Here is a 72,089-nt window from a genome sequence, read left to right on the forward strand (position 1 = left end):
AAAAGAACATCAAATAAACAACCTAATCTAACACCTAAAGAACCTAGAAAAAGAGGAAAATGGCTACAAAACCTCCAAAGTTAGCAGAAGGAAAGAAATCATAAAGATCAGAGCAGAAGTAAATGGAAATGAAGGAAACACGAGCAAAGATCAATAAAACAATAAGATACGTCTTGGAGAACATAAACAAAATTGACAAATCATTAGCCGGGCTCATCAAGAAAAACAAGGAGAAGACTCAAAGCAACTTGAAATGAAAAAGGAGATGTTATAACAGACCACACAGAAAGACAAAGGGTCATAAGAGACAATTAGAAATAACTGCATGACAATAAAATGGATATCCTGGAACAAAAGGACAAATTCTTTGAAAAGTACGATCTTCTAAAGACTGAACCAGGAAGAAATAAAAAATATGAATAAATCAAGCACAATAATTGAAATATTATTTAAATTAAAATAAATTAAATATTAATTTAAACAAATCAATTTAATATTTAACAATTAGTTTAATCAATATAATAAATTAATTTATAATATTAATATAATAAATAATTTAATATTTAATAATTAAATTAAATCAATAATTTAATTTAATAATTTCCATTATTAAATTTAAAAATATTCAATTATTCAAGGACAAAGGAATCGTCCCATTGGGACAATTTGGTATCCACGTGGGAAGGTAAGTTGGATCCCTACTTCACAAAACACCACCAAACCAATTAGACACATACTAAAAACCAACAATTGAAGGAAAAACTTTACAAAATTTTGAACAATTTTTGATGAGGGAATATCTTTTCTTTAAATTGAGGTATTGGTGATTTACAGTAATTTGTTTGTTTAAGGTGTACAGCAAAGTGATTCAGTGATTCAGCCTCTCAGGTGCTTCCTTGGACAAAATTCATTCCCTTTGGGAGGCCTCTGGGCCATGCCCTCAGAACAGCTGCTGCTGCTAAGTCGCTTCAGTCATGTCGGACTCTGTGCGACCCCATAGACCCACCAGGCTCCCCTGTCCCTGGGATTCTCCAGGCAAGAACACTGGAGTGGGTTGCCATTTCCTTCTCCAATGCATGAAAGAGAAAAGTGAAAGGGAAGTCACTCAGTCCTGTCCGACTCTCCGTGACCCCATGGACTGCAGCCTACCAGGCTCCTCTGCCCATGGGACTTTCCAGGCAAGAGTATTGGAGTGGGTTGCCATTGCCTTCTCTGTCAGAACAGCTAAGAATCCTGAATAGGCAAAGCAGCATATGGTGGTGCTCGTGGGGGTTTTTAGACTGAATAAATTATTCTAACAATACAAGAAACCGGAGAAGGCAATGGCACCCCACTCCAGTGTTCTTGCCTGGAGAATCCCAGGGACGGGGGAGCCTGGTGGGCTGCCATCTATCGGGTCGCACAGAGTCGGACACGACCGAAGTGATAGCAGTAGCAGTGGTAGCAATACAAGAAACAAGCCCAGAGGTTAAGAGAGGCTCTCCAAACCTACCTTCAAACAGGAGGTCTTGCTCCCTTGAATGTGGGTGTGTGAAACAGCGCTTGGGAAGGGAAGAGGTGTGTCATGAATATTTTGTATGCAAAGGACAAAGCGGTGTGTAGAGAGGATATGCAGGCACGTCCCAGGACACTGAGCACACGGACACATGGACTGGACTCTCAGCCCTGCTCTGGGGGCATCACACTATCTCTACCCCTGACACAGGGTGAGCAGCTCGCACGTATCCTGGAGAGTATGGTCACATGACCTGGACCTGGCCAATCGGTGTGATCCATCCTCTCTGGCCACCGTAAGTGGCTCAGGACTGGGGCGGTGACCAATCAGGGCTCAGGGCCGGGCCTCACACTGGAATCAAGGGAAAAGGAGGGCTGGTTCTGCTTGAAGGAGTGAGGCCAGGGGAGGTCAGGCTACAGCCGTGGGAGGGGAGTGAGGTCAGCCTGGGGCAGTTGGTGGCCTTCCTGCACCCGTCAGGGCAGAGCCGCTGGCCTGAGAAGGAGGGCGCTGCTGAGCCCAGGGGTTGAGAGCGCCGGTTCCTGCTGTGGTCCCCGAGCTCCCCTGAGACGAGGGAAGCCGTTTGCCTGTGAGTCCTCTCCTGCTTGTCTGTCAGCTTGTTTGAACCACACTGGATTTTCTGTCCAGCTGGCTATGTGGAGACCCTGGAAATGCTCCTGTGTGAGTTTTGGCTGGCTTCAGGGAAGAAATGCCAGATGACACTGGGAGACTCCAGTTTAATCTGGATTCAGGTCATATCTCTTGAAAGTGAAGTGAAAGTCCCTCAGTCGTGTCTAACTCTTGGCGACCCCATGGGCTATACAGTCCATGGAATTCTGCAGGCCAGAATACTGGAGTGGGTAGCCTTTCCCTTCTCCAGGGGACCTTCCCAGTCCAGGGATTGAACCCAGGTTTCCTGCATTGCAGGAAGATTCTTTACCAGCGGAGCCCCAAGAGAAGTCCAAGAATACTAAAGTGGGTAGCCTGTCCCTTCTGTAGCGGCTCAGCGTTCCCAACCCAGGAATCAAACCAGGGTCTCCTCATGGCAGGAGGATTCGTTACCAGCTGAGCTATCAGGGAAGCCCAGTATCTCTTAAGGCCAGCTATTCATTGATATCTCTTAAGGCCAGATATTAATTGTAGGATTACCCTAATTAGTCTTCATGGGATTAAGCTGGCAACCTGCTAAGGTAGCAATTGATGTCCTCTATCTAGAGGACAAAACGAGGGCTCAAAGAAGTGGGTAACACAGCTACAGCAAGGAAGTGTGTACCTAGACAAACCCCCCAGATCTGTTGTTAGAACTCAGGGAAGCCATGTGGTGTGGCTTGTCCATATGATAGGGGCTAAGGCACCCAGCCCACACTGGATACTGTGGGGACCTGACTTGGTAACTACCTTCTGGCAGCTCTGAGACTCAAAAGCAATTTGCACTGAAGAGGGGAGGGACACCTCTCTTCATCCTCCCCACCACACCCTCCGGGTACTCCCACACACTGCCCCCTTTCTCTTTCTTTGTGAGGGAATAAGTGTCACGCTCATGTGACCACATTAGCTGTCCACTGTTCATGAGCTACCACCTGGAGCTGCTATTGGAGAGGCCAAAGCCTTTGCCCCTGAGTACCTCTCTTTCCTTTGCACCATGGGGGCCCTCTTCCACACCTGCACACCAGAGGCCATTTCTGAGACATGCAGGGACCCTCCTTCAGTTTGCAACAGGTTTCATCCATCGCTGTCCTTTCAATGCTTCCCTTGACACTCAGCTCCTGAGCTCCTTTTTCTGCATTGTGGCCCACCTGGCTGCCACGGGAAGGACAGAGCTGACCATGAATCCAAAGCTCGGATCTGACAGGCAGGAATCTGTGTATAAAGGGCCTGATTAATCATGCTGTAGAGGCTGTAGTGGGCTCCAGGGATCTGTAACCAGGGCTTGGGCCAAAGTGACTCCACAGCTGTTTTAATGCCTGGGGAGGGTTCTGGCTATGGGGGGGGTGGGGTGAGTCTCCTGAGGTTCTGAAGGCCCACTGTGCAGGTTCATGGCACACAGAGAAGAGAAGGCGGAGTCCTTCCCTGGAGCTGGTGGGCTATGGGCACAGCCATGGATGACCAGAAGTCTGCATCTCACTAGGGGCCAAGGCTGGCACTGAGGGAATCCTTAGTGAGGATTTTTTTCCTTAAAAGCCATCCTAAGTGACTTCAGCTCCATTGCTTTTTGCCAGAAACCTACAATGATCCCAAGAGCTTTGTACACTCCAAGCGTGGTGACTGGACATAGAGCCCAGCACAGACCGAAGTCAGTCCTGCCCTGAGTCCCACGGGCCAGCCACACTCTCTCCCTTCCATGGCCTGGCTTTCTTCTGCCACGACCCCCAGAATGGTGGAAAGGCAAGTGTGGTTTCAAGCTGAAGGGCCCAGCATGGGCTCCAAGCCCCTGGGGGTCCCTTGGGACGTCTGGTGGACCTAGTTCCCCCTGCCGTCGGGCAGCTTTCTCTCTTGGGGAATGTCTTGTTTCTTTGCTTTCTGTTGTGATGGAGCACTCCAGTTATCTCAGGGCGATTGGGAAGTCTGCTGGTGTTATATGCTCCTGCCTTAGATGGGGAAACATTATTGCTGCATTGACGCTGCTCACTCGATACTGGGTATCTGTTAAACACAAATGGCAAGGGGAACAGAGCAAAACAGAAAAAGAAAAATGGAGAGTTGCTGGGTTGCTTCAGATCTCACCTGTGATTAAGAGTGTGTACAGCCTGCACGTGAACCTGGGTTCCCACACCTGCCAGTTACCAGGTGCCAGGTGCTGATTTTAGACCCACAGCTTCACTAAGGAGTCATTGACAGATACAGTTTATGTGTATTTAAAGTCTACATTGTGATGACTTCATGCCCATAGACGTCGTGGAATGATTGCCCCACATACGCATCGCCTCAAATGATTAACTCTGTGTGTGTGTGTGTGTGCCTTTTATGTTGTTCTTATAATCCATGAACACAATACAGATAGCTCTCCATTTTTTTTAGATCTTCTTTATCTTAGAAGTTTATAGTTTGCTGTATGTCTTGCACATGTTTAATTAGATAACTTGATATTTTCAGTGCCATTATAAATTCCTAATAGAGATAGAATTGACTTTTCTATATTCCCTTGGTAAATCCACTTACTTCAAATCATTCTAATTGTATTTTTTTATGTATACACAATTATGTCTGCAAATAAGTGCTTTTTTTCCCCTTTGCAACTGTGATAACCCTTTCCTTTTTCTTGACTTATTGTACGGACTAGGATCTCCAGTACATTGGTGAACAGAAGTAGTGAGAATAAGTATCCTTGTGTCTATCCAATTATCAGAGGAAAAGCTTTCACTATTTCACCATCACACAGGATATTAGCTTTTTTGTAGACATTTTTATCAAAATATGTAAATTCTTCTGTTAGTTTACTAAGCAGTTTTTTCTTAGTCATGAACTAAAATTATTACATTAAATTTTCTTAAGTTTATCTTCTGCAGATTTTGAAACAGGTGATTTTTCTTTTATGTGGTGATTTAACTTTTAAAAATTTTGTGATTCTAAAACAACCCCAACCTGATCTCAATGTATTCTCCTTCAGTTGGACTTTATTTCTTAGTGTTTTATTTAGGATTATTTCATCTATACTCAGAGTCTGTAATTTTACTTTCTTGTACTTCTTCCTGGTTGGTTTTAGTATCAAGGTTATGCTAGTCTTATAAAACAAATTTGCAGAGTGTTCCTTGTTTACCCTGAGAATTCCTGTGAGATTACTGTTTTCTTCCCTAGATTTTTGGAAAAATTGATTGGCAAAACCAGTTGGTTTCATTGTGGGGAGGCTTTTAATTTCAGATGTAATTTTTTTCATGCAAATAAAATTTTCTCATATTGTATGTCTTCGTGGGTCTATTTCAGTAAAGGATTTCCCCCTGCTAGGAATTTATTGAGATGAGCAGACTCTCCAAATAGTAAGTGAACTGTGGTTCATAATATCTTTCTTATCTGCAGGATGTGTTGTCTCCCCTTTTAAAAATCCTTGATGCTGGTGATTTGTGCTTTGTCTCTTTTTCTTAATAAGTCTCTCTAAGGGTTTATCAGTTTTATCATTCCTTTCAAAGTGCCAACTTTTGGCTTTCTTTTTAAAGAAAATTCATATTTGCTTTCTGTTTCCTTGTTTTCTGCTCTTTTTTTCCCATCTGCCTTGTGTTTCATTCTCTATGGCTTTTTTTCTGGTTTCTTGGGAGAGAGGCTTAATTGATTTTTAGCCTTCCTTCTTTTCCAGTATACGTGTTTAAGGCTTTAAGTTACCCTCTAAACATAGTTCGCTGCATCCCACAAGTTTGAATAAGCCAGATTTTCATTATCTTTTATAGAAAAGTATTTTCTAATTTTCATTGTGCTTTTTAAAATTATTAGTCATGAAATTCTTCAAGCAGTATGTCACTTAACTTCCCAATGTTTGGGGAGGTTTTTCTAGTGACCCTCTTTTGATTTCTAGCTTAATTCCATGAAGAGCCCTGTCTTCGTCTTTTTGGGCTACAGTTATAAATCCCGAAGACTAGCTGATAAACAACAGAAAGTTGTTTCTTGTAGGCCTGGAGGCTGGGGAGTCCCAAGATCACCAGCAGGTGCCTCATCTGGTGAGGCCTGTTTCCTGGTTCCTAGACTGCCTGCTGCTTCTCCCTGTCCTCGCAGCATGGGAGCCCATTCCCTCCTGGCCTGACCCCTCCCAGAGTGCCTGCCTCCTCAGATCATCACCACCTGTCGGGTGAAGTTTGAGGGCCCATAAACCGTCAGCCCATTGCAATCCCTAAGTATACCCTGCATTATTTCAGTCCTTTGAAAAAATTTGAGCTTTCCTAATGGCCCAATATATATTCTTTTTGGTATATGTTCCTTGGGCTCTTGAAAATAATATGTATCAGTGGGAATGCAATGTTCTGTGTGTATCAGTCAGATCAGGCTTGCCACTCATGTAATTCAGATTCTGGTAGCCACGTTGAGTAAAAGCAGAAGTAGGTGAAATTACCTGTAATGTATTTTATTTTAGCACACATAAAATATCATTTCAGTGTGTAATCAACATGATAAAACCTAATGAAATAGTTCACGTTCTTTTTTTCATGCTAAGTCTTTAAAACCCAGTATGTGTTTTAGGCTTTCAGCGCATCTCATTGTAGAGCCAGCCACATTTCAAGTACTTCATGGCTGCAGGTGACTACATACCAGGGGGCCCAGTTCCACGAGAGATGTCTCTTTAACGTCTCCCACTGGGATTATGAACTCGGCTGTTACTCCTTTTCTATTTCTGTCAGTTTTTATGTATTGATATTTTGAGGTTATGTTATTAGGTACATTCACATTTAGAATCCTCATCTTCTTGCTAGACTGAACTTGTATCAGTATGAGATGCTCCTTTTTATCACTAATAATGCTTCTTTCTTTAGAGACTATTTGACAGTAATATTGCCACATCAGTTTTCTGTCCTTGTTGGCCTGTGTATCTTTTAGGTTCACCTGTTTAAAAGATATTCCATCTTAACATGTAGCTCTGTGAATAGTGTATAGTTTTCATTGTAATCAGTTTGACACTTTATCTTTTAATGAGAGTATTTGTTCTGTTTATAATGTTGATACTCAGTGTGTAGACACCGTGTTGCTGTGTGTTTTCTGTTTGTCTCCCCTAGTCTGTGTTCTTTGCTCTTGCCTTCTTTTAAAGCTATGAAGTGTTTCTCTAGTTCTGTGCTCCTCTGTCAGGTTGTTAGGTGCACATTTGCAGACACAGCATGTGTTTCACACTCAAGACTAACTTAGTACTTTTACTGCCTCCCTGACTTGACTGTTTCCTCCTTGTCACTGTTACACTTTGAACTGTTAGATATATATTTGGCATTAACATCATTGTTTTGTAGAGTTTGTATTTACCCTCACAGTTACCTCATTGTTGGTCTCTACTTGTTTATATTTCTGTCAGAGACTACTTTTCTTTTTCCCAAAGCTCTGCCTGAATATTTTTTAGTTCATGTGTGTGGGTGATGAGTTGTCTCATTTCCATTTGCCCTAAAATCTCTATTTTGCTTTCACTTTTGAAGAGTGTTTTTGTTGAGTATAGAATTCCAGGTTGGTGGTTATTTGTTTTTCAGCATTTTACAGATGCCAGTCCATTATCTTCTGACTTCCTTGTTCTTGGAAAGTCAGCTTTCAGTGTTGCTGTGCCACTAAAAGCCACACCTTTTTTCCTCTGAGTGCTTGAACATTCTCTTCTTGCCTTAGGCACCTGCAGAGCTGCTGAAACCAATGTGTGGTTTTCATTTTTGAGTCAGTGGTCTTATTCTTGAACCAAATCTTGCCACTGTCCCTGTCAGTCAGTTCAGTCGCTCAGTATCTGACCCATTGTGACCTCATGAACTGCAGCACACCAGGCTTCTCTGTCCATCACCAACTCCCCGAGCTTGCTCAGGCTCATGACCATCAAGTCATTGATGCCATCCAACCATCTCATCCTCTGTCATCCCCTTCTCCTGCTGCCTTCAGTCTTCCCCAGCATCAGGTTCTTTTCCAGTGAGTCAGTCCTTTGCATCAGGTGGCCAAAATATTGGAGATTCGACATCAGTCTTGGCAGTGAATATTCAGGTCTGATTTGCTTTAGGAGTGACTTGTTGAATCTCCTGGCAGTCCACGGGGCTCTCAAGAGTCTTCTCCAACTCCCCAGTTCAGAAGCATCGATTCTTTGGCGTTTAGCCTTCTTCATGGGGCAACTCTCACATCCATACATGACTACTGGAAAAACCATAGCTTTGACTAAATGGCCTTTGTCGGCAAAGTAATGTCTCTGCTTTTTAATATGCTGTCTAGGTTTGTCATAGCTTTCCTTCCAAGGAGCAAGCATCTTCTAATTTCACTGTCTACAGTAATTTTGGAGCCCAAGAAAATAAAGTCTGTCACTGTTTCCATTGTTTCCCCATTTATTTGCCAAGAAGTGATGGGGCCAGATGCCATGATCTTCATTTTTTTGAATGTTGAGTTTTGCCAGCTTTTTTACTCTCTTCTTTCACTTTCATCAAGAGGTTCTTTTGTTTCAACCCCTGGAGACATTTCTTATTCCCCTTTCTGTCTTTTCTCTACCATGAGGGTCCCCATTTATACTTTTTAACAACGTAGTTTAACAAGGGGCTCCTTCAATATATTCTATCCTTTTTTTCTCTTATATATATTTTTTACCCGACCCATCCTTCAGTTCACTGATCATCTTTTCAGCTTTGTCCAATTTGATGTTAAGCCCAGAGACTGAATTCTTAAATTCAGTCACTGTTATTGTAAAGTTCTAGAGTCGGTTTTGATTCTCATAAATTTTTCCTTTTGTCAAGTATATTTTTCAACAGGTGACATTTGCATCTGATACCTCTAGCATACCTCTGATATGCTGATATACATCTGATACCTCTGGATCTGGTTCAGTTTTTTTTTTTTTTTTCTCTTGGTCCTGTTTGTTGTTACACCCTCTTTTGCTTTTTTGATTGCATGATGGACATTATGTTTGGAAAACTCTAGAGGTTCTGAGTGATGCTGTCTTCTCCAGAGTTTCCTCTGACACAGACCTCCAGTGGGGACAGAGGTGTCTGTTCACTTAGGGCCTGATAGACTTGTGGCTGGGGGTTCCTTGTAAGCTCAGTCTCAGCAGCCTTCACCCACCTTTCCCCCTGAGCCCAGGTAGGAGCTTTCCAGCATCTCCGTCTGGAAGCCTGGGCTGCCTCCCAGGCTCCCCACTTCTCAGCAGGTCCTGAAGCCTACCGTGTGTCTCCTGAGTACCACGAGGTGACAGATAGTGCTCAACCGGTTTGGGCAGAGTGTTGGGTACGTTTTCTGACATCCGAACTGATTCACTAGGCCTGCACTCAAATTTTTGTCTTCCCAGCCCAAGGAACCATCAAGAGCTGTATTAGCCAGCCCCCTCTGCTTGACTTTTACCCTGCCTTTTCTTCACAGAGTCGGCTTTGTTCAGATGGACCGAGGGAAGGAGCGGGCCTCTCAGTCTTCAGCTCCCTCACTGGGCTTCCCTTTTGTTTGAAATCTTGGATTGTGGCTGCCTAAGGAGCTCTTTTAAACTGTATTTAGCTTTTCTAGCTCTCAGTAGGCTGACCTACAAGCTGCTTGCATCTGTCACTGGAAGTGGGGACACCCTGGGTGTATTCTGTCATCTGAAGCCACATGTAACAGTCACAGTACTTGTATTGATCAACTTTGATACTGGGGAAAACGAGAACCAGGGGTCCTTGCTTAGTACCCACAGTTGTGTTTCTGGTAAGAATCCCCAGCTTGCCCAGGCTGTTTCAGTGCCACTTGAACTTGGGAAGGAGGTGAAGCAAGCAGCCCACGTGGCCTGGAGACAGAGGAGCCAGTCTCCCCTCTTCCCTTGCCCCTTCTGGCCCAGGGCAGGCCTTGTGATGATGGGCTGCTGGTGGTGGAGGAGAAGGCTGAGGAGGGAGGGTTACGTGACCTGTACTCTGTGACATGGTCACATGTGGGTTTTCTTTTTCAGTTTGAAGACTGCTTTTAGTCTTCCCTCCAGTTTTACTTTAAGGTGGAAAATGAAGATTTTATTCTTAAAGTTGAGCACAGTGATTTTACAGTCTTTTTGAAAGCAACAGTTGAGGTTTTAAAAACACATCTCAGAGAACTCCAGTAGATAAAGTCAAAAAAAGAGAACGTGTTCAGGGTGAACTGTGGGTGGGACCCCAAACTGTACTCTGTCTCTCCCAGAGTGTGTAATTGGTGAGATGGGTGGATATAGCACCCCAAGCACCCTGGGGACCGAGGCCCTCAAGTGACAACAGAGGTCCAGGCTGAGCCAGGAGCAAGTGACCTATGCCCTGGCTAGTGGAGAGCCACAAGGGTGGGAGTGGGGCCAGGAGAGGGGTGGGAGACTCAGGGGTGGAGGGTGGGGCAGCACCTGGTGGGGTCTGGGAGGCGCTGGCTGTCGTGACTCAAGGCAGGGACACCCCTGAAGCTCCACCTTGCAGCCCCCACAGAGCAGAGTCATCTGACAGCCCAGGGTCGAAGTTAAAAGGGCGAGTTCACAGCAGGTTGAAAGAACCGCTGTACCCATTGTGGGTTCATTTTAAGTGGCTGGAGCGAGGTGGTGAACCCTTGCTGAGCTCGAGTGAGGGAGTCAGTCCGGGAGGATCGAGCTCAGGGTGAGAGTGAGGGGCAGCTAGCGTGGTGAGTCCTCCTCAGTTGGGTGGGTTCTGGGGACGCCCTTGAGTTCATAGGTGCCCTTTCAGTACCCTCACTGGAGGCTTGTTTGGGGCTTAAAGGGGGCAGAAGCCCACTTAGAAGATGTGCTCATTCCCAGGGGTGGTGGTTTCTGAAGGAGTTTATTCTGGTTGGTTCGACTGTGACCCAGTATCTTGCAGGCTCATGTTTGACAGGGGGCCTGAGCGGTGGGCATGGCCTTCCTTCTCCTGCACCCCACACTCACCTGTCATCTTTTTGGCAGCCCGTCCCCCCTCTCTGCACCCTTGATGGTGGGCCTGAGCCCAGCCCCCCTGTTACCACGGAGTCCCTTGTGACTGAGTGGGTTCCGGTTCCAGGCTCCTGGGAGACGTGCTGGAGGCAGAGCCTTCATGCCATTACTCCTTGAGACAGTGGTGCTAGTGGTCATAGTATGAGAGCAGTGGTCATAGTGTGGGAGCGGTGTGTGTGAGAGTGGTGTGTGAGAGCGGTGTGTGTGAGAGCAGTGGTCATAGTGTGAATAGCAGTGGTTGTAGTGTGGGATCGGTGGTTATAGCTCAGGAGCAGAGGTATCCTACCGTGAAACAGCAGTTGCCCCCGAGTGGGGGTCTGCCCACATCCGCGAGGTTGGGTTGCAGAAGGGCCCGCCTGTGGGCGCTTTTTCAGTGCTGCAACCCCAAGGCAAAGGCCAAGACAAGGAAGAATTTGGCCTCGGCCCAAGTCCTATAAGAAGAGTGGCCTGAGGTGATGTCAGGATGCATTTAACAGGAGGCTTCCTGTGTGCTGTTTTGGATCTGTCAGGAATTCTCTGCTCCATTAATTCCTGAATGAGAGCAAGCCTCTCCTGCGGGCTGAAGAATCCAGGCATTTCCTTCATTAATTTTTCTATACAGTGATAAGTACCCTCTTCCTTCTTGTGAACCCTATGGTAAAAGTGACTGTTTACAACTCTCTCTCTCTCTGTAATATGGATTGCCTATGTTTTGTAAGTCTGGAATTTTAATTTTTATCTTTGCTGAGAATAACTACCTTGTAAGACAGTATATATTTCCACACCATGTTGCTTAAAACAACTTTGTTCCATCAGAGCTCTGGTCCCCGTGTCTTTCTTTCTTTCTCTCTCTCTATCTCTTTTTCAGGCTGATCCCTTGGAGCTCTGCAGAGGCTCTATGAGTTCACTTTCCTACCCGGGCTTCTAAGACCCTGTCGAGAAGGCACTCTGCGTGTTCACTCCATCAAGAGGGCACCTGAGGCCTCCGTGAACAGAGCAAGTCCCTTCTCAGGGGCTTTATTGGCTTTCTGCATAAACCAAGGAATATCAGCCTCTTTTTGTCCCTTACCTTCTTATCGTCAACTCTGGACCACCAAGTTCAGGTCCATTAAAGGACCTCAACAAGTGGCGCCCAGAACAGGGACTTGGTACATGTAGGCAGATTCTTGGACGGAGTGACCCCAGGGCCTATTGAGGCCGGTAAGTACTAAGACATGGGTAAAAAGGCTGGAAAGCCCCATCACTTTTCTACTTTACTTCATCACTTATTTAAAGTTCAGGGATCTAACGAAATGCATGCTGATTTTTTAGCTAGATTAGAAACTGCTATTTCCTATAGTGTATTTGGAGAAGCCAAAAGGCAACTAAAGAAATTATTTGCTTTAAAACTCTCTCTCTCTTTAATATGGATCGCCTGTTTTGTAAGTCTGGAATTTTAATCTTTATCTTTGCTGAGAATAACTACCTTGTAAGACAGTATATATGCCCACACCATGTTGATTAAAACACCTTTAATTACTTGCAAATTACTTGCATTATGTGATAATGCAAATCAGGGATGTAAAAAAGCTATAGCTCCAATTCATGAGAAAGGGACTATTATTGATTATTTGAAGGCTTGTCGCAATCTAGGATTAGAAACTCAAAAGATGCAAATGGTAGCTGAAACAATAGCTGCTGCCTTAAGAAAGGAAAATAAAGGATGCTTTACATGTGGAAATAAGAACCATTTAAAAAGGGATGGCCCTAAGAAAGCTTAAAAAAAAAAAAAAAGAAAAGAAAAATATATAAGATTAAAAAACCTCCAAAAATCTGCCCTGGCTACAGTACAGGAATGCATTGGGCCAAAGATTGTAAGTCTAAATCTGACAATGAAAGAAAACCTATTCCAGAAAACTCCAAGCAGGGACCCCCCGGGTCCCTTTCAGCAAAAACCTGAGACAAATTCCATCTTTTACCTGAAACCCTCAACATCTGGCAGTGCTGCCATCGATGGTATACCAGCTTTGTTTTTAGATACTATGAAGTTAATGAGCTCTATTTAAATTCAAATTCACGTGAACTGAAAAATATTAAATATATATAATTATTTAAATATGAATATAATTTAAATATAACTGTTTGCTAATCTAATTAAGACATGTCTTAAGTCATCAGCATTATATAATACTTTTATTATGCCTAGGTTTAAGGTAAACTAAATTTGTCAACAAAAAGGTAACTCTCTCTATATATATATATAAAAATATATAAATGAGATAAAAACTTTTAGATAAACTATTAAAAGTAATTATATTTTTAATAGAATAATCTATTATTATAATCTAAAATAGTCTCTTAGGATTGGAATAACTTAAATTTCTAGATTTGTACTAAACTAAATAATAAAAGTTTATTAAATAGCTAGGTCATTTCCAAATAAAATAAAAACATTAATTACTAAACATTAACTTCCTCTTACAAAAAGTTTTTCTTAAAACTAAAGAGATTTTAAACTATTAATAAATATATTTTATAATGTATAATATATTGATATATATATATAAATACATATTTATATGTAATAAATATATTCACCAATCTATAAAATGCTAATATACAAGACACTTCATAGTTGCTAAGGAAAAGTGAGATATATGCTTTTAATAAAAAGATATAAGATATGACATACTCAGATATACATTCCACATTTTCCCTGGGGGCCACTGCTCATTTAACAAACAATACAATTATTAAGATAACTTGGAAGAATGACGAGCCTATTTGGACAGAGCAGTGGCCCCTCAGGAAAGAGAAATTACAGGCGGCTAAGGAACTTATAGATGCACAACTAGAATTAAAACATATTGAAGAATCTTGTTCTCCTTGGAACTCTATTTTTGTCTTAAAAAAAAAAAAGAAATCTAACAAATGGCGTCTCCTAACAGACCTTAGAAAAGTTAGTGCATCTATGAAACCTATGGGTGCATTGCAAGCAGGACAAGATTGCTTTTTTAATACACCTTTACACCCTTTAGACCAAGAGAGATTTGCTTTCTCTCTCTCTTATCCTAATCATATTAAACCTCATAAACGGTACCAATAGACGGTACTGCCACAAGAGATGATGAATTCTCCCACCATGTGTCAGTACTACATAGCCAAAACCCTTGAGCCTGTGAGAAAGCAATTTCCTAACTTTCTTGTTATTCACTATATGGATGATATATTGTTTTCGGCTCCATCTATCTTAAACACTGAACACATGTTTGATATAGCTCAACCATGCTTTAAAAACTCTAGATTAATCATTGCCCCTGAAAAAATTCAAACCTCTACACCTTACTATTACTTAGGGTTCGTTGTTAATAGGCAACGCATTACTCCCCAACTAACTCAGCTCCGTGCTGATAAATTATCAACCTTAAATGATTTTCAAAAGCTCTTAGGTGATATTAATTGGATTAGACCTTCTTTAGGCATTGCTAATTATCAACTGAATAACCTATTTAGTACTTTAAAAGGAGATCCTGATTTAAATAGCCTTTGTTCACTTTCTCAAGAGGCACGAGAACTCTGATGCAAAATAAATTACAAAAACAATTTCTTACTGGCATCAAAATAGATTTACCTCTAGAATTGTTTATACTCCCCTCTCATTCTCCCACAGGACTTATTGCCCAACAAGAACACCCAGTAAAATGGATCTATACCCATTTTATGGAAATAAAGTCACTTACACCTGACCTTGAGTTAATTGCTCTAATCATCAATGGAAGAATTAGGACTAAAACTCTAATTGGCTCTGATCCTCATAAACTTGTAATACCTATCAATAAATACATATTACAGGTATTCCTTATAATCCACAGACACAAGACATAGTCAAAACAAACACATCACACACTAAAGTTACAAATAAAAAAAATTTTTAAAGGGGAATACACAGGTACACTACTGTCTTCCTTATCTAAAGCAGACTTTACTAGGTTCTAACATATTTTCTAAACCTATAACTATTGTTAATACAGCTTTATTTGTTTTAAATTTTTTAACCTCTTCTTAGGATTCAACCCAAGGGGGCCCCCAGCATTCAAAATGGAGATGAAACAAGAACCCCAGGAAGAAGAAATTCCAATACGGGCTATGTCTGCTCCAAAGATCTCCAGAAAGCACCGCCCTCGGCGGCATCACCCCGATGATCTCCTCACTTGGAGACAAATAAAAATCCTACTAATCAAGCTGAAAATTTGGTCTCTCAACAGGGGTTGCCTCTGAGTCCTGAATACATTCTCCTGGCAACGCTCAGTCTTTTGGCCTGTACCTCCCCCTGCTCAAGCTTGGACTAACACCCAACTCCCCTCTATTACAAGTGGTCAGATGGATGGAGAGAGGACCAATCATTTCAACTAATGACTCTATACATATGCTTTCTCCCTAGTACATGAAAGGGCCCTCACACCCTGGGCAGGAAAGAAAACTCATTAATATTTCTTTAGGCTATGAAGTCCTTCCCTTGTACATGGGCCCAGCAAAATTGTGCATAAACGTCAGTCGACAAATTTGGGCTTTCGTCCTGCCTCCAAAAGAAGACTTTCCGACACTGCTTGGATTATTTACTGCCCTTTCGTTGTCTGTAAACCATGTTTATATTACTGAAACTTTAGGTAAAGAATTAGGGAAAGAACAAAGAACTTTATGCAAAGGCTTTACTTATAAAAACTTTACTTATACTCCCATTCCTTGGGACAAACATCAAACCAAATCAAGAAAATCAATGTTTATGGCTAATCATACAGTTGTTGATTGGGGACCCCATGGTATGTGGTTATCTGACTGCTCAGATGATATTAACAACACTGTGTGTGATATGGAAGGTCACTGACACTACAATGGAACATTACTATGACAAAGGACTTCTTGAATGGCTTGACTGTGGATTAGCCCCACCTCCTCCTAAGATCGTCCTCGATAAACAGAGTGGGCCTGAACAATGGGCCATTTGGAAACTTGCTGCGAGCATCAGAGCACAGAAGAACTTGGAACTTGGACCGGACATTTCATAGGGACCAGTCGTCATAGTAACTATTTCTTTCGCTACAATCAGTCATATTTTATACAGGCCTGTGTCCCACTTCATTTTGTTATAGCCATAGAAAATTTACAATTTAATAAGACTTTTACGTTCTGCAACTTGTATTAATTGCAAACTATATACTTGTATTAACTCCTCTATTTCTTTAAGCTACTCAATTTTGTGTTATTCCTGTTCATTTCAATCATAGTGCCTACAACTGGAAACAAATCACATTTACAAAATATAAGTGATAATGCCTCTCTGAATGTACAATTACTATAAAAGAAAATCTTTAAAACTTTTTCTAAAAATCTGCCCTCTGCCCCTAATTTGGAAACTTTAGCTGAACAAATTACCTGGGCTAGACCCACGAGGATGGTTTCAAAGTATTACCCACAGTATCGGGTCTGGAACTGTAGCTTTGGTGATTGTCTTGATAATTATATTTGTTGTTTACCGTCGCCTTTCTATTAGGTTGGTTAATACTAACTAAACTCATTTGATCAAGACCTTTTTTTTAAAATATAATAAAATAGAGGGAATTGTCAGGAAGCATTTAACAGGAGGTTTCCTGGTGCTGTTTTGGAACTGTCAGGAATTCTCTGCTCCAAGGAAAGCCTCTCCCATGGGCTAAAGAATCCAGGCATTTCCTTCATTAGTTTTTCTATACAGTGATAAGTACCCTCTTCCTTCCTGTGAACCATACGGTAAAAGTGATTGTATACAACTCTCTCTCCCTTTAATATGGATCAACTATGTTTTGTAAGTCTGGAATTTTTATCTTTGCTGAGAATAACTACCTTGTAAGACAGTATATATGCCCACACCATGTTGATTAAAACACCTTTGCTCCATCAGAGCTCTGGTCCTCGTGTATTTCTCTCTCTCTCTTTTTTAGGTTGATCCCTTGGAGCACAGAGGCACTCTGAGTACACTTTCCTACCCGGGCTTCTAAGACCCTCTCGAGAAGGTGCTCTCCATCTTCACTCCATCGAGAGGGCACCTGAGGCCTCTGTGAACAGAGCAAGTCCCGTCTCAGGGGCTTTATTGGCTTGCTGCATAAATCAAGGAATATCAGCCTCTTCTCTCCTTTACCTTCTTATCGTTGACTCTAGACCACCAGGTTACAGTCCATTAAAGGACTTCAACAAGGTGAGAGCAGCCAGGGACTATGCCCATCGGATTGGCCCTCACCCAGTGAAGCGTTGGGGTTGTGTTTCATTTTGTTAGCATAGTTGTGGGCCCTGCCGGCCAGGGAGTTTTGGCCTTAGTGGGCAGGATCGACCCCAGCAGTTTACCTTGTAAGAGGTTGTGCAGGTGTTGCATGGAGGATGGGCGGGGGCCCCACAAGAAGGGAAACACTGGCTGGAGGAGTCACGGGGGCACGTGGACTGAGCTATCAGGTTAGTCCTTGAAGCAGAAAGGCTAGGCCCCTTAAAGTCTCCCTTCTTCCAAAGAAAGAATACACTGGCTGGAGGAGTCTCTGGGGCATGAGGTTCCAGCTAGAGAGTCAGTCCTTGAAGTAGAAAGGCTAAGCCCATTAATGTCTCCCATCTTGCAAACCACAGAGCAATGTGTCCAGTATTTTAATGATGGGGACCTTCTGCTTACGTGTATGACATACACCCTTATAGCTTCACATGTCTACTACATGCCTCTTACAAGTGCTGGGCACTGTTCTGGGTGCTGGACACTCAGTATGTAGTAGGGGATACGTAGTCCAGGATCTTTCTATTTCTGCAAAGAAAAATAGAAGAACGAAAGACTCCATGTGGTTCAGCTTAAGTTCACCACGTCGACGGCTCTGCGTTCATGTAAACTGTGGTAAAATACATATAACATAAATTTAACAATTTAACCAGTTGACTGAATGACTGGGTGGCTTCAGTGGAGTCAGGCTAACAGATGGCCTTGGGGTGCCATCCGCCTTTGTCCCAGAGGAATACTCCAAAACTTGGTGGCCTTGTAGGCCTTCCCTTTATTCTTCACTCTCCCCAGTGGCTCTAGGTCATTGATCTGTGTCTCATTTAAGAATCTCTTTATTCACTTTGTTGTTAGGTTTATGTTTTGGAAAGCTTCTCAGACGTCCCTGGGTCTTGAGAAGGCAGGCTTGGATTCCGGGTTCTCCCCTGCCACGTGCCTGCCAGGTCGAGGTGGAGGCCAAAGGCCAGTCTGAGTTGTGGTGGTCTGTGTGGTCTTTGGGTCAGTGGACCCCCTCTTCTCTGGAGGGGCAAGGAGATCCTTTGTGTGGAGCCTGGAGAGACTTGACAGGGTCAGTCTTCACAGTCTTGCTCTCTTTTTAATTTATGTTTGCATTTAGTTTCTCCTTTAACTGTTTTCTAGGAGTTTTCAACTCCTAGTGTAGAACTCAAAATATGCAGGGAGCAGCTTATTAAAAAAAGAAGAAGAAATTGCTGAACTGAAAGCAGAAAGAAGCAACACCAGGGTCAGTACGGGGATTCTCACGTGTTGACATTTGCCCCACGTGGGTCACTGCTAGCCTCCGTGTTGCTATCTATAAACTCTGTCTGATTTTCAAGTCATTTTTCACATTTTCCCACTGAGAAGACTAGGGTGGATCAGTTCGTGATTCTCATACCTTACTTCAAATTTATGATGAGAGCTAATGTAATTTTAGTACATTTGAGAGGGGAGTTCTCAACTTACATTTTTGTCCATGCTACACTTTGCGTGGGATCTTAGTTCCCCAATCAGGGATTAAAACCCATGACCCCTGCAGAAGGGTGGAGTCTTAACTACCGGGCCTCTGGGGAAGTCCACTCTTAACTTTAGACAGAACTGGCGGGATTCCAACGTGCCTTAGCATGTTTCCAGCTGTAACATGAGTCTGAAAGGAGTTATCGTCCCTGAAGTCAAGCATGAGGTTGAAAGTGCTCCTTTGGCCCTGCCCTGAAGCTGCTGTTGGAGCACCTGGGGTTACTGGTTGCCCGGTACATGCTGTCGCTCCGGATTACAGCAGGAAAGCAGCAGGCACAGTCCCCAGCTAGCATGACCAGCGAGGTGGAGGTGCTCAGGGCGCTGAAATTGCTGTTTGAGCACCACAAGGCCCTGGACGAGAAGGTACCAGCTACCCATCCATCCTGGATTTAGTGCCTTGTTTTGACCTCACCGATTGCCTGGAAGTGCTGTGTTCCTTCCCTCTCAAAACAAGGCTAAGGCTTCCTTTCCCCCTTAGAGACCCTCCTACAGCTCTCTAAGCCACGAGGAAGAACTGACTAAGGTGATCGCACTCAGGAAGTTATAGACAAGCAGTCACAGGAGGAGATCCAGTTTAAGGAACGCCTGGCAGCCCTCTCTTTCCACGTTTCAGAGCTGGAGAAGGACCTGGACACAGCCAGGAAGGATCTCCTCAAGTCCAAGGATGTGAACGTGAAACTGCAGTGGGACATCCGCAAAGTGAGTGACGGCGGTCGTGTCTGTTGTCCTGAGGTGGACTGTGGGTCCCTTCTTCTCCCAGTGATCTCAGCCTTGGCATGGCTGCGTGAGTAAGAGCAGAGCACTGGAGAGACCACAACTAGCTGCCTCCCCACCTCTGCATCGAAGTCTCTGGGGTAGAAGAGGCCTGGTCCAGGCAGTCCGTTGGCAGTGGACCAACATGAGGGCAGCCCTGGCACTGTGCTGCACCCTGGGTGTGGACTCCTTCTTTCCACAAGTTCTAAGGGGCCCACTGTGCTCCTTTTGTAAAAATTCATTCATCCATTCATTCATTTATTGGTGTATAGTGGCTTTAAACTGCTGTGTCAATTTCTGCTGTACAGCAAAGTGAATCAGTCATCTATCTATCTATCTATGTATCTGCCTCTCTTTTAGATTTCCTGCCCATTTACTTCACCACAGAGCACTGAGTAGACTTCCCTGTGCAGTACACTAGGTCCTTACTCATTGACTTTATGTGTAGTATCAGTACTGTATATATGTCAACCCCAGTCTCCCAGTTCATCCCCGCTTCCACCTGCCTGTTGAATGCTGAAATTTCCTCCTGATTCCCTCAGACGAGTCTGGTGACATCTGTGGAGCCCATTCTCTCAGAGAGATGGGAGCATGCTGTGTGGGCTCTTCTGAGGCAGCTTGCCTGGCCATCTTCTCTAGTTTTCTGAGGTTCCGCTCCTTGAAGTGATGTGTGACAGTGATACCAGCGGTCAGACAAGTCCAGTGTCATTTTCTCACCCTCAGATCCTCAGGCCCGAGCTGTGTGACCATGTGGAATCATGATGTTTCTGGCGGTCGTGTCTGTGGGGGTCATGATTTATGAGAAACATCCCTGGGATGTGGCACTGCTACAGGAATCGTCCCCACTGCCAGCCAGCCAGCTAGTCAGCCACCCTGTCCTTCTGGTGGGAAAGTGTTGCCCCGCACTGCCGGTGGGCACTGGCTGGGGATGGAGATTTGGGCCGGGGTTGTGCTGGTGCGGCTGTTGGGAGCGTTGCCCGGAGCTCAGTGAGCAGCTGAGGGGCCGTCCGTTGGTGGTCGGCGGGCGGTGTCGGGTGCTCGCAGACCCTCCCAGAGCAGGGTCACTAACAACCGCCAGGGGGCGCCCTTCTGCCTGTGATCTTCCTCTCCAGGCTTGGTTTCTCCTCCCCCGCTGGCATCTCTGCTGTCCGTCCCCGGTTGGCCTTGTAGTCCGACTTTTTGTCTTCCAGAAGCTCTGCCACTAAGGAGGCTAAACGGTTCGAACTTCCTTCCCAGCTTAGAAAGGTAGAATGTGTGCCTTGTGCGTCCCACACTTGGCGCTGCCTGCTGCCTGCACTGGCTTGCCACAGGCAGTCAAAGGAGGGGGTGCAGCAGCCGCGGTTGTGGGGCCCGGGGCAGGGGGGAGCACGTCTCCTCTCATGAGCCCGTCACCAGCACCCTCCGTGAGCCACGCGTCACACACAAAGCTGCACAGTCTGCGTGAGCAGGCATGTGGGCATGCCTCCCACGAACCGGGGCCGTGGTCCACACAGAGCATGGTCCTCTTGCTGCTCCTGCAGTCACAGCTCGCGTGCCGTCAGGACAGGGTCGTTTCGAGCGGAGCTGATGCTGTTCTTGGCCGACAAGCAGGAGAGAGTCATGGCAGCTTTGAGAATAGGCTGTGCCAGATGGAGGCCCAACTGGAGGAGAAGAACAAGGAGCTGCAGTGAGTGCCTGTGCTGATGGGGAGGTGGCGTCTGAGTGGGAGACACGGCTTGGGTGGGAGCCAGCGCTCCCTTCCCTGCTGCTGAGTGTGTGCATGTGTGGCCCCATCTGCTGATCCGGGCACCCACCTCCTTGGGAGCAGGGCCAGAGGTGGTCGCCCATAGGTGTTGGGCAGGGGCCAGGGCATCCCCACGTTCAAAGAGGCTGCTTGTTGCTCTGACCAGCCAGTCTGGGAGCTGCTTGAGATACAGGTGGACTTCACGACTGCCCCTCAGACACACCTGCGGGTGCCAGCCCGGGGCCCATGAAACTGAAGGCATGGCGCCCAGGTGTGGAGCCTGCTTGCCTCGGACATGGCGCTGGACTTCCACATGTCAAACCGCTGGTCCAGACACTGTGTGTGTGTAGGATGGCTGCTGCTAGGCAGGAGGAAAACCGTAGTTGCGCTGTGACAGAAGGCGCGTCAGGAAAGGGTGATGGTGGAGGCTCCCATCACCGAGTCCTGAGAGAGGTTTCCTGGAAAGATTGGCCACAGGGCGATACAGACTATTCAGGAAATGGAGTGGGGATCCCAGGTCCATCCTCACGTGTCAGTACTGTCCCCACTATGCCTGTGTTCTTGGGCCCGGACTGCAGAGCCTCACAGGCGGGCTCCCAGGGGGCAGTGGTTCTGACTCCCATCGTGAGACCCACGGTGAGGCGCCCTCCCCGCTTAGGCAGAGAGCTCAATGGCTCCTGATCAGAGGTGCTCTTCCTTACTTTCAGAATTGCTGTTCAGAGTCTGTTGAGATCAGGATGCTGTTTATGACTAAGCCAATTCAAAGCCAACTTTTGTTTTGCTTTAAAAATCTTTGAATGCTGATGCCTTATTGTGGAAGCTGTGACAGGTTTTCTTTCCTTGGGCTCAAAAATCACTGCAGATGGTGACTGCAGCCATGAGATTAAAAAATGCTTGCACCTTGGAAAGATATGACAAACATAGCATATGAAAAGTACAGACATCACTTTGCTGACAAAGATCCATATAGTCAAAGCTATGATTTTTCCAGTAGTCATGGATGGGTGTGAGAATTGGACCATAAAGAAGGCTGAGCCCTGAAGAACTGATGCTTTCATATTGTGTTGCTGGAGAAGACTGTTCTAACAGAAAATAAACTGTTTTTAAATGTATTACAATGGAAATTTTCAAACACGCACAAAAGTGGATGGAGTAGTATGATAAATACCCATGACCCATCAATTAGTCTCAGCAATTTTTAACACAAAGCCAATCTCAAATAGATCTTTCTTCTGTCTTCTCTCCATTGTTTTTTATACAGTAGGTTCTAAAACAGCTTTTCAAACCTTGAAATTGATGCTCATTTTATAAAACACAGCCTTGCCAACTTTGTTAATACATTTAAAAATTGCTTGAGGTAATTATTTCCAGTTTTTTAATATGAATTTTCATATTGGAAAAGACCCTGATGCTGGGAAAGATTGAAGGCAGGAAGAGAGTAGATGACAGAGGATGACATGGTTGGATGGCAACACCAACTCAATGGACATGAGTTTGAGCAGATGCCTAGCAGAAGTCAAGTTACATTTTCCTTATGGCTAATCCACTGCTGTAACATGTATAGTATTTCTGGTTTTGAACACTGAATGTGTTTGCATTATAGTTGGATCTAGAGTGTGTAGCCATTATGTGTGGTTCAGAATTCTGAGTAATCTTTTCTGGGATCACCCAAAAGCTGAGACAAAGCGTGAGCCTTTCACGTGGACTGTGCTGTGCATCAGAAAGATAATACGAGCCACCTACACCATCTAAAACTTCCTAAAACCCAAAGGGGTACTTGACATCCTTCTTTCACTGTGAGTCTTGAAATCTTCTGTGTGATTTCCACATCGAGTGTTTCACCAGCCTGTCTCACGTGCTCAGGGGCTGCACGAGGCGAGTGACTGCCATGACTGACAGCACAGAGATGCCAGGTTGAGTTGAGTGACTCGGAAACTTGGCCCGTTTGACTTGCTTTACTCCATGAGGAAGTGAAGTGGGCTGTAGAGGAATGAATGTGAGGAATGCCCAGGAATGCAGGTGAGCTCCATGGAGACCGTTTAAAGCAACGAGAGGAGTGAGGGCAATAGAGTGAGTCATGTGCCCCTGACCCGAACCCCCACCTGAAGTCCAGCTTCTCTCTACAGACTTCATCGTTGTTAATGGCTTGCCATGTTTCCTCCAGAGAAACCTTTTCTACCCCTGAGATGGAACTTCCTCCTCATTATGGTTTATGGGTGAATATTGTTCTGAATGTTTATATTTTCTAGGGACTCTTAGAGAACATTTTCTCAGAATTAAAATGTTCAGAGTTGATACCTACTCACGTAACCTGTTCTGCACATTTTGGTGCAAGTCATTTTACATCAGGAAAGCAAGCGGTGCAGGCTGTGTCATTTGCTGTTTCTTAGGACCAGCTGATTGTAAACCTGGAAACCCTGAGAGCTGAACTGGACCAGACGAGAGTGCGAGGGGCTCCCTTCCACTATGGGTAGGCTGCTCCCCCAGGCAGCTCCCCTCAGCGCTGTTGAGTGTGACAAGGACCTGTCTGATGTGTGGACAGTAAGACTGGGTGTTGCTCATAGTTGCACCTCAAGGAGCCTGTAGCTTCATGGCCAGCGAGAGGGAAGAGACAAGCATCGTTCCTTAGGATCAAACTTGGTACCATGGAGTGGTAGTCACAGTATTGACAACACTCAAAACCACAGGCAGAGATTTGGAAGTGTGGGGGCGACCAGTTGATATTTGGGTGTATTCATTTGAGGGGCCTGACAGACTGTGACACTGATGTTTCTGAAAAGTTGCAGAAGGTTAATGACCTGTAGTCTTTTTTACATGAATGGAGACTGAGACATGACTTGCCGTTGACTGCAGTGGGAGGAATCACCTGGCTTGTGAATGAGGCGAGCAGATTACTGAGCATCGTGATTTTTTCTTACTCATTGTTTGAGGGGCGGTAATTCTTATTAAGTATTTAAATGTTTCTTTGGCTTCTTCACGGAAAATGGTCACAAGTGAGAGAGAAACTTTAGCAAAGGTTATTAAGTGCTTAACTGGTGACATTCACTCATCTGTAGGAAATCGACTACTGCTTGAAGCCTGACTTAGGAGACAGTTTGGAGTCCATACGCATATTTCTGTGTTTGTGTACTTAGGGGATCCTCACAGTCCAGGGCCTCAACCCAGCCTTCTTCTAGAGTAAGGGGATATCATTTGAGACAAAGGCAGAGCCAGAAACTGGGAGGTGGAGTCCGAAACCACAGTGGGTGGAGTTCAAGGAGAGCATGTGCCCTGCAGAACGGATAGGGGACTTGGCTGGACTTGCCGGTAGAGCTCCCTCAAGGTGAGAGGCTGGTGCTATCAGAAGTGGGGAACCCCTGCTCCTGGAGTGGACAAGGTGAGTGTGAGGCAGACTGTGTAGACAGTGGGGAAAGAGGAGGTGGACATGGCCTCCTGCTCTTGGGGGTTTTGGGGTAACGAGGAGGGCCCTGGTGCCAGGACCCGAGGCCTGGCATGGTTTGGGGGCTCAGATGGAGAAGCCTAGGGCCTGGTCACCAGTCCCCTGTGTGTCAGTGAGTGTGAGAGACAAGAAGAGGAAGCAGCCACGGGGCAGGAGGGCCCGCTGTGCTCTGAAGGCAGTGGGCCCCAGCGGCTGGTGCGAGGGAGGGGTGTCTCCAGGAGGCAGCTCTCGAGGGGTCACGACAGTGACGTAGCAGCACAGGTGGGGCTTCGGAGTGGGGCTTGCGGGCACTGTGGGCTGGGTGGGGGGCACTATGCTGGCTCAGGAGAAAGGGAGTGGGGACTGAAAACCCAGCTCACAGGCAGGGCAGGCATGGCATATTTGGTGGGGCTTCCCAGAGGAATTGGTCACCTTGTCTCTGAGACCTTCTCTGGGGAGATAGAGCTTCGGGTGATGAGGGGGAAAGAGATGGAGGCTGAACCCCACGAGGGGACTAGGAGGTGATGGTTGGGGTGCAACCCAACCCGGAGGCCTCTGTGGCCCTCAGAGAACCCTTGAGGGTCCACAGTCCACAGTGGGACTGTGTCATACCCCCTACCCAGTTCCCAAGTGTGGTCTGGCCCCAGACCCTTGGGTGGAAGTGGAGTAGAGAAGGGAACAGTTCTGTCAGGAGGGAGGGGAGACAGGAGGGAAGACAGGTGTGGCTCCGGGAGATTCCAGACTTCCATCTCCTGTGCAACACAGTGTTCCTCGCAAAACCGTCGATCAGAGCAGCATGTGACCCCGAGCCAGCTGAGCTGGTGGTTGAACCTGGCCACTCTGCAAACGTATGGGGTGTCCTTTCCTCGGAGGAGGGCCCTGTCTCCCGGGTTTAGGGACTCCTGCACGTGAAGGCACCACCCTCTTCCCAGGGACAAGACTGAGCAGAGCCCGGGCAGTCCTGCAGTGCAGGTGGCTCACAGTCAAGTCGGGGCCACCCTGCCTCTCAGCAGGCCCCTGCTGAGTGAGCTCCTGGCACCTGCAGGCCCAGGCCTTAGTGCTCAGGGCCTGAGCATCTGTGCTGGGCCTTGTTCAGCCCAGAGTCCGGTGACACGCTCACCTCTGTTTTAATGGGAGACACCAGTGGTGTTCAGCTCTGAGCTGTGGGTCCGAGGCCTTTCTGCTGCGGGTTGTCTGTGGCACCTTTAAAAACACTGAGAGCAGTGCAGACAGTGTTCCAGGCAGACCGGTGATTGTGATCCACGGACTTCACACGGGAGACGGAGGTCAGAGAAGGTGCAGGCCAAAGGGGAGGTGGGGTGCCAAGGGGAAAGCAGAGAAGGTGCAGGCCCCACCCTGGGACCCAGCCCCAGACAGCCGATGCTGTCCTAGTCAGCTCCACAACCTCAAGTCAGCACTGCCTTCCCTACATACGGGAGTTTTCCAGCTGCTGGGGATGAGCCCTGAGTGTCTGCAGAGCAGCAGGCGGCCTGTTGCTGTTGGAGCCAGGAGGGCAGTGTCCTCCCGGGGGCCCTTTTGCTGTGAAATTGCCAATCTTCCAAATGGACAGGCTCTGGCTTGACTGACAGAGTCAGCTCTCTTTTCTGCTAACAGCACTGCTCTTTGCCATGTGTTTCAGCCTACCCCACTTGGGCAGTGCCCTGGACCTCAAGTTCCTGGTGGCAGACTGGCCGGCAGACTACTCAGGAGATGGGGCAGTGCTGCGATGCCTCCAGAAAGGCCAGCTGGCAGCGCTGCATGATGAGCCACCAGAAGCAAGGACCCCGCTGCCCCCTTCCCGTCCCTGGTGGGCACCTTGTGAGGCACCTGCCCCCTCACACTGTGCTCCTGAGGTCGGTTTGGAACAAAGTGCTGATAGGTCGCTTTATGTCTTCCCATTTTCCTTTTTCTGGCTAAGAGTTTACTTTTAAAGCATGCTTTTTTTTTTTCTTAAAATAACCAATTTGGATAACTTGTGGCCTACTGTGAGGCCCAGCATGGTACTAATTAGCATAGTTTTGAAATCATCCTATGAGTAAATGGATACACATATCCATCAGCTTATAGTGAGAAGAATTCTCATTGGAAGTTTAAGTGCTTTTATATTTTCACCTCATTCATGGCATGTATTTGTTCATACATGTCTGTGTTTTGACCTTCCATATTCAGTGAGCAGTTAGTTTGGACCAGACATGGTCAGAAGTAGGACTCCAGCAGTGAATTAAAAACTGTGTGTGTTCTTTATCCACTGCTATGTAACGAATCATTGCAAAGCTTAGTGACTTCCCAGGGAGCAGCTTACAGTCCACAGTGCCTGTGCATTGTAGCAGGCAGGCCTGGTTCAGGGCCTCCTGAGGGCACAGACACGGGAAGGCCCCCCAGGGCTGGATGGCAGGCTTTCAGACTCACCTGGCTGCAAGGGACAGGCTCAGGTCCCTGCCGTGTGGCTTTCCCATGGCCTGGCTTTCCCTGGAACACCCTCTGAGTGCGAGAGCGTGGGGTTTTGCCCGGGGCCTTTTGCACCCTGGTCTTGAGGCCGCACACCTTCACTTCTGTTTGTGAGAGTGAGCTGCGAAGTCCTGCCTTGCTCAGGGGCTGAGCAGGAGTTGCCCCTTCTGCCTCTTGAAGGGAGGAGGATGGAAGAATTTGTGGACCCCTTTTTAAACCCGCGTAGCCTGTCGAACAGTAATGAGCAGGGAAAGATCAGAGTGCCCGAGTTGTCCGAGGAGGAGGGGACGATTGTGTGTGAACAGGGTGGCCAGCAAGATGACACCAGGAGGGTGACCTTGAACCAGAGACCCGGAGGCAGGAAGAGAAGTAGCCACTTGGAAATAGAAAAAGGGTCGTGTCAACCAGTGGGGACAAGGGAGAGAGCAGGCCACATCAGGGAGGAGCCCGGGCTCAGGCCTGAGCAGCTCGAGGCCAGAGCCTGTTTCCTGAGGTGAGGAGGGCTGCCGGGATGGGAAGCTAAGAGCCGGGCCTCAGCCCTGTTGAGGTGGATGAGCCCATGGGGTGTCCCAGGGAACATGTCAGGAGAGCAGCTGAGTGTTCCGTCCTGCATCCGGGAGAGAACTCACTCAGCTCAGGGTGGACTTGGGGTTGTGGGCATACAGATGGCATTGAAAGCCACGAGCACAGTAAAGTCACCAGGCGGGTGCCGGTGGAGAGAGATGGGGTGCAAGGGTAAAGCTGTGGGGCACCCTGCATTCCAAGGTTGAGAAGGGGTGCAAGGGACTGAGGAATAACCCCAGGGAGGGCAGGGCCTGGAGCCCAGGGAAAGACATGCTGGGGCGGGCATGGGGGAGGGCAAGGAGGGGAGGGGGCTTGGTAACATGGGTTCCTCGAACCCCCAGGGAGCTGCCCTGCAGAGTGGGGCACACCCACCGCCTGCTGGCAGAGAGCTAGAGACTGGGTGGGGAGGGGACTGTAGAGGCCGCTCCCAGGGAGCTTTCAGAGACCCACAGTGGGTGTTGCAGGGAGCCCCGGAGGAGGAATCTGCTGGTTCCCCTTGTGCTATTGGAAGGCAAGAGAAGGGAGAGGACGTGCTGACCGGGCTGATGGGGGTGAACCCATACGCAGCTGGTTCGCTGGAGTGGAGCAGGAATGATGGCAGGTGGTCCTGGAGCCAGCGAAGTGGGTAGCCCAGCCCTGGAGTGGGGTCGTGACAAAGACAGGAGGCGAGGGCACTGGCCACAGGGAACAGGGAGCCAGCAAGCCAGCACTTCGAGGCTGCCCCTCAGTTCCTTTGAGGTCATGTCTGGGAAAGAAGGCAGGACCTGGGTGACAGTGTGGCAGGGGGGACATTTGCAGAGAGAAGGGTGTGAGGTGTGAGAGCCGGAGGGCAGCACGGGGCCCCGCGGGAACTCTTCCATGTGTCTCTGATGACAGAGCCTCCCTTGTGGTGTGAGGGGCCGTCCCCCAGAACAGCCCGAGGGCCTGTGCCCCGAGAGGAGAGCCACGGGGGGGTGGGGGGGGGGGGCTGGCCCTCCTGTCTCCTGGCTGCCCCTGCTCGCTCCTGTCTGTGGGTGTTCAGACCAGCCTGGGAAATGGAGGGCTGGAAGCCTGAGAGGATGGCACTCTCTGGTGAACTGGTACCAGAGATGACCGCTGATAGGGACCCAGTGGCTGCCGAGCTGAAGGGTTTTTTTTTTTCTTATTTTCCTCCAGCCTGGCTGATGGAGGCATGGACGTATTTTTGTAATTTTCAGTTTCTGTCTCTGACTCCATCAGCCCACCCTTGTGAATAACCTCATAGGATTGCCTGCCGTCCTGGGTGTCACCAGGCCATCTAGGAACTGGATTCTCCCCCTGCCCGTTTCTTCAGTCCTGCTCGCTTAAGAGATGGCAGTGTCTCATGAGCATGGCCATTTATCCACAGTCAGGGCTTCCATGTAAAATTGGGCTCAGTTCCTGATAGACTTGACGGCTCTGAATGTCGCTGACAAGACGTGGTCCTCTCGTGCCCAGATGCACACCCTGAAGGAGCAGGACTGGGAGCACGCGCAGCAAGCCAGTGTGCTGGCCGACGTGACCCAAGCATTCCAGAGTGACGAGGGAATGTCTGACGGTGAGGGCAACAGGGTCACCTTCTTCAGCTCGGTCGCTCAGCTGTCACCCAGCAGGCAGGCCGATGCCGAGACTCTGACTGTGATGCTGCAGGAGCAGCTGGACACCATCAATGAAGAGATCTAGTGGGTGATGGCAAACTCGGCTCCCCAGAAACTCGGTTTCTCTGAGGAGCTGTCTTCTAGGGACGTCTGAGTGTTCCGTAGTAAGAAACCTGACCTCAGGTCTGCTTCAAGAATTTTCAGTTTTGAGATTGCCCTTGATTATCGAGCTTGGTGAGCCAGGGCATTCTGTCCACGGTGTGCTGTCAGCACTCTGTGGGGGGGCATTGTGGGGTGTCCCCCTCAGCTCTGAGCCCCAAGGTGGGTGAGGTGCCGAGGCGGTGTCCCCTGCGGCCCGTGCACCCTCCTGTATCCCTCGGAGCCCCCCACGTTCTGGTGAAAAGCCACCTGGGGAAAGCTGGGGTTTTGGGGTTGGCAACTTCCCACTCAGATCTGCATTTTCCTTTTTAACTTAATGCAGTGTGAAGATTGGCTTGTTGTAAGACAGTGGTCCAAGGACATGTGTTTGAGTTTTTCTCATCTCATCAGTATATTTAAGATGTTTTCTTTAGACACCATCTTGGCAGTTATAACAATTTTCAAAACAGGATAGAATCCAAAGGCCTGCCTCGTGGTGAGCAGGGGGCCTTGGGTCTGGGTGCAGCCAGGTGGCTGGGGGCCCCGAGGCCTGCCTGGTGCCACACCCGCACAGCTATGCCCGTGTCCCGAGTCCACGTTCAGAGTGGCCGCAGGCCGGTGACACTGCACAGGACCAGGCAGAGCTGCTGCTCAGACTGTTCTCGTCACGTCAGCCCAGGCCGAGGTGCCCATTCCTGTTGGCTGAGCGCGGGGCTCCGGGGGAAAGGCAGGTGGTGAACGGGACAACCAGCAAACGCAGGTGGTGCCGCCTGCCCATTTGACGCCAAGACAAACCTCTTTGTGGGCTGTGTTTGAGCACAGACGAGCTCAGAAAGATGGTCTTTCCACGTCCCTGCAGGAAGTATGGAACGGTTATATATTAATATTTTTACTTTACAGAAAGTTGTCAGGTAAAAGTGATTTTTCCTTATGCGGCAAGTTGACTTGATGTAAATGGTAAATTCTGTCCATCAACTTGTTATCCACAGTGAAAACCTTTCAAGATGTATAAATAGAAGTGAAGCTGGAGAGTTTACTTCCTGTAAGAATCTTGTATTTTAATTTGAAAATCATTTTATTTGCATAATCTTGTATTTAAAATGCTATATAAAATCATCCACCACACATTAGGGGAGAAGAGCAGCAACTGTGAATTCTAGGTTAATGCAGCACATTGACATGGATCCAGAAACTCACACAAAGCTGGTGGAGAACTTCATCAAGTGATGTGTTTGTATATACACAACCTTAAAAAAAAAAAAAAGATCAACTCAGCACTTCATCTGGTCTGGAGACTTGTGTTTGGAAACTGCAGCTTGTTCATGAATTGCTGTTTTGATTATACAGAGTTCCCGATTCCCAGTGGAAAAGACTTGAGGCACTGACGTGCATCTCTGCCCTGAGAGCAGGGGAGGTAAGGGTTGTCAACCTGAAGTATCTCCTCACAGAAAGAGTCACCACCAGGGCCCCTTCAGAATGTTAGAGTAAATAAGTGAAATCAAGTGTGAATGATCAAGGACAGTTTGTAAGACTCAACGCTAAGTTATTCTAAGTTTGAGAATATTAAAAAGAGGAAACGTAGAACCTTTTGGCAGAGATATTAATTGAGCAACTGTTTCTGGAATTTGCTAATCATGACACAGAATGCCAGCCCAAATTTATTGTCCAGACAGGTTCCTCTGCTGACAAAGGCAGGTGACGGGGTTTATTCTATTTTAGGTTGATCGAAGAAGAGGAGAACACGGAGCAGAGGGCCGAGGAGACTGAGAGCAGGGAGGGCAGGGGGAGCTTAGGCAGCCTCCGTCGTTTTAAATCAGTGAGCTCCCTCAACCTGCTTCCCGCCTCCTTGCATACTGGCTCCTGTCTGCTCCTGCCCAAGCCCAAAAGGAGGTGGCACAGCCCGGCACAGGAGTGAGACTGGCTGGGCATCATGACTCTGGTATGTGTCTGCCTCCTCCCTGCTGCATCCCTCCCCCAGAAAATTGGTTTTTTTGTTTGTTTGTTTTTTCTCTTTATACCCAGAAGAAAATCAAGTACATTTGCTACACTCAGAGGTTTAAAAGTTTTTAAACTGCCTAGTCTTTAATCATTCCACAATGGCACAGCAATAAATTAGTCTTGATATTTGGACCACTAACTTAGCACGTCATCATGAACTCATCCAGAGCCTGCCTCTGTAACGTTGGGCCTGGCCTGTGCTGGGCACAGCAGCTGCAGGGAAGTTTCTGTTCTCAGGGAGCAGACAGCTTTGTGAAAGTAACTATAGGCAGCTCTCATGGCATGGGAAAGCCATGCAGCACATTTTCCATTAGGGATGCCTGGCTACAGGGTGCAGGGCACGCGGTGGGACAAAACCAAGAATCTACACTGGTCTGCTTGCTGATGGACCTGGCCACGCACTCAGGCCAGCTCTGCATGTGAAACCTGGTTAAAAGCCCAGTGCCCCAGGGCCCCAGGGAAGACATCGTGCTGCCTCACTTTTCCGAGTCTAAAACTGGGATGACAAGCTAGGGCTTTTGGTGACAGAGTGTGCAGCTCTAAAGCACATGTTCCAGCTTTCTTGTGTGTTTAGCTTAGGTGTTGTGAGTGCATTGCTGTTTACCCCATAAAATCACGTGTAGAACACTCTGCTTTGTAACTGGACTTGTATTATCTCTTTTTTCTGTTACCACCCATTTCATGTTAGCTGCATTGTTAGTCAGCTTATAATTAAATTAACCGTGAATCATTTTAGAGGCCTGTGAAGTGGTAACTAGTCCATTTTGTGGTCTTTTGACACTGTTTTTATAATTGGCATCATTGGCTAATTAGCTGATATTTAAAATTCTTTGATGATTTCTCTGTGGTTTCATGCTTGATTTCTTTCCGAGTATTTGGAAAAGAACAGTTCTGGATGTCTTCCTTGCTGTTGGAGTTCTCTGACGGTGTGTCTGCTTTCATCATTGGATTTGATTTCCTGTCTCATCCTGTTGTCTGCTTAGTCGTCATCAATCCAGACCCCCCCCCCTCCAGCCCCCGAGGGCCATCTCCCCTCCATCTACCCATCTATCTCCCCTCCACCGTCCCCCCACTTCCTCTGGTCATAGCAGTGCTGTGGTCCACAGCGTGAGTCCCCTTAGTCGGGTTTGTGCTTTGTCTTCATGTCTCATTAAATGGTGTTTTTCCCCCATAGCATTAATTTGAATTGGTGTATCACTATGCAGTTACAGGAGAAGGCAATGGCAATCCACTCCAGTACTCTTGCCTGGAAAATCCCATGGACGGAGGAGCCTGGTAGGATGCAGCCCATGGGGTCACACAGAGTCAGACAGGACTGAAGCGACTTAGCAGCAGCAGCATGCAGTTATAAGCATAATGTAGATGGATCCTAAACTATATATTATGTGTAATTCATAAATGAGATTGTGCTTACATAAAGAAATGATCCTCTTAAGTGTAGAATTAATGGACTTTTAGATACGCAGATGACACCACCCTTATGGCAGAAAGTGAAGAGGAACTAGAAAGCCTCTTAATGAAAGTGAAAAAGGAGAGTGAAACAGTTGGCTTAAAGCTCACCATTCAGAAAACTAAGACCATGGCATCTGGTCCCATCACTTTATGGGAAAAAGATGGGGAAACAGTGTCAGACTTTTTTTTTGGGGGGGGGGGGCTCCAAAATCACGGCAGGTGGTGATTGCAGCCATGAAATTAAAAAGACGCTTACTCCTTAGAAGGAAAGTTAATGACCAACCTGGATAGGTATTAAAAAGCAGAGACATTACTTTGCCAACAAAGGTGCATCTAGTCAAGGCTATGGTTTTTCCATTGGTCATGTATGGATATGAAAGTTGGACTGTGAAGAAAGCAGAGCGCCGAAGAATTGATGCTTTTGAGCTGTGGTGTTGGAGAAGACTCTTGAGAGTGAGTCCCTTGGACTGCAAGGAGATGCAACCAGTCCATTCTAAAGGAGATCAGTCCTGGGTGTTGATTGGAAGGACTGATGCTAAAGCTGAAACTCCAGTACTTTGGCCACCTCAAGTGAAGAGTTGACTCATTGGAAAAGACTCTGATGCTGGGAGGGATTAGGGGCAGGAGGAGAAGGGGACGACAGAGGATGAGATGGCTGGATGGCATCACGGACTCGATGGACATGAGTTTGGTTGAACTCCGAGAGTTGGTGATGGACAGGGGGGCCTGGCATGCTGCGATTCATGGGGTCACAAAGAGTCGGACACGACTGAGCGACTGTACTGAACTGAACTGACACAATATCCTTTCTGTGTTGGTGCTTGTATTTCTGGAAATCTCATCAGCTTTTGCACAGTTAATGTCTATGTTAGACTCATTTAAAAAGTATCATCTATGGTTAATAAAATGTAAAGACTGCACCTGCTATTATGCTAGCTTTCATTCTTACATATTTTCACAGGGAGCTTGCTTTAATGAATTTATTGTGAGAAGTTTTAAATCAAATTCTATATCAGGATTTTACATTAATGTCCAATAGGTGGTTAGATTTGTTCAATGTTAAACTAGGTATCATGGTAAGTTCCTCATCAGTTAAAATACTAATTTAAAGTATAACATGTTTTTTAATAAGAGAAACTAACTTATAGAGAAATTTGGCTGAGAATAGATAACTGTTAAGGCCCTTTGTTGTACAGAATGCTGTGCTTTAATAAATCATGATGTTGTAATAGAGTGGTATTATTCCTGAGTAATAATTTATAGTGTTTCTCTAGTAAATCTTGAATAGCTTATTTAACTTCTGTGGTCAAAAAAAAAAAAAAAAAATGTTCTGCTTCCAGTCACATGTTCTCTAAATCTTCATGTCACTTACATGTTTGCCATCATTTTTGCTTTACTGTATTTGCCTCTACAGATTCTTGAAATTTTAGCTTCAAAGTCGCAATAAATCTGGTTTATCTTCATTTCTTTGCATGAATCCATCAGCCTAGTGATTTAAAGAAGCAGCGTCGAAAGGTAAACTAGTAATTTAGCAGGCCTTGGTTTCTCTGTGAAGTACTAAAGAGTCCTTATTATTTAACATGAATGAACACTGTGTGGTTATGTCCTGGTGAATAATTGACGTTTTAATGGAAGTAATAAAACTCACCCACCACTTAAAATGTGCTGATGGTTCTGTTGGAAATAGGTCATTCGTTGGGACAATTGTAACAGTTTGCCTTTCTCCCACTTGTTTGCCTTCTCATCATCTCATGCTTGTTTATAATAGACATAGTATTATTTATTATTTTTAAAATGTTCTTTACTTATGTTTTTGGCCATGCTGCACAGCTTATGGGATCTTAGTTCCCCAAGCAGGGATCAGACCAGTGTCCCAGCAGTGAAAGTGCCAAGTCGTAACCTCTGGACCACCATGGAATTTCCGCTTAGTGTTTTCTTATAAGAAATGACTGAATCAGAGCCATAGATGATAGATTTGTGGGAAGCCAATTTAATGATGGTGGGTAGCAGTGTGCAGGAGACTCTGTGCTCTGGGCACATGCTTTCTGAGTCTGTCATCTCATCCCCAGGTGAGGTCCAGGCTGCTTCTATCCCCATTCAGCAGACATAGATAGACACTGAGGCTTAGCGAGGCCAGGCACCCTGCCCAGGCTCTCACACCCAGCAGCGCCGTGCGGACTGGTCTGATCAGAGTCTGGACACTTAAATGTTGTGCCGTCCAGCCCGCTTTCTTCCAGAGGCTCTCATGTCCATCACAGCATCCCTGATGGAGGGAGCATCAGGAGGGAGCTCACTGCCTCTTCCCTCGGGTCACTTGGATGAGCTCCTGTTGTTGGAGTCCAGTGCCCCAAGGGATGGCCTTCCTTGTCCCTGTCCTGCTCCCAGCCCATTGACCAAGCACCCCTGGGCCTTCCCACAGGACTGCGGTGGCCGCTCTCCAGTTCAGGCAGCTCAGTGCCCGGGAGTCCTTCTGCTGGGCACAGCAGAGCAGCGCCGTCCCCCTGGGGTTGGTGACCTGGGTGTGCCGCTCGCTTGCTGTGTGGCCTGCTTTGCCCTCCTGTTAAGTGGACATGGCGCTGCCCAGCCTGGCCACGTGGGCACCAGTGGGGCAGCTCCCATCCTGGGGGAGGGTGGCCAGGCTGCAGACCCAGAGGCCTTCCTCAGGAGGAAGGGGCTGGCCTCAGTCCCTGACTTTGAGGCAGGTGTTTGTCTCCACTGAGTCCATAGTCAACCCAGGTGTGTCACTTCCCTGCTCTGTTTGTTGCTGTTTTCTGATTTTTATAGATGCTTATTTTAACTTGAATTTGAGATCGATCACTGTTCAGTTCCATGTGGATAATTTCTAGCCTTTGTAGCCTTCTATTGTCTAAGGGTTCTTGTTAGACCTCAGGGGAGGGGGCCCAGTTTATCAAGCTGCTGTTAAACGAGTTCATCTGTATTTTGCACTAAGTCACTTTGTTGTCACCAAGCTCCCGTGGGACTGCACGGGATCAGTATTCTTTACAGAATCCCACTAAAAAGGCACAGGTTAGTTGGTTAAAACAACACACTCATTGTTTATAAAAATACATGCCATGAATATCTCCTAAAACCTCCCCTGGCTTAACCACACACCCAGATGTATCAGTGAGACCTGTCTGGACCCTGAGGGGTTAATCTGTTCCCCACACTGTTACCACCACTGTCTTTGTCCTCACATCCAGGACCAGTGGAAAAGCTGGGAGTCCAGGAGAGATCATCTCTTTTTTAAAAAATTAGTTTATTTTTTAGTTGAAAGTTAACTGCTTTACAGAATTTTCTTTTCTGTCAAACATTAACAAGAATCAGCCATAGGTACCCATATATCTCCTCCCTTTTGAACCTCTCACCCCTCTAGGGTGATACAAGACCATCTCTTAGTGAAGACCCAGGGGTGCTTTATGGAAACCACTGTGAGCGAATGACACTCGAACTGCATGTAAGTACTTCAGTGGGTAGCCCCGAGTCTGTATGTTACTGAGAAATACGATCCAGGCACATGGTGTTCGCGTGGAGGGGTTAGGTACCTTTTCTGTGTTTCTCTTATTGTCATGGGTTCCAGTAACCTGCATCATCACTACAAATGATCTTGGGTGGTGGCACAAGCTGTATCTTTTTCTCCTTCAAACAGCAAGGTCTGGTCGGCTTTGCTGAGAGGTTTCATACTCTAGCTGTGGTGCTTCTGAGCAGCATCTGGCAATGAGCACAGTCCTTTCATCAGGGCAGTTCATGCCATGCAGGGTCCACGGTGCCGGTGTCACTCTGCTGTCCTGCCCGGCAGGGCCATCTGGTCGCTGGATTCCAGGGAGGGTGGAGCCCGGCTGCAGGGAGGCTCCCATCCAGGGTCTCTGCATTCAGTCGGATGCTCTCGCTGTCCCATAGCCCTGCTTCTCTTGAACAAGACTGTCCTTTAAGATGGCATTAAGCTACAACAAGGGGGGGGTTTTGTACTTGGGGGAAAGCATAGCTAATAGATTTTCAAATAAGTTTCTGGTTATAATGTAATGCCTGTGTGACTGCCATTTTCAAAACAGTCTATTGTTAGCCAATTTGACACTTACCTCACTCCCTCAGCTGCCAGCTTTACGGGAAGAGGTAGGAGATGACAAGACTGCCATCAAATGTGAAACCTCGACCCCCCACCTCGCTGCAGTCCCTTCGGCTGGACCGCCTGCACACGGGGGCGCTGCGCATAGCCACCCACGAGGATATCAGGGACACCCACAAGTAAGCGGCCTGTGTGCGCATCATCAGTTTCAGGAGCCCTGTGCCTCTTGTCTTGAAAGAGTTGCAAGGATGATTTTAAAGAAATACCATTGGGTTCAGTGCCTGTGTTTAGTGGTGAACTTCAGGTGCTGGGGAAGAAGAGCTCAGTGACCTCAATGATTTTAGAAAACGTCCTTCTCTACATATTGGCTCTTGTGGTAGCTTTCTTCCTGATATTGGTAGAGGTCTGCCCGGCCCAGGGCACGTTTCTGACAGTGACGACCCCGTGCCTCTCAGGTTCGCTCTTGAGGGTCCCTCCCTTTTCCTCAGGGGTCTCCTCTCAGGAGACTCTGTCCCTTCCTTTGACTGACACTGTCCTCATTGAGACTACCACCTGAGCTCCAGTCCTGAGCCAGGCAGCACTTGATGGAGGACACATGTGGTCACTTGGCCAGCAGACCTGCACGGTGACTGTTGCTCTCCCGCCACGGCTGGGGACAGTCACCCTGCAGGAGGCGGGGGGAACTGCCCAGAGCAGGGGAGCTTGCCTTCTCCTGGAGCATTTTCACCTGCCGAGCAGCGACCCTGATGGAGGGTCGGAGTGCCCTCTGCACCAGCTTTCCTGGAGTCAAGCCCTCCTCGGGTGAGAGCTTGAAGCAGAGAATCTCAAATTCCTGGGGTGGTTGTCTGTGTCTCAGAGCCTGCATTGCTCGTGTGGAGTGTGTTTGGTGAAGGAGACTCCACTCTCTGCTGCAAGGTTGAGGCGCGGGTGTTGCTGGGTGCCCGTTTCTATCAGTAGCTCTTGTGGAGTGGTGTGTGTTTGCACGAGGGTGCCAGTTAAAGGTCCTTTTCTCTCCCTAAAGCTCGACAGGCTCTCAGGACAACCCCGGGAACAACCCCAGCAGCAGAACCAGCAGGCAGGACTCGCTGCACAAAGCCCCAAAGAAAAAGGGCATCAATCAAGTCCTCCATTAGCTGCTTGTTTCGCAAGAAGGAAAAGGGCCAGCCTGAAAACCCCAGCAAGGAGGCATTAGGACCAGGTGGGTGCTTCACTGTTCAGAGGGAGGAGGGCCTGCAGGCATGTCCCTTCTGTGTCTCCTCCATTGTCCCCACGAGGCTCCAGTCACTCTCACTGGGAGTCCTCCTGGGAGCAGGAGCAGAAGAGGTGTCTGTCTTCTCAATGGGTCTGAGATGATCAGATGAGCTAATGAGTCGATGGATGGATTGATTAGTGAGTGGATGGATGGATGAAGAGATGGCTGGCTGGATAGGTGGATGGATGGAGCATGGAATGAATAAAGCAGATGATTGTACTCCAATGCTAGAAACATATTGTACGAAATTGATTGAGCAGGAGCTGGGCAATGATTGTTTCCTCCTAACAGTGACACGTGTTTGGAAACTGACTAAGTGCTCATCAGTGAGGGGTGAAGTACAATCTGTGGACATCCCACAAGGAACAACCTGCCCTCCTTCCTACCACCTTCTCCATCCCCAGGAGCTCATCAAGGGTTCTGCCCATGCCCCCACCCCACCCCACAGCCACGCAGGTCCTCCTGGGGTCCCCTCATCACACAGGGTTATCATTAGGCCCTCATCTCCCTTGGCTTCATCTCCTTGAAGACAGGGTATGTTCCTGCCTCTTCAGCCACAAATTTGTTGAGTCTTGTTTGTGCTGGGTGTGGGATTTACAGGGTTAAGTAAAGCAGATGTGATCTGGAGCACAGTTAAGTGACAAGAGAGAAAAAGGAGCAGGTTATTAAATGTGATCCTTATTATTAATAAATACAACACTGAGATGGATGGTGCATTGATTATATACCGATGCTGTGTGTGCCCCTTCCCAAGCAGGTGCTGCCCCCTCCCGATTTACAGAGGAGGACACGGTGACGGTCACACGGTCAGGGAGTGGTGAGGGCAGGTTCACACCCACGCAGCGGGACCAGGCACTTTGCCAAGCTCCAGCCACCTCTCTGGTGGATGCCACCAGAATGAGATGGTTCTACAGCATGATGATTCAATAGACATGAGTTGGAGCAAATTCCAGGAGATAGTGAAGGACAGGAAAGCCTGGAGTGCTGCAGTCCATGGAGTGACAAAGAGTCGGACACACCCGAGTGGCTGAACTAAAACCTGAGTGTGTGCTAACCTGCTTCAGTCGTGTCTGACACTGCGACCCCAGGGACTGTAGCCCACTAGCTCCTCTGTCCATGGGATTCTCCAGGCAAGAATACTGAGTGGGTTGCCACGCCCTCCTCCAGGGCATCTTCTCGACCCATGGATCGAACCCACATCTCTTGTTATCTGTTGCATGGGCAGGCAGCATCTTTACCCCTAGCACCACCTGGAAAGCCCCAGTGAACGCTGACAACTAGAAATGCAGAAAATAAGGGCTGCTCCTAAGTTAAACTGGCAGAGCAGCAAGCACAGGTTGTAAAGAGGAAAACACATGATGAGCAACAACAGGGCTGACAGAAACAAGCAGGGATGCTTTCACCCACATAAAGAAAATATCTGTGCCATTCAGAAGAGGAGCCCATCAGCCCTTGGAGGGACAGTTGGAACCAGAATGAAAACCGAGGCCATGGTCAGCAGTGCCCACCACACGGCCTGGGTGGCATGGTGTCACTCACGGGGCTTCCTGCATCCCCAGAGATGCTGGCCATAACGTCTCTGAGTGCCAGGCTGGGCAGCGTCCCTGTGTGAGCTAAGGTATCACTGCTCTCCTTTCAGTGCTGCTGTGGGGCCCTCTGTGGGCAGCCACCCTCATCCTCTGCCCTGCCACCCCCTGGGGCCCGGCTGTCCCCCTGGGATCTTTTCAGGCCTTGAGCTTGGGTATTCCCAGCCCTCTGCCACTCGGGACTGGGATGCGACTCAGGACTTGGCCTTGAGATGTCAAGGAGACCGTGAATCTGTAAGGACACCGCCCTGGGGCCCAAAAGAAAGCAGGAGAGCAAAGCCCCCATGGCGAGGAATCAGAGCTGTGGAACGTGCCCACAGGCTCCACTGCGTCCTGCACAAGTGCCTCTTCTTTGCCTCTCCTTGGCCTGAAACAGAGCCCAGCTGCTGCTGCTCCACAGGTGATTCCTAAAGATGTACCTCCTGCAAGAGCTATTGTCCTGCTGCTCTGGGCTGCCTGAATGTGCTCAGGAGCATCAGACAAGTGGAGCTGCCACACCTCATACTTCAGGAGGGGGCCTGATACTGGGGAAGGGTTGGAGGGTGGGGGAGGGTCTGAGGGTGGGGGAGGACCTGATGCTGGACTAGGGCGTGAAGCTGGACTAGGGTCTAATGCTGGACTAGAGCCTGATGCTGGGCTAGGGTCTAATTCTGGGGGAGGGTCTGATGCTGGGGGAAGGTCTGGTGCTGGACGAGAGCCTGATGCTGGAGGAGGGTCTGGCTGGACTAGGGCCTGATGCTGGGGAAGGGCCTGATGCTGGATGAGGGCCTGACACTGGAGGAGGGTCTGATGCTGGGGGGAAGGTCTGATGATGGTGGAAGCCTGCTCCCAGATGTACACGGAGTTAAGGATAAATCTCTATGAGAAATCTTTTTTTCATACTTTCCTAACCACCTTGCTATGTTCTTTTTAACTTAAGGATAATTTTGTGCAATATCGGTTGATTTCTGCCATACATCAACATAAATTACCCATAGGTGTACATATGTCCTGTCCCTCTTGAATCTCCCTCCCACCTCCCCTTGCTACATTCTTGTTTCTATGGATATATGAATAATAAAGACTGTTGACTAAAATAACATGAAAAGCTCCCACACACAAGTGTGCACACACACACTCCCTAATGCATCATTTGGGTCCACGTCAGGGTTGCCCTCGGCACCCGCTGCCCTGGGACCGAAGGTGAGCCTTGACACCTGCACTTTGTTCCCACCCTTGGCCTGCTGCCCGTGCCTCAGCAGCAGAGGGGCCCTGTCCCCGCAGATGCTGAAGTGATGGAGCCTCTTGTCTCCAGAGCCACAGGCATGAACACACCGTCGGTCGTCCTCTGGGGACACCTATGCTTCCACCTTCTGGCTTTTCCATTGTGTCCGTCCATTTCTTTTAACAGAATGTCCGTGTGATGACCCAGGCTCCCATTACCAGCTCTGGTCTGTTCTCAGTGAGAGTACAGCTTACCCTCGGCACTCTTTATTGGCCCTGGGAAATTTTGCTTCAGTACTTTATTGAAAGAAAGCAATAATCCTGTGATAAACATAGTTCAAAAGTAGACTGTACATACTTTGTCACATATTCAGGAAGTTCACAAAAGGTAAATAGGAAAATAGAATTATAACAATGAATTGTACAAGTAAATTAAAGGTGGAACCCACATGTAAAGAGACATGTTGTCTCTGTCTACTGAGATACCAGCTGCATAATTGTTGGGAAGTGTAGTGCAAAATAGCCATTAAAGGAGAAAGTCCTTGGGAAAATGGTGAAGGGCCAGAAGTACTTGGCTTTGCACTACGTACAGAAAGACATCTCCTGCCTTTGGTTATGCTCAGCGCCAAGAGTTAATAATAAATAGGGATGTTACTTGTGAGAGCGGGTTGTGGGAGAAGCCCATGAGTCATTTAGAGCACGCTGTCCTTGAAATGTTTCTACCGATTATGTGTTAACTCCGTATGCGCTCTGCTGGCTGCATACTTTAAGCTCTTTGTTTCTGCTTCTATAAAAAAGCTTGACTGCAGAAATAAACTTGTCAGTATTTGCAAGAGACTGTCCAAGTGTCCTTCTTTCAGATTCGTCGCTTCCAAGTCCCAGGGAGAAAATCCCCAATAAGTGGCGCCATGAACAGGGACTTGAGAGAAAGGCTGAACAAAGCGATGAGCCCCTGCAGAAAGAGGTAAGCAGGATGGGACAACATAGCAGTAAAATTTCTTTCATTTCTATAATGCATCATTTTTTGAAACAAAACGGTGTTAATGTTTCAAGAGATCAGTTGAATGACTGCTGTCATATACCAGTGGAACATAAGCCATGGTTCCCGGAGGAGGGGACACTTGATCTTGATGTATGGAAAAGGGTTAAAAATATTATTTTGCGAGCGTATCAGCAAGGGTTACATGGTCACTCATATGGGCTATCATAGAACAAATTGAAGGGCATAACGTTGATTTGGAAGTAAAAACTATTCGATCTTTACATGAATATGAGCTTAAGGAAGAAGATATGCAAGGTGCTTTGAAATATAAGAATGTTATGCTCAATCAGACACAATCCTTAGAAAAACAACTTAGAGACATATATATATATACAGGATATGTCAAAACTGAAGCCACTTGGAACGGAGGTCATTTCATTCAACGGACAGCCCAAATCTAAGGTTTTTCCTTCTGCTCCGCCTGTAACAGCAATTGCTAACTTTGCTTGTACTAATCATTTCACTCCTCCTCGGGAGATGCCTGCTTGCACTTTTGCTTTCCCAGTGCAATTTAATCAACCTGCCCAAGACCAAAATACTTAGGCTAATCTAGATTTTGGCATGTTGTCTAGCTTTAAGAAAGCATGTACTCTGTATGGACCTACTTCTCCTTACTGTATAGAATTTCTCAGAGGACGGGCTGACTGTTGGATGCCATATGATTTTTTTCAAGTAACAAAGATGGTTTTAAATCCTCAACAATTACTGCAATGGCAAATGTGGGTTAATGATGAGGCCCAACAGCTGATGATTGACAAGCAATCTCATGGTAACCCTGCCAATTTAACCTATGATATACTCACTGGAACAAGAGCCATGGCCGATATGATTGCACAACTAGCTAATATTACCTCTTAGATGTTACATTTCATTAAAGAAACTGCCTGTAGGGCATAAGCAAGGGTTGATAGCACTAACTCTGATGGTTCATTTGTTAAGATTATTCAAGGACATGAAGAGGAATATTCTCAATTTATAGGAAAATTAAAGGATGCAATTGAGAAATCTATTAAGGATGTGACTTTACAAAATACTATTTTAAAACAACTTGCTTTTGAAAATGCTAATGAGGAATGTTGATCCGTGCTCAGACCTATTCGAGAGACTGGCTCTCTTATGGAATATTTGAAAGCATATAAGGATATCAGATCTATGTCCATAGAACAAAATTGGAAACCTTTAATGTACAAAAGACTGCTAATGCCAAATGTTTTAGCTGTGGGAAGCCCAGCCATAAGAAAAAACAATGCCGCATGCCAACACAGGCCAAAAAAAATAATACTACTTCTAATAAGAAGAGAACCCCAGGAGTATGTCCAAGATGTAAAAGGGGATTTCATTGGCTGAATGAATGTCATTCTAAATTTGATAAGGATAGAAACACTTTAAACCCCAGTGCACAGCAAAAACAACAGGGAAACTAGTAAAGGGGCCATCCTCTAGCCCCACTACAAAAGGAGGACCTAGCGTTATGATGCTACAAGCAGCTACATCTAAGAGTGCTTGCATTGATATACCTAGTCCTTATGATATGGAACTAATAGAATTATACAACCCCCACAAAATTCCCACTGGATATTATGGCCCGATTCCACCCCAGGACAATGGGACTGATTTTGGGACGTAGTAGCTACACAATGAGAAGTTTAGTGGTATTGACTGGTGTTGTGGACTAAGATTATGAAGGGGAAATACATGTTATGGTAAATGTTATCAAAACGGAAAATGCATACTTACAAAAAAGGGGAATATTTTGCACAATTATTACTTTTACCATATGCCAAACCAATGAAGACATCTGATAAAGTTCGACAAGGAGGCTTTGGCAATACCAACCTTACTGCTGCACTATCCACCTTACTAAAGGAACATCAGAAACCCATGCTTTCTTTACGCATACGGGGGAAAAAATTCACAGGCATGTTAGATACTGGAGCCGACATTTCAATCATTAGAGCTGCAGAATGGCCCCTCGAATGGGGTAAGGTTATGGCTCCTTCTAGACTATTAGGAATGGATGAAACTGATGCCACACAAACTTTTGTCAGTGCATCCTATTTACAAGTGTATGGCCCTGATCAAATTGTAGCTTATCTTAAACCATATGTTACTAATATCCCAATCAATTTATGGGGACAGGATTTTCTTGAACAAATGAAAGCCACAATTTCTTTAAATGAACCTTTTTAATGGGGGCCATTGAGTTAACAACGCTGCCCCTTGATTGGGAATCTGATACCCCAGTATGGACACCTCAATGGCCCCTAACTAAAGAAAAATTGGCAGCTCTTATGCAATTAGTTAATGAACATTTACAAAAAGCTCATATAGAACCTTCATTTTCCCCATGGAATTCCCTTATTTTTGTAATAAAAAAAGAAATCAGGAAAATGACAAATGTTGATAGATTTAAGAAATGTTAATAATACCATGTCACCTATGGGGCCCTTACAACCCGGATTGCCCTCCCCTTCTATGGTACCAAAAGAATGGTCTGTAGTTATTATTGACTTACAAGACTGTTTTTTTACTATATCTTTGCACCCTAAACATAGAAAACATTTTGCCTTTTCAGTTCCTTCTATAAATCACATGGCTCCTGTTAAAAGATTCCAATGGAAGGTGCTACCTCAGGGAATGATGAACTCCCCTACCATTTGCCAATATCTCATATCTGTTTTATTACAACCCATTAGAGACAAGTATCCTACTGCGTTTATAATTCATTATATGGATGACATACTTCTTTCTATGGAATCTGAATTCTGTTTGCAACAGTTATATAATGAAGTTACTACTACTTTTCAAAATCATGGCCTGCTTGTAGCACCAGATAAAATTCAGTGGAAAGCACCCTTTAATTATTTAGGACATGATATGGAAGAATCTAAAATCAAACCTCAAAAAACTCAAATTTCTGCGCAATCTCTACACATGCTGAATGATTTTCAAAAATTGCTAGGAGATATTAATTGGCTGTGGCATCTGTTGGCATCCCCACCTATGCCTTACAAAATCTATTTAAAATTTTAGAGGGATCCCCCGACCATAATAGCCCTAGGCAGCTAACAAAAGAGGCCAAAGAAGAACTGGCCTTAATGGAGAAATGCATTCAACAATCTTTTTTCAACTCAGCTAGATTATGATCAACCAGTTTCTTTATATATATTCCCTACTGAACATTCGCCCACTGCAATTATAGCTCAGCATAGCCCAATAGAATGTGTATATTTACAAACTAAACAGTCTAAAAAAATTGTAGAATATATTGAGAAAATAGGGCACTTAATTGTGTCAGGAAGAAGCCATGTACAAACTTGGACTGGATTTGATCCATATGCAATACACGTTCCCTTGACAAAACAGGAATTGCAAATTGCCTTCCAGTATAACCTGACCATGCAAATGGCATTAAGTGATTTTCAAAATGTTATCTCATTTCATCTGCCGAAAGGAAAATTATGGGACTTTCTACAATGTACTAAATTCATTGTAACTAATATCATTGCATCCCAGCCTATTATCAATGCACCCACCTATTTCATTGATGGCAACAAGAAAGGCAGAGCAGGGATTGTCAGCCCTGATATCAAAGAGAAATTACCCAACACCTATTCTTCAATACAAAGAGTTGAATTATATGCTTTATATGCTCTTTTGTCGCTTCAACCATTATCCTTCAACATATATACTGATTCCAAATACCTTGCTTCCCTTTTTCCTGATTTTGTTACCACCTTTTTATACAACCTAGATGAAGAATTATATACTCTCTTTTCACAGACTCAAGCTTTAATTTGCTCACGTACAGAACCTTTCTTTATTGCACATATATGTGCTCATTCAGGTTTACTTGGCCCTCTGGTCACAAGAAATGATGCTGTTGACAGGCTCATAGCTCCCATTTTTACATCTGCCAATGATGAACATGCTAATCTTCATACCAATGTTAACAGATTGCAGTCTAAATATCATATTCCTCTCACTGAAACACGACATATTATTAAAACCTGTGTTGTCTGCACCCCTCTGCACTTATGAACTACAATTTCAGGAGTTAATCACCAGGGGCAACAACCTAATTCCCTTTAGCAATCTGACTTCACCCACTGCTCCTTAAAGAAAATTTTCTTTACTTTTTGTCTCAATAGATATATTTTCCAACTTTATCTGGACAGTACCTGTCTCTTCAGAATCCAATAAACACGCCATTCCCACACTCTTACTCACCTTCCCCATTATGGGGATTCCTTCTGTCTTGAAAACAGACAATGGACCTGCATTCACCTCGCATTCATTTCATTCATTTTTATCAGAATGGAACATAACACACATTATAGGAATACCCTATAATCCTCAGGGGCAAGCCATTATTGAAAGAGCCCACCGCACCCTAAAACTCATTTATGTAAACAGAAAGGGGGAATATGGAAGAGGAGATACACCAATATAGTATAAGCAATTTAATCAGTGGCTGCCAGGAATCTTACGACTCCTAGGCAAGGGTTATGGTCTTGTCATTGCAGATGGAGAGCAAATCTGGGTTCCCCTTCACCATGTCTGCTACCGAGAAGGACCCCAAGACTGGACTCCCTTGGGAAGTGACGAAGTTGACGCAAAGGGTCTCATCAATGACCCTGGAGGAGCCAATGAGGAAACGCCATCTGAATCCTTACCCGACATGGGCTCAAGTGAAAACATGACTTATCAGGCTGAGCAGACACTGAAGAGTACTGGAACTCCTATGACTCCAGATAAACTATTTCTGGCAATGTAAACTGTTCTGAAGGGCAGGAGGAACATCATAATTGCTCCTGGTTTAATAGATCAAGCATTGGAGGCTTTCATAAATCTAAGACAAGTTTCTTGACTGATAAGGACATATTGCTGAATTGGTATAATGGGGGCTTATCACCCCCACGACCCAGGATTGTCATCCCCAATGTGGGGCCAGAGCAATGGCACATTTGGAAAATTCCAGCAGCCGTAGAGCACTTCACTAGTGTTTATGGGACTATGGGTGTGTTTCGTCCTTCTAATTATACCTTCCTATCTAATAGTACTGGCTATATTCAATCATGTGTTCACCTTCCATACTTGCTTATTGTAGGGCATTTTGATATTGACTTATCAGCCAAGATTGTCAATTGTACTGCATGTGCATTGTATACCTGCCTTAATCACACCATTTCATATCACAATGCTAGCATTGTGCTAGTTAAACAAAGATCTGAGTTATGGCTTCCCATAAACTTAATTGATCCTTGGACTGATTCTATATTTCTTTCTGTATTGTTGAAAACTAGGCTTAGGCGATCTAAGCACATCATTGGGTGGATTATTGCAGGCATCTTAAACCTTATCTCCATTGTGACTGTAGGAACTTTGTCTGGTATGGCTTTACGTAATTCTATACAAAATCATGATTTTATCACTGCTTGGCACAAAGACTCTCATGATCTGTGGACTTGACAAGCTCAAATAGATCAGCAATTACAAACATGAATTAATGAGTTACAAACTGTGGTTATCTACTTAGGAGATCAAATGCAGCAACTGACTTTCCAAACACATATATGCTGTCACTGGAATTTTACTTCTTTTTGTCTGACTAACATGCCCTATAATAGCACTGAATATCCTTGGAATAAGGTTAAGGCGCATTTGCAGGATCTCACAAGTAACTAAAGTTTAGACTTCAATTTGTTGAAACAACAACTTGCCAATTTTCAAGTTAGGGTACCTAGAGAATTGTATAGCACTCAATTCTATGATACTTTAACCAAAACCCTATCGTCTCTAGACCCTAGAGCTTGGCTTTCAGGAAGCAATATTTTTATATATGTATTAATCACCCTGCTCTTTTTGTCCTTGATTATGGGATATAGAAGTCTCTACTCAAGACTCCATGCCTCCCACAATGGAGTCCAACTAGCTGCCGCTGTGCTTAATTTAAAAACAAAAGGAGGATATGTTGGGAAGCGTAGTGCAAAATAGCCATAAAAGGAGAAAGTCCTTGGGAAAATGGTGAAGGGCCAGAAGTACTCGGCTTTGTACTACAGACAGAAAGACATCTCCTGCCTTTGGTTATGCTCAGGGCCAAGAGTTAATAATAAATAGGGATGTTACTTGTGAGAGCGGGTTGTGGGAGAAGCCCATGAGTCATTTAGAGCACGCTGTCCTTGAAATGTTTCTACTGATTATGTGTTAACTCCGTATGCGCTCTGCTGGCCGCATACTTTAAGCTCTTTGTTTCTGCTTCTATAAAAAAGCTTGACCGCAGAAACAAACTTGTCAGTCTTTGCAAGAGACTGTACAAGTGTCCTTTTGGGTTCGTCGCTTTCAAGTCCCGGGGAGAAAATCCCCAACAATAATAAATATCGCACCATGACCTGAATATATCTCTTGATGGCTTTTTTAATGTGCCGCTGAAAAAGTAAAAGTTACATTTGCCACTTCTACATTCCAGAATTGCTATGTCATCACAATCTAAAAATGTACACCTAGGTCCATTCTTTAAACATGTTTACAAACAGGTAAAAAGATGATTTACATAAAAATAAGGCCTTTGTCAGAGCTGCACTACCCTGTCTGTCGCAGAAGTGGCACCTTCACTGTCCAGCTCCATGGCTCCGCAGCATGTGCAGGGCATTGCAACTGGTTCCCAAAGAGTCTCTCTGAAGAGGAGGGATCCGGGTCCCCAGAGAATAGGTTATGGGAGAGATTTTCATCATCTTCTAGTCATCCTTTCAGCCCAAATTTCATTAGAAGCTCACATTTAACAACCAGTACGTTTAAATCACTTCACGGTGCAAAAAGCATTTCTTGCTAGAAAAAGTACAATTTAGGCCAGTTCTTAAAATCCAACAACAATTGGTTGAAATAAGTTTGCTTACCTCAGAGTGATTGTTGGAGACCTTGGTTACATCATGCACACCGTGTCATGATGATTTTACAATCACAGAAAAACCTCATCTCTCATGGTTTAACATTTAACAATTAAACAAGGATAATTACAATAAATACATCATTTACAAAAGCCCTATATTTGTTCATAGGCTTTATACAGACAAGCACTACAGCACATTCATTTGAAAGACTGAAATCAGGTATCAGAACATGAATTGATCTGAAAGGATATTCATAGCCTGAATATACAAGAAAAAGTAAGGAATTATATAAACGAAGTCATAAGTTTACATAAATATAAGAAACATTAAATCCTAAAATATTTTCTCTATGGTATTCATGAATTTTTCACTAATTAAAAACCCTGTAATAAAATATCTTCAGGTCCATGTAACAAGTATTAACACATAAAGATTGCGTTGAGTTCAAGATGTAGTCTTTTGTATAATCATCTGGAGAATTAGTGCAGGTAAACTGGAAACAAACACACAGATGAATCAGTCCTGGGACAGCAGGTGGTGCCCAAGCCCCTGCCCCTCCAGACACCCCTCCACCCCATTCGGGGCTTCAGCTGCTTTGAGAATTCAGAGAAACATGGAGGACCAAGCAGATCAAGGAGAGAACTCTGTGGCTGACTTTATTCTGACATATAGCTAAAAGCTGTTGTTAAAAAAAAAAAACAAAAAAACTCAAAAGCCCAATCCAGCTTTCTAGCTGAGACGTGAACAGGACAGAGCAGACAGCCTCCTGCCCTCAGAGCGACTCGAGCAGGGCTGGGCCCCAGGGCCAGACCCACCAGAGGACCACCCAGAGCAGCACCTGCAAGGCAGGGTGGCCCTTCAGCAGCGGCCGATCCCCAGATGCTGGTGCACCTCCATGTGAAACACTGGCCTCCACATGGAGAGGCCCAGGGCATGGCAGCCTGGTGAACCCTGACTCTCTGGGTCCTGCTCCCTCAGAGAACGTGAACGCAGGGTGTGGGTAGAGGCACCGCCAATGAGGGAGGGAAACCCGTGCACACTGACGCGAGGGAACCTCTGCCTTATTCTCACCACTCCGACAGCAGAGGGGCGCCAGGTTTACACTCTCTGCTGCTGAGGGCTCTCCCAGGCCAACCTCCAGAGACCCGCTGACACTCCACTCCCCGGGGCGTGGGTTCCGTGCCCCCGAGGGACCAGGCGGGCCTGTACTCACCACGAAGCTCAGCAGGAGCAAGTCCTGACTGTAGTGGAATCCAGCCTCTGCGTTCCCGCCATGCTGCCCAGTCCCACTAGCGTGGGAGGAAGCATGCAAACATAGAGTGCGGTTAGTCGTGCAATGTCATACGGGGCACGAGGAGACACACACTCACACCCACAGTGGCACCCACTCCTACTGAGGGTCTGGGGAAACCTCTAGAAGGTGGATGAGCCAGAGAGAGCGAGCCAGTGGGCTGCCACATGGTGGTCCCTGCCATCAGTGGGGGGAAGGCGGTCACACTAGAGCAACAATGGCACGTTCAACGACAGAAACGCCGTCATGGGGACAGCTACTCCTGGTGAGCAGCTGCCAGTCTCTCCTTAGACCTACGGATTCACAGAGCTCCAGATTCACAGATTTGACACAGTCTATTGTTATTCAGTTTTACACTTACTTCATTCCCTCAGCTGCCAGCTTTACAGGAAGAGGTATGAGATGACAAGACCACTATCAAATGTGAAACCTCGAGTTCAGACGAGATCAGGCGCGTTCAGGATGGTATGGCCAGAGACGGAGACGTAGGCGGCTGCCTCGGGGTGCCCTAAGAGCCTTTCCCTATGCCTCCCTTTTGCTGTGCCTCCCTTTCGCTCTGAAATGCCGGTCGGGCCAGGCGGCCACACCTCTCCTCTGGGGAGCGCATGCTGTACTTGAGCCACACGACCTGGGACTGGACTCCAGCCTGCCGACGCCACCATGCCCACCAGCACCGCAACCCCAGGCCAGCAACTGCTGGGACCCCCCAGGGACCGGGCGAGCAGGCTTGCATGCGGGGCCTGTGGGGTAGGCTGAGGGCTCTGAGGTTTCGGTGCCCTCCCACCCGGGGCCTCTACAGGCCTGTCTCTGCTCCCTCGTCCGCTGAGCAGGGCCGCCCCCCATCCCGTTCGCTTCTCAGGGCCACGCGGACCCGGAGGTGTATGGCTTCGGGGCCGAAGCCGCCCGCGGCCCACAAGCCTCTGAGCATCCTGCCGGCCTAGGCGCAGCCCAGCCTGGGCTCTGAGCGCCCATCTTGCCCGACACCTGCCTAGTGCACAAACCCACCAGGAGCCACGGAGGCACGGTCGACCTGAACGGCTTAGCCCCGCCCCTTCGTCCTACCGAGGCACCCCCTTGCCCCCATGCCGCCCGCCAAGCACTCGACTTTCCTGAGAAAGAAGAGGAGCCTCAGGCAGGCACACGGACAGACACACAGACACTCACATGCACTCACGCGAAGGGAGACAGCCTGCCGGCGCAAGCTCCTCAGCCAGAGCCATAGCACCTGTGACAAGCCGGGGCCAGAGGAAAGGATGGGCGGCTGGGTTTCCAGAAAGACAGAGGCAGAAATACACGAAGCTTCTGAGACCAACTCCAAGACGGTGAGAGGGAGATAGAGATAGATAGACATCTACCACACACACACACACACACACACACACACACACACACACGAGTGTGATCCTTGGAAATACTTCTGTTCGTAGTTGCTGGGTTGAGTCCAACTTTTATGCGACCCATGGACTGAGGCCCGTCAGGCTCCTCTCTCCGTGCCATATCCCAGGCAAGAATACTGGAGTGGGTTGCCATTTCCTTCTCCAGGGGATCTTCCCGACCCAGGAATCAAACCCAAATCTCCTGCGAGTGGATGCCTTGCCATCTGAGACAGGATACTGCTAATTCCCTAGTCAAAATACAAAGAAAAGAGCTCGTGTTCTACTAAGTGGAAAGAGGATTGAAGAAACGGAAGGTGTCCTTTGTTGGTATCTTTGAATCTTTATTTAGTTTTCGTTTATTTTTACTATTATAGCTACTTGAACAAGGCAAGGGAGAAACCCCAGAATTGAAAAGCAATTGACCTTTTTCAAAGAAGCATGTGGCAGGTTAAGCTCTCTTCATTTTTTAGAGGTGGTTAAAGGCAAAATCTTTATTCAACACATATGACTGTTGTGAACTTTATTTCAAATCCCCATGATGAATCCCTAAGACCTCCAGGAAGAAAGGAGTAGAGGGGGAGACAAAAAGAACAACCCTTCCCCTTGGTGCCATCTCAACCAGCTGCTTAGTTCCTTCATCTCACGGACTACTATCTGGGACTATCTGGTTTGTCTGATTCTTGTTTGGGGGACTGTTTCTAGTCACAAGGCTGTAAACAGTTGTGGGGGCGGGGGTGGGGGGGGAGCCCTTCTTTCCTTTCCACATGAGACCCAGTGGACATTCCAGGCAGTGCCCAGTGCATTGAGTCTGTAGCAACAGAATCACCAGTGATGCTTTTTAACAACGCATATTCCTGGAATCCACTCCATTCACTGCTGACTATTTGTGGTGGTGGTCTGCAAACTAAAACTGCAAGCTTTCTTGATGATTCCAAATCACACCAAAGTCTGAGGACTATGAAGATCTTCACATTTCTGGAAGAGCCACACACCTACAGAAGGAACCACAAGATTTTCCTGAAATGGTAAAGGTATAAGTATTGGACTAAACATTGGAAGGTCTCCACCTTTGCTATGTAAGTCAAAAGATCTTTCTTTGAAATGAAAATGGATAATACTGAAGGTTCACATTGTGCTAGAGCATTTAAAAAACCCTAAATTGTAGAAATCTGCTGTACGAGTTCCTTGAAAATATATTGATGGATATGTCTTAATGCCTTAGACTGTGCCTTGAATATAGTGTACACATCAACCCAGGAAAGGAAAGAATTGAATCACCAAATATACAAAGAGATCAAAAGTGCCGAGCCAAGTGACACCTTGAGGCTTCCAAGAACTTTTCTGTCTTTCACACACTAAATAAATACTGAGCACCAACAATGAGCTAGGAGGCATGTAATAAGTTTCTGGAAATAGAATGCTGAGAGAAGAAGACACAGAGTTCCTGCTTTCACTGAGATGAATCTAATGATAAATCACAGGCAGATACTTTGAGAACTTATAGAGGGGCCTCTTCCCTCACCAAAACCTGGGTGTCAGGGAAAGCTTTTCAGAGTAACAATTGAGTTGAGATCAATAGGTAGAACCTACGTAAACCAGGGTTGAGATGCAGGAAGAAGTTCAGGCAGGGAAAATAGCATCTTGGAAGGCTATGTGACAAGGGAAACTTAGGACATTCAAGACATGAAAATGCCCTATGGGATGGAAGCCAAAGAATGTAGAGGGCATTCCAGTGAAAAGACATCACAGAAGCACGTGAGGAGCAAGCATGAAGGGAATTGGTCATATATTCAATATGATGGGAAAATACAAGAGCAGTGGAGCAGGGAGGTGACAGAATTGCATCTGCATTCGAAAAGGTCATCTTGCTCCACATCACTAGTGATTGGAGAGGCTCAACTCCAAACTACAAGGAGGGACCACTTCATATGAGTCCAATTGTTCTCATTGCAATGTCTGTCAATAACAAATTCTGGAGAAGATATGGAGCAAAGGGAACTGTCCTCCAAGGTGAGTAGGAATGGGAGTTGGTACAGCCAGTATGGAAAACAGTATGGAGGTTCCTGAAGGAACTAAAAGTAGAAGTAGCCTATGGTTCAGCAGTCCCACTCCCAGGCATAGATTCACCCAATGTATAAGTCAACAAGATAGATGCCCCGTTTGGGCAAACCTATCTGTGCCTGTGCACGCGTGATCCATCGCCTGTGAGGCTGGGGGTGGGGCTGGGGCGGGGACGGGGGCTGGAGCCCGTGCAGCCCCTGGCATTGCCTGAGGCACGCCAAGGGAGCCCCAGACTGAGACCGGAAGGCCAGTCCTCTGGTTTCCTGGAAGCGAATGCGAATGTGGAGGGGCTCGCGGGCCGCGCGGAGTCAACCCAGGTCTGCAGCGGGAGTCCGGGCCCCGGCCACCCACTCCCCCCGCCCCGGGAGGGGCTGAGGCTGCGGAGGGTCCGAGAATTGGGACGCGGGGCAGGGGCTAAAGGACCTCTTCTGGTAGGCAAAAAGCCTACAGCACCTGGTATTCCCAGTTGGTCTCCCATCCAAGATACTAACCAGGACCGACTCTGCTTAGCTTCCGAGATCAGAGGAGATCGGGCACCTTCAGGCTGATACTGCCGGAGACGGGGGTGGTTGCCGCGGGGCGCCCTAAGAGCCGTGCACTTGGCCTCCCTTTCGTTCTGACCTGCCGGTCGGGCCAAGAGGCCGCACCTCTGCTCGGGTGGCGTGCTGTACTTGAGCTGCACCACCCGTGAGCGACCAGACTCCAGCCTGCTGACGCCGGCCCGCCCCCGAACACTGCCAACCCCAGACCAGCAACCACCTAGCCGGGCCCGGGGGACCCAAGGACTTCCAGGACCCCCCAGTGACCGGGAGGGCAGGCGTGTGTGCGCGCGGGGCCTGGGGGGTGGGCTGAGGGGTGCGGAGGTCTCGGCGCCCTCCCACCCCAGCCAACTCCAGGCCCGGCCACGCTCGCTGAGCGGGACCTCCCCCCTCATCCCGTTCCCTGCTCAGGGCCACGTGGCCGGGAGGTGTCGGTCTTCGGGACCCGCCGCCGCCCGCCCCGCCGCGGCCCGCGGGCTGCTGAACCTTCTGCGGGCCTAGGTGCAGCGAATCTTTAGCGCCCATCTTGCCCGGCACCTGCCTGCCCGGTGCCCAAATCCACCGGGAGGCGCGGTCGACCGGAGCGCCTCAGCCCCGCCCCTTCGCCCTACCGAGGCCCCCCCTTGCCCCCACACCGCCCGCCAAGCGCTCGACCTTCCTGAGAGAGCAGACGAGCCACAGGCAGGCACACAGACAGACACACAGACACTCGCACGCACCCACGCCAAGGGAGACAGCAGCCGGGGCAAGCTCCTCAGCCAGAGCCATAGCACCTGTGACAAGCCAGGGCCAGAGGAACGGGCCGGCTGCCTGCTGTCGGGAGAGAAAGAGGCAGAAATACATGAAGCTTCTGAGACCAACTCCAAGACGGTGAGAGGGAGATACAGACAGACAGACATCCACCGCGCGCGCGCACACACACACACACACACACACTTGAGTGTGATCCTTGGAAATACTTCTGTTCGTAGTTGCTGGGTTGAGTCCAACTTTTATGCGACCCATGGACTGAGGCCCGTCAGGCTCCTCTCTCCGTGCCATATCCCAGGCAAGAATACTGGAGTGGGTTGCCATTTCCTTCTCCAGGGGATCTTCCCGACCCAGGAATCAAACCCAAATCTCCTGCGAGTGGATGCCTTGCCATCTGAGACAGGATACTGCTAATTCCCTAGTCAAAATACAAAGAAAAGAGCTCGTGTTCTACTAAGTGGAAAGAGGATTGAAGAAACGGAAGGTGTCCTTTGTTGGTATCTTTGAATCTTTATTTAGTTTTCGTTTATTTTTACTATTATAGCTACTTGAACAAGGCAAGGGAGAAACCCCAGAATTGAAAAGCAATTGACCTTTTTCAAAGAAGCATGTGGCAGGTTAAGCTCTCTTCATTTTTTAGAGGTGGTTAAAGGCAAAATCTTTATTCAACACATATGACTGTTGTGAACTTTATTTCAAATCCCCATGATGAATCCCTAAGACCTCCAGGAAGAAAGGAGTAGAGGGGGAGACAAAAAGAACAACCCTTCCCCTTGGTGCCATCTCAACCAGCTGCTTAGTTCCTTCATCTCACGGACTACTATCTGGGATTATCTGGTTTGTCTGATTCTTGTTTGGGGGACCGTTTCTAGTCACAAGGCTGTAAACAGTTGGGTGGGGGGAAGCCCTTCTTTCCATTCCACATGAGACCCAGTGGACAATCCAGGCCCTGTCCACTGCATTCAGTCTGTAGCAATAGAATCACTGGTGATGCTGGTTAACAAGGCATATTCCTGGAATCCACTCCATTCGCTACTGACTGTTTGTGGTGGTGGTCTGCAAAGTATAACTGCAAGCTTTCTTGATGATTCCAAATCACACCAAAGTCTGAGGACTATGGAAGATCTTCATATTTCTGGAAGAGCCACACACCTACAGAAGGAACCACAAGACTTGCCTGAAATGGTAAAGGTATAAGTATTGGACTAAACGTTGGAAGGTCTCCACCTTTGCTATGTAAGTCAAAAGATCTTTCTTTGAAATGAAAATGGATAATACTGAAGGTTCACATTGTGCTAGAGCATTTTAAAAATGCTAAATGGTAGAAATCTGCTGTACGAGTTCCTTGAAAGCAAGCACCTATATTTTTGGATATGTCTTAATGCCTTAGATTGTGCCTTGAATATAGTGTACACATCAACCCAGGAAAGGAAAGAATTGAATCACCAAATATACAAAGAGATCAAAAGTGCCGAGCCAAGTGACACCTTGAGGCTTCCAAGAACTTTTCTGTCTTTCACACACTAAGTAAATACTGAGCACCAACAATGAGCTAGGAGGCATGTAATAAGTTTCTGGTAATAGAATGCTGAGAGAAGTAGACACAGAGTTCCTGCTTTCACTGAGACAAACCTAATGATAAATCACAGGCAGATACTTTGAGAACTTATAGAGGGGCCTCATCCCTCAGAAAACCTGGGTGTCAGGGAAGGCTTTTCAGAGTAACGATTGAGTTGGGATCCATAGGTTGAAGCAACGTTAACCACGGTTGAGATGCAGGAAGAATTTCAGGCAGAGAACATAGCATCTTGGAAGGCTATGTGACAAGGGAAACTTAGGACACTCCAGAAATGAAAAATGCCCTACGGGATGGAAGCCAAAGAATGCAGAGGGCATTCCAGTGAAAAAACATCAGAGAAGAACGTGGGGAGCAAACAATGAAGGGATTTGGTCCTATATTCAATATGATGGGAAAATACAAGAGCAGTTGGAACAGGGAGGTGATAGCATTGCATCTGCATTTCCAAAAGGTCATCTTGCTCCACATCACTAATGATTGGAGAGACTCAACTCCAGATTACAAGGAGGGACCACTTCACATGAGTCCAAATGGTCCTCATCGCAGAGTCTGTCAATAACAAATGCTGGAGAGGATGTGGAGCAAAGGGAACTCTCCTCCCCTGTGAGTAGAAATGGGAGTTGGTACAGCCAGTAGGGAAAAGAGTATGAGGGTTCCTCAAGGAACTAAAAGTAGAAGTAGCCTATGCTTCAGCAGTCCCACTCCCAGGCATAGATCCACCCAAAGTATAAGTCAACAAGATAGATGCCCTGATTGGCCTCATCTATCTGTGCGTGCGTGCGCGCGGGCCCAGGCACGATTGCCTGCGAGGCTGGGGGTGCGGCGGGGGATGGGGGTGGGGCTGCGGCTGGAGCTGGTGTAACCCCCAGGATTGCCTGAGGCATGCCAAGGAAGCCCCTGACAGAGACCCGAAGGCAGGTCCTCTGGTTTCCTGGAAGCCAAATGCTAATGCAGAGGGGCTCGCGGGCCGCGCGGAGTCAACCCAGATCTGCAGCGGGAGTCCGGGCCCCTGCCACCCACTCCCCCCGCCCGGGGAGGGGCTGGGGCTGCGGGGGGTCCAAGAGTTGGGACGCGGGGCGGGGGCTAAGGGACCTCTTCTGGTAGGCAAAAAGCCTCCAGCGCCCAGTATTCCCAGGTGGTCTCCCATCCAAGTACTAACCAGACCCAACCCTGCTTAGCTTCCGAGATCAGAGGAGATGGGGCGCCTTCAGGCTGATATGGCCAGAGACGGAGGCGCCTGTCGCTGGGCGCCCTAAGAGCCTTGCGCTGCGCCTCCCTTTTGCTCTGACCTGACCGTGGGGCCAATGGGACCCACCTCTCCTCGGGGGCCACGCGCTGGACTTGAGCCACATGACCTGAGATCGGACTCCAGCCTGCCGAGGCCGCCACGCCCCGAACACCACAATCTCAGACCAGCAACTGCTGGGACGCCCCAGCGGCTGGTCGGGCGTCCCTGCGTGCGGGGCCTGGGGGTTTGGCTGAGGGGTGCGGAGGTCTCGGCGCCCTCCCACCCCGGGCCATCCAGGCCCGGCCACGCTCGCTGAGGGGGGCCTCCCCCGATCCCATTCTCTGCTCAGGGCCACGAGGACCCAGAGGTGTCCGGTTTCAGGGCCCTCCGCCGCCCGCCCCCTGCGGCCCGCGGGCCTCTGAACCTCCTGTGGGCCTAGGCGCAGGGCAGCCAGGGCCCTGAGCGCCCATCTTGCCTGATCCTGCCAGGCGCCCAAACGTACCGGGAGCCACGGAGGCGCAGTCGACTGGAGCGCCTCAGCCCCGCCCCTTCGCCCTACCGAGGCCCCCCCTTGCTCCCACACCGCCCGCCAAGCACTCGACCTTCCTGAGAGAGCAGACGAGCCACAGGCAGGCACACGGACAGACACACAGACACTCGCATGCACCCACGCCAAGGGAGACAGCCGGCCGGGGCCAGCTCCTCAGCCAGAGCCATAGCACCTGTGAGAGGCCGGGGCCAGAGGAACGGACGGGTGGCCAGGTGTCGGGAGAGACACAGGCAGAAATACATGAAGCTTCCGAGACCAACTCCAAGATGGCGAGAGGGAGATACAGACAGACAGACACCCACCACACACACACACACACACACACACACACACACTTGAGTGTGATCCTTGGAAATACTTCTGTTCATAGTTGCTGGGTTGAGCCCAACTTTTCTACAACCCATGGACTGCGGCCCATCAGGCTCCTCTGTCCATGGCATTTCCCAGGCGGGAATACTGGAGTGGGTTGCCATTTCCTTCTCCAGGGGATCTTCCCGACCCAGGGATCAAACCCGAGTCTCCTTCGGGCAGATGCCTTGCCATCTGAACCAGGATACTGCTAATTCCCTAGGCAAAATACAAAGAAAAGAGCTCGTGTTCTACTAAGTGCAAAGATGATTTAAGAAACAGAAGGTGTCATTTGTTGGTATCTTTGAATCTTTATTTAGTTTTCTTTGATTTTTACTATTAAGGCTACTTGAACAAGGCAAGGGAGAAACCCCAGACTTGAAACGCAATAGACTTTTTTGAAAGAAACATGTGCAGGTTAAGCTCTCTTAGTTTTTGAGAGATGGTTAAATGCAAAATCTTTATTCAACACATATGACTGTGGTGAAATTTATTTCAAATCCCCATGATGAATCGCTAAGGCCTCCAGGAAGAAAGGAGTAGAGGGGGAGACAGAAAGAGCAACCTTTCCCCTTGGTGTCATCGGAACTAGCTGCTTAGTTCCTTCATCTCATGGACTACTATCTGGGCTTATCTGGTTTGTCTGATCCTTGTTTGGGGACCGTTTCTAGTCACAAGGCTGTAAACAGTGGGGGTATGGGGGGAAGCCCTTCTTTCCATTCCTCATGAGATCCAGTGGACAATCCAGGCCCTGCCCACTGCATTGAGTGTGCAGCAACAATATCAACAGTGATGCTGGTTAACAACGCATATTCCTGGAATCCACTCCATTCGCTACTGACTGTTTGTGGTGGTGGTCTGGAACCTATACCTGGAAGCTTTCTTGATGATTGCAAATCACACCAAAGTCTGAGGATGATGAAAGATCTTCACATTTCTGGAAGAGCCACACACCTACAGAAAGAACCACAAGACTTGCCTGAAATGGTAAAGGTATAAGTATTGGACTAAAAATTGGAAGGTCTCCACCTTGGCTATGTAAGTCAAACGATCTTTCTTTGAAATGAAAATGGATCATACTGAACGTTCACATTCTTCTAGAGCATTGTAAAAACCATAAATTGTAGAAATCTGCTGTACGAGTTCCTTGAAAGCATATTGATGGATATGTCTTAATGCCTTAGATTGTGCCTTGAATATAGTGTACACATCAACCCAGGAAAGGAAAGAATTGAATCACCAAATATACAAAGAGATCAAAAGTGCCGAGCCAAGTGACACCTTGAGGCTTCCAAGAACTTTTCTGTCTTTCACACACTAAGTAAATACTGAGCACCTACGATGAGCTAGGAGGCATGTAATAAGTTTCTGGAAATAGAATGCTGAGAGAAGAAGACACAGAGTTCCTGCTTTCACTGAGATGAATCTAATGATAAATCACAGGCAGATACTTTGAGAACTTATAGAGGGGCCTCTTCCCTCACCAAAACCTGGGTGTCAGGGAAAGCTTTTCAGAGTAACGATTGAGTTGAGATCAATAGGTAGAACCTACGTAAACCAGGGTTGAGATGCAGGAAGAAGTTCAGGCAGGGAAAATAGCATCTTGGAAGGCTATGTGACAAGGGAAACGTAGGACATTCAAGATATGAAACATGCCCTATGGGATGTAAATCAAAGAGTGCAGAGGGCATTCCAGTGAAAAGACATCAGAGAAGAATGTGGGGAAGAAGCAGTGAAGGGATTTGCTCGTATATTCAATATGATGGGAAAATACAAGAGCAGTGGAGCAGGGAGGTGATAGAATTGCATCTGCATTTCAAAAGGTCATCTTGCTCCACAACACTAATGATCAGAGAGACTCAACTCCAAATTACAAGGAGGGACCACTTCACATGAGTCCAAATGGTCCTCATTGCAAAGTCTGTCAATAATAAATGCTGGAGAGGATGTGGAGCAAAGGGAACTCTCTTCCACTGTGAATAGGAATGGGAGTTGGTACAGCCAGTATGGAAAAGAGTATGGAGGTTCCTGAAGGAACTAAAAGTAGAAGTAGCCTATGGTTCAGCAGTCCCACTCCCAGGCATAGATCCACCCAACGTATAAGTCAACAAGTTAGATGCCCCATTTGGGCACATCTATCTGTTAGTGAGCACACGTGCACACGGGTGATCACCTGCGAGGCTGGGGGTGGTGCAGGGGGCTGGGGCTGGGGCTGGAGTTGGTGCAACCCCCAGGATTTCCTGAGGCAAGCCAAGGGAGCCCCAGATGGAGACCCGACAGCCAGTCGTCTGGTTTCCTGGAAGCCGAATGAAAATGCGGAGGGGCTTGCGGGCCACGTGGGTGCAACCCAGGTCTGCAGCGGGAGTCGGGGCCCCGGCCACCCACTCACCCCACCCCGGGAGGGGCTAGGGTTGCGGGGGGTCCAAGAGTTGGGACGCAGGGCGGGGGATAAAAGACCTCTTCTTGTAGGCACAAAGCCTACAGCACCTGGTATTCCCTGGTGGTTTCCCATCCAAGTACTAAGTACTATGCAGGCCGGACCCTGCATAGCTTCGACGATCAGACGAGATTGGGAACCTTCAGGCTGATATGGCAGGAGACGGAGGTGGCTGCGGCTGGGCCCCCTAAGAGCCTTGAGCTTGGCCTCCCTTTCGCTCTGTCCTGCTGGTGGGGCCAACGGGCCGCACCTCTCCTTGGGGGTCGCACACTGTACTTGCGCCGCAGGATCCGCGACCTGACTCCAGCCTGCCGACGCCGCTATGCCTCCGAACATTGTCAACCCCAGGCCAGCTACCGCTGGGACCCCCAAGCGTCCGGGAGGGCATGTCACCCTCTAGCAGGGCTTGCTTAAATTAAAACCATCATAAATTAAAGACTTCAAAAGTTGTGCTCATTCAAGCTGAAAGGGAAACCAGGGCAAAGTAAACAAGGATGGAACACCATTAAGCTACGAGTAGGTGAAGTGTGTGATTATATGGATCTACTTGTGTGCGTTATTTGTTCAGTCATGTCTGACTCTTTGCGACCCTGTTGACTGTAGCCCACTAGGCTTCTCTATCCATGCAATTCTCCAGGCAAGAATACTGGAGTGGTTTGCCATTTCCTCCTCCAGGGGATTTTCTGACCCAGGGATCGAACCTGGGTCTCCTGCATTGCAGGTGGGTTCTTTACCATCTGAGCCACCAGGGAAGCATACTTGTGTGGTTTCTGTAAATATGCTAATTAGAACCACTATTTCTGCTTAATTATGATAAGGAGCATTAAGGCATAATTAAACCCTCCAAAAGTAAGCTGGGATGTTTAACTCAACATTGGCGTCTATGATGTGCATGCACGCTCAGTCTTGTCTGACTCTTTGCAACCCCATGGACTGTAGACTGCCAGGCTCCTCCTTTCCATGGAATTTTCCAGGCAAGAATACTGCAGTGGGTTGCCATTTCATACTCCAGGAGACCTTTCAGACCCAGGGATTGAACCCGAGTCTACTGCATCTCCTGCCTTCGCAGGCAGAGTCTGTACCACTCTGCCACTGGGGGAGCCTTGTGGCTATTCAGGTCGGAGGCTGCAGGTGGCTAAGGCCCCCTCCCTCCACTGCACCAGTTTGCCCCCCCCCCCACTCCCGCCCACCACACCCCTACATGAGGCAAGGTGATTGTGAAAATGAAATACTAGCTATGGGGCTTGAGAAGAGAGGAACTGGGTTTTGAGGAAATTCATTTAGGGGACATAAAGAAAGTAAGGAGTAAATAAAATCTGACAATAAAATGGATAATGAAGGACCTACTGTACAGCACAGGGAACTCTGCTTAATGTTATGTGGCAGCCTGGATGGGAGAGGGGTTTGGGGGAGAATGGACACAGGAATACATACGTCTGAGTCCCTTTGCTGTCCACCTGAAGCCATCACAACATTGTTAATCGGCTGTGATCCAGTGTAAAATAGAAAGCTGAAAACAAAACAGAAGCGACAAGTGCAGCTGTGGAAAGAGTGTGGTAGACACAGCCCAGGTGTGATTAAAGTGGAGAAAATCACAGATTCATTAGATAGAAAGTTCTTGCATCATTTAGACAGGTTTATCTAGGAAGATTGAGGAGAAACTAGAGAAACAGGGGAGCAGGGAAAACTTAGGGGAGCACCTTACAAAGGCAGGATGAGAAGGACAGATCACCAGCGCCCAGGGAGGACCTGAAGCCTGAGCACTGGCGTGCACCCTGCCCCTCAAAGTGGGAAGGGGCGTGTGACACTAGGAGAGGTTAAAGCTTTGTGAGATGGGGCGGTTAGAAGACAAACAGCGTGGGTGTGAAGGACAAAGAACGTTCCTTTGAATATCCCCAAACTTTTTGGCACCAGGGACCAGTTTTATGAAAGAGAATTTTCCCCATGATTTGTAGAAGGGGGATGGTTTCAGGATGATTCAAGTGTATTACATTTATTGTGTACTTTATTTCTATTATTACTACATCAGCTCCACCTCAGATCATCAGGTATTAGATCCCGGAGGTTGGGGACCCCTCTCTCAGCTCTCTCTCCAGGGCATGGCTATCAGGTCACTGAGGCATCTTCTCTGTTTGCCTGTCGTTACTTAGAGCCTTCAAATAAGAGAATTATCCCCCAAACAGAAACATTCTCAAAGAAACAGTTTCAAATCTGTGTATATTGCTGTGAGTGGGTGATGTTTTCTACTATTATGAGGTTTGAGTTTCAAGGGTACCTGATTCCCCTTTGAATTCTAGCACTGCCTCATCATAGCTGCTTCACTGAACCAACTTTTGGTGTGAATCATTGATACAAGCTAGCCTTCCCATGTGGCTCAGTGGTAAAGAATCCACCTGCCAATACTGGAGACACAGGTTTGATCCCTGGGTTGGGAAGATTCCCCTGGGAGAGGAAATGACAACCCATTCCAATATTCTTGCCTGGGAAAATCCTATGGACAGAGGAGCCTCGCGGACTACAGTCTGTGGGGTCCCAAAGAGTTGGACATGACTGAGTGAATCTCTATTTGATTACCAATGCTTTATAATTTTGAAGATGATTTATTAAAATTATGTAAACATCAAGGTATGTTCATTCCCATTAGTTTTTTGTTGCAGTGGTTGTTTGTTTGCTTTGCTTTTTGGCCACACCATGTGGCATGTGGGATATTAATTCCCTGACCAGGGATTGAACCTGTGACTCCCTGCATTGGACGCTCAGAATCTTAACCACTGGACCATTAAGGAAGTCCCATCATTAGTTATTATAATAAAATTCCAGACAGAACAAAGTCTTGAAAAAATACAAGCACTACAGGACAGCCAGGTGCCACCTTAAATTTCAGAGATTTTCCCATGTTGAGTAAAGACGTGAAAAAATAATTGAAATCTTAACAGCTGGCCCCAGGATTTCTTTTGGGGATGAGGAAGGAGGGAGCTGTCTCCCTAGGGGAAAGCCACTGAGGAGTAAATGCTACAGGCACCTGGACTCCAGGGGAGGGAAAACCTGCCAGGCTGGAGATTAGAGGAAGAGTTTCTTGTTTCTGCTTCTGCAAGGAGAGGTTGGTGGGGGGACGGCAGAGGGCAGAAAGGAAAGAAATAAGACGACTAAAGAAAAGCCAGCCGATGGAGGGAAGCTGAGCCCCGGCAGGGGAAAATGACATGTCAGTTAGATGGTAACCCAGCCATTCCCAATCAAATTTGTTCCCTATTACTGGGATGTAAAGCCTGCCTTCAACCTCTTTAGGAAATTGGACTCAATTTACACACGGAAGCAAGATCTCAGTAGTCTAGAAACCAAGAAAGCCCTTCAGGACTATTTACAAAAACTAAGGTGGGGAGGGCGGGACTTCCCTGGCCTTCCAGTGGTTAAGACTTCACGCTTCCAGGGGGTGAAGGTTTGGTCCTTGGTAAGGGAACTAAGATCCTACACACTGAACTTGGCCAAGGGAGGGAAAAAATGCTATCCTTAAAAAGAAAACCAAGAAGGGTGGGCTTTGGGCTTCCCAGGACTGGAATTGGGACCCAACTGAATTGACATCTTGTTTTTTCTTTCCTTTTTCCTCCCAAGTTAAGTATAAAAACAAATACCTTTTTGTCTCACGCTCAGCTTTTTTTTTCCTGAAGGTTAGAGGTCCTCACTTTCCAGGTTTTGATTTAGCCAAGGATTTCAAAAAGCTTTCTGTTCATAGTGTTCAGCTAAATACAAGTAACAAAAGCTTGCCTGCTTACTCTAATTGCTTTAGATAAGACCTTATCTTGCCTGTTGCTCCTCCCCTTAACACTAGCCTCTGTGGTTACCACCTTGACCTCCTTCCAGGATAACTTGATTCTTAATGTCCTGATTGTTTTTTAATAGTCTTTAAGTTTTCTCACTCCCCCGCCCCCCAATCTGGATTAAGAGAGGAGGAGAAAGGAGTTGAAAGGTTGTTGTTGAATCACACAAATACACCGGGATTCCTGGCCCCCGGAGGAGAAGAATTCAACCCGGGGCCATAGCCGAGGCTTGATCACTCAGAGCTTTTGTGTAATAAAGTTTTATTAAAGTATAAAGGAGATAGAGAAAGCTTCTGACATAGGCCTCAGCAGGGGGCAGAAAGAGTACCCGCTTGCTAGTGTTAACAATGAGGTTATATAATCCAAAGAATGTCTGGAGGTTGTAAAGACCTCATCAGACCTACTCCCATAATTTTAAGATAACACTGTCCTCAGGCAAGATACATCCTTGTAAAGACCAGGTCTACTCCCATAATCAACATTTTAAGACAACAGAAGGTTGAATCCAAAGACTGTCCTTAGGCAGGATACATTATTGTTATATAATCCTAAGGAATGTGGAGAAAGAAAAAAAGTTTGTCCTTTCTTCCTCCTTGAGAATTCCAGACCCCTCCCTCCTTGGGGACCCCTAGACTCCCTATCAACCTGCCTAGGAACTGACTCTCATTCCCCCCTTTTCTTTTAGGAGAATTATGTTGCATAGGGAAAAGGGGCGTCATTCTCGGTCCATAACTACTTCCGAGCTGACAAGGGGCGTTGTCCCTAAATTGATGAAGCAACATATCCTCCTAATCCTCATATTGAGGATTTCTGATCCAGGGGCCCCAAATAGTAGCTGGAGGAAGCTACAGCAGTAGCAGGAGTTTGAGCAACCATTTGTAACTTAAAAGCTTTCATGCGGCTAGAAACAAATCCAGTTATACAGTTACAGATGCAGGGAGCAAACAGCAAGAACAAAATAATCAGAATCAAAATTAAAAGTCACATTATGTCCATAGTTAAAGTACAAAGTGTTGCACCAGTCCATTTTAGGGTTGGTAGATGTCATCAGATGAATAAGAGGCATTGCATATGATTGTTGTCAAAGGTATTCACAGACTTGGAGAAAGCCCTTTCCTTGAAGTGGGGATGTCCACCACGGGAAGCCTTCCACTGACGAAGAGGGGAGCACTCTGCAGACCCAGCAGTTTATCCTTTAGATCCTCCCGAGCTGCATAGTTTAAAGTTAGGAATTGAGAACAATCGTGATCAGGTGTTTCATTTTCCTTCTCAGGAAGGAAAGTGGCAGGATTTAAATTTCCACAGACTTTAAGCGTAGTTACTGGTCCTTCTAACAACAATGACTGATACTTAGGAAGCCTACTGTCTGTCATCCAATATTAACCTTAAAATTTAAGATTCCACTCACATCATGAGAAGTCAGTACAGTAAGGTTTCGTCCATTAATTATTTTTAAAGCTTCAGGTGCTAATAAAGCCACTGCCCCAATTACTCTTAGGCAGTGGGACCACCCACATGAAACCACATCTAATCCTCTGCTTAGATAAGCAATAGGTTGCTGGTGAGGCCCTTGGGGTTGTGTCAAAACTCCCAATGCCACACATTTTGTTTCAGTGACAAACAAACTCTGACCCTGTGGGCAAGCTCAGAGCTGGAGCTTGCAGGAGAGCAGTCTGAAGAACCTTAAAAGCCTTTTGAGTTTCTGGAGACCAAACCAGTTTGTCAGTTTGGGCCTGCTGAGTTTCAGCTATAAGTTTATATAAAGGCCGGGCCAGTTCCCCATAACCCGGAATCCAAATGGGACAGTAACCTGTGATTCCCCAAAATCCTCTCAATTGTCTTAAAGTCATAGGTAGGAGGTGATTTAGTATAGGTTTAATTCTCTCAGGGACTATGGCCCTAGTCCCTTCTGATATGATTAGGCCCAGATATCTAACCAATTGTTGACAAAGCTGAGCCTTTTCTCTTGATGCCTTGTAACCACAGTCTGCCAGAAAATTTAAGAAATCTTCTGAGGCTCGCGAACAAGCTTCCTCTGTCTCAGCACAGAGCAAAATATCATCTACATATTGTAACACCGCTGCTTCAGAGCTGTTAAAGTTTTGTAGATCCTGTGACAAACTTTGTACAAATAAGTGAGGACTGTCACGAAATCCCTGGGGCAAAACTGTCCAGGTTAACTGAGAAGCTGGCTGTGTAGGGTCTTCAAAGGCAAATAGAAATTGACTTTCTTCCGCCGAAGGCACTGAAAAGAAGACATTCTTTAAATCAATTACTGAGAAATATTTGGCCCGTTCAGGAATTTCAGACAATAGAGTATAAGGATTAGGCACCACGGGGTGTAAAGGAACTACAGCCTCATTTATTATTCGTAAATCTTGAACTAGTCTCCATTTACCATTCGATTTCTTTATACCCAAAATAGAAGTGTTGCAAGGACTGTTACAGGGAATTAATAGTCCCTGCTCCTTTAAATTTTCGATGATGGGTTTTAACCCTTCCTTAACTTCAGGTTTCAGTGGATACTGCTTCTTATGTGGAAATACATGTGGGTCTTTGAGCTTAACAACTACAGGAATAGCATCTTGTGCTCGACCCACAGATTTTCCATCAGCCCATACTCTAGGATTTACATTTTGTTCAACCAAAAGGAGAGAAAGGAAGGGCTCCATATTCATGAAAACAGAGGCATGGGCCTTGCTCAGTATATCCCTTCCCAAAAGGGGTGAGGGAGATTCTGGCACGATCAGAAACTCGTGTGAAAACAGCACAGAATCCCAGTTGCAAGATAAAGAATAACTGAAATAATACCTTTTGGCTCGTCCAGACAGTCCCATTATGGAAGCAGATCGGGAAGAAAGTGGGCCAGGGGCTTCAGTAAGCACAGAATAAGTTGCCCCAGTATCTAAAAGGCAATCGATGGATTGACCCCCCAACAATTATTAATACCCGGGGTTCCTCAGGTGTAATTAGGACGGGAGCTTGTGTGGGGACCCCCGGGTACCTTCAGTCCTGATTGTCTTGAGAGTCTGACCCGTTAGACCTACAACTCTGGGGGCAGTCTCTCTTCCAGTGTGGTCCTTTGTAGACCGAACATGCAGCCGGGGGTGGCTTAGATGCCTGAGGGCAATCCCGCTTGAGGTGCCCCTCCTTTCCACAGTAAGAGCAAACCCATCCCTTTTCACCTGGGCCCCTCTAGGCATTTTTCTCAGGCTGTTCAAGAACGTTTTTCATAGCCATGGCGAATGCTTCCGCCTTTTCCTTTGTCTTTTTTTTTTTTTTTTTGCCTTTCTTTCTTTTCCTCATATTCCCTACCATAATAAACTGTCTGAGCCGGTTGTAACAGAGTATCTAAAGACTGATTTGGTCCATACGCCCGTTTTAATAGCTTACAGCTGCTATCTGGAGCCGACTGAGTGAGAAATCTATCCCTTAAGATCACTTTTCCCTCTTCACTTTCGGGATCAATCTCAGTGAATCTGTGAAGGCCTTCTCTCAGTCTATCTAGGAATTTACCAGGAGCTTCCTTCTCCTCCGATTCTATGTCTGCCAATTTGCCATAGTTTAAAGGCTTAGAATGTGCCTGCCTAAGTCCTTCAAGAATACATCTAAGAAAATGACTCTGATCCCATCTTCCTTTAGCTGTGTTGTAGTCCCAGTCTGGTTCTATAGTTGGGACCGCCTGATTCCCAGTGGGGAGGGCCGATATCTCATTCTTCCTCTTCCCTACTGATTCATTACCAAGCCATTCATCTCCATAAGCAGCCGCTTTTCCCAAAACTCGAGTCTTTGACTTGGGAGTCAGCATTTGTCCCAAGATATACATCACATTCTTCCAAGTGAAATCATAAAGCAGAGTAACACCTTTAAAATCTCTAATATATTTTTCTGGGTCCTCTAAATAGTCTCGCAGATCCTCCTTGATTCTTTGTATTTCTTGATAAGAGAAAGACTTATTAACTCTCACAGACTGATTATTTCTCCTGGTGGGTGTTTCATAAAGAGGCAACAGCTTGTGTGGCTGTTCCTCAGTCTCTTTGGCTGCTCTGTGCATATGATCCCAGGGATAGATTGGAGAAACCTGTTTTTCCTCTTCTCTGTCTCCTGTCCTCCATCTCATCTCTTACTTCGATGGTCTGAGTTTCTACTGAAACCAGAGTAGTCTGAGGTCGTACTGAGACAGGAGTTGTTTGGACCTCCATGTGGGCAGTTTGAATCCCAGTTTGGAGTCCCAGGTATGGGGCAAAGTAAGAGGACAGGAGGGAGCTGAAGGTTTCACGCCCAAATCTATACCCTTAGGACATAAGTCTGGCATATTTCACAGAGAGAAAAAGGGCAACACATATGCTACTTCTACCCATTTCCCTTGTTCCTTACAGAACCGGTCTAATTGTAGAACAGTATTATACTTAAGAGATTCTCCAACTGGCCACCGTTTGCCATCCTCCAGTGGATACCGTGGCCATGCAGTATCACATAGGAAAACCAGGTGTATCTTCTTTAAGCCCTGGGGATAAAATCTATCCCAGTTTTTCAGGATACAGTTCAAAGGAGTGAGGCTGGAATTGTTAGCTCCCATCTGTAAGAGAGAAAAAAAGCGACCAAGGCCATTTTTCTACCAGAGGCGTCCCTCCTTGCTCTAGATGAGGGTGTCGACAGACATTACACCAAAAGCTTTTCCTTCCTGGTCAGACTTAGTCTGTCCCTTACCGACACAGGTGCCGTACTCGTCCCTCCCAGTTCTACCACCGAGATGGGGTGGGGATGTACCAGGGGTAGACTTGATAGCATCCCTACTTGACGTCCAGCTCTTCACCTTTAACATTGCTTGCCTCTGATATCACCCAGGGTGAATCAAAGTAACCTTCCGGAATGCCTCCCAAGCTAAGACTGCTGTGGGAAACATTTCTCACCTGAGTGCCTGTGCACGACCCTATTTCCTGACCACAATAAGACCGACACGAGCATAAAACTGAGATGTTCTTTCCAAGCATCACCACACCAGTATAAGAGCCTCCTCTGATCTACTAAGAGCCGGCATTACCAAAGAAACCCATTGTAGTCCCAATAACCTCTAACTTCAGAGATGTTCTGGGAGCTAGAGCTCCATCTAGCTTCCGAACTTTCGATTCCTAGCGAGGCTAGGTGCTTTCTTGACTACCAATCCAAGTTTGGGACCTAAGCCACAGTACAAAATAACAGTATAGATCACAAGTCCCTTGAAAGTCTATGATCCGATAGATTAGGTTAGTACTTCTAATTCCCAAGGAGTTATGAAATGGTCAAAGAGACCGAAAAGTTTGAGAAAGGAGAGTTCGGTCCACACGCTTTGCCCATTTCTGGTCGGTTCCCGAAGGAGACATTGGGTGCCTCTTGGCATTGGCAGGTCGGTATAATGCCCTGACAGGTTTCTGCCATAAGCCCTATGAGATCACCGTGGAACCGCAGAGCAGGGCTCCTTACTTGATTTACGCAGGGCATGCCATTCATTTGCACAAGCACACGGTAGAGTTAGTAAAGTACAGCAGAAAACGTGTTCGCTAAGAGAACAAAGAACTAAAGCTCCAAGCATCCTTACCTTGTCCTGAAGGATCCCGGATGAGCCCCCAAGATGAAATGTTGTTGTTCAATCACGTGAATACACCAGGATTCTTGGCCCCCGGAGGAGAAGAATTCAACCCGGGGCCATAGCCGAGGCTTGATCACTCAGAGCTTTTGTGTAATAAAGTTTTATTAAAGTATAAAGGAGATAGAGAAAGCTTCTGACATAGGCCTCAGCAGGGGGCAGAAAGAGTACCCGCTTGCTAGTGTTAACAATGAGGTTATATAATCCAAAGAATGTCTGGAGGTTGTAAAGACCTCATCAGACCTACTCCCATAATTTACGTTTTAAGATAACACTGTCCTCAGGCAAGATACATCCTTGTAAAGACCAGGTCTACTCCCATAATTAACATTTTAAGATAACAGAAGGTTGAATCCAAAGACTGTCCTTAGGCAGGATACATTATTGTTAGATAATCCTAAGGAATTTGGAGAAAGAAAAAAAGTTTGTCCTTTCTTCCTCCTTGAGAATTCCAGACCCCTCTCTCCTTGGGGACCCCTAGACTCCCTATCAACCTGCCTAGGAACTGACTCTTTCAGAGTATTCTCTAAAGCAAATCATGGTTCATGTTTAAGAAAAAACAATGGTTTAAGAATTGGGAAACCCCAGCCTTAGCTCTACTGTTGACTAGCAGACACTCAAGCTATTTCTAAAATAAATTAGAATTGCATCTTTTTTTTTTTTTTAATAATTGAGGTTTCTTTTAAATATTTATTTAATTTATTAAGGAGTTATTTCACTGCACCGGGTCTTAGTTGCAGCACATAAGAACTTCAATCTTCCTTGTGGCATGTGGGATCTAGTTCCCTGACCAGGGATCAAACCCACACCCACTGCATTGGGAGCAGAGTCTTAGCCACTGGACCACCAGGGAAGCCCCTGAAATACCTCTTTAATGTCTCTTCCAGGCTAAAGTCTGAATCTCTGGACCCTCATAGTTTCCCACCACATTTATTCTTTGCTTTCCCCCGTACCAAGGAAGAATCCAGTGTATTCATGAATCCTAATTCTAAATCATTAAAAACTGGTTTCTGTCTCCTTTTTTTCCCTTCGAACTTTAGAAAACCTAATTAATTAAAACAGAAGAACTTATAAAACATAATTTATACAGTGGTTTTCTTGCAAGCAGTCTTTAATAGACTTCTTTCAAATTCTGACAAATACACTAGGTGTTTGGTTTAGATATGCAGAACTAAAAATATCTAAAGGAGAGATTTTTAATTACTTAGTTCAATCCGTGAAATTCCTGAGAATTCTATCTGGAAGAAAGAATAAGAAAGAGTATGGGGGACTTCCCTGGTGGTCCAGTGGCTAAGACACTAGTCCCAATGTAGGGGGCCTGGGTTTGATCCCTGGTCAAGAAACTAGATTCCACATGCCACAGTGAAGACCTGAAGAAGCCAAATAAATAAATAAATAAAACTCAGGAGCAAAACAACAATATATATTTTTAACAAATGGAATATGGGCTTTGCAGTCTGAGAGACCTGGCCTTTTTCTTTTTCATGGTAGCATGCAAACTGGATTTACTTCAGAGAGAAAGTACAAAACTCTCAGCATAGACACAGAGGACGTGAAGTGCCCCAGACTGGGGCTCTGCAGTGCAAC

General features: G+C 46.8%; 1 long non-coding RNA gene and 2 pseudogenes across 2 annotated transcripts; 2 read left to right on the forward strand and 1 right to left on the reverse strand.

The window, feature by feature from the left end:
• Positions 1-14,121: 14,121 nt before the first annotated feature.
• Positions 14,122-39,155, forward strand: LOC113880073 (annotated as a pseudogene).
• A 1,870-nt stretch (positions 39,156-41,025) lies between these two features.
• LOC113879538 lies at positions 41,026-48,409 on the forward strand. 2 transcript variants are annotated; one of them, XR_003507370.1, is made up of 2 exons: positions 41,026-41,934; positions 42,349-48,409. It is a non-coding gene; the product is annotated as an uncharacterized LOC113879538 (long non-coding RNA). The 2 variants fall into 2 exon arrangements; XR_003507369.1 differs by having other exon boundaries at positions 41,538-41,934; positions 46,539-48,409.
• Positions 48,410-57,608: 9,199 nt separating this feature from the next.
• On the reverse strand, positions 57,609-57,727 carry LOC113880235 (annotated as a pseudogene).
• Between the last annotated feature and the right edge of the window lie 14,362 nt (positions 57,728-72,089).

The sequence above is a fragment of the Bos indicus x Bos taurus genome, chromosome 21 (assembly GCF_003369695.1).
Source record: "Bos indicus x Bos taurus breed Angus x Brahman F1 hybrid chromosome 21, Bos_hybrid_MaternalHap_v2.0, whole genome shotgun sequence".
In the NCBI taxonomy this organism is placed as follows: Eukaryota; Metazoa; Chordata; class Mammalia; order Artiodactyla; family Bovidae; genus Bos; species Bos indicus x Bos taurus.